Consider the following 72,089-nt stretch of genomic DNA (forward strand, 5'->3'; position numbering starts at 1 on the left):
GGCTGAGCTTACACTGAAATAATACAATTTAAGATTCGCCCTCAGATTACACCTGACTATTTAGCAGAAGGCTCTAAGGGTGGGTGGGTGGGAGATGGTGTTTATGGGATGATGGCAACCTAAAATGGCTGCCAAATCCCAAATGGCTGTCCCTTATAAACCCCACTCCTCCCCTAATAATAACCCTGTACCCAAATGCTCTCCCCTGTAGCCTCCTCCATCCGAGTTAACCATCTTTTCACCGTGCAAAAGAAAGATAAACCCTACATCAGCACCCCCTTTATTCCTGCGTTAACCCTGTAATGTCAGCCTCCCTCAAAAGGCCCTGGGCCAAGGACCGCCTTTCTGTATTTCTTATTGTAAACAGGCTCATTTATTTTTATCTGTTGTTGGGTTACTACATCTGGTAATGTCATTCATCCTTCCTTTTCGAGTTACCTTGCTTGAAATCTATGTGTTTTTTAATTATTTTCCAATAAAAATGTCTTTTAATCATGTGGGGATCTCATTCTCTCATTTTAGTCTGAGGTGGCTCTCAGTGCTTTTGGTTTTGTGAGGCAGTGCCTTATAGTCTATATTGATTGTAATATGTTTAGCAAAAACTATTGATTTCCAGAACAAAAATCCAAAACTAGAAAGAATTATTAGATTTCTTTTCTTAATGTTTTTTATATTTAAATGTAAAAAAAAAAACAATGTTCAAATGTTCAACACCATATCCATTGCTGGGCAGCTTTGAAAAAACACATGTAGAAATTTTCCAGGTCTTGGAAAATGCATCTGATCATGTTGTCAGCGTAGGTCGGTGCAGGTATTCATCTCTTTCCAACAAGATGTCTCATGCCTGTATAGAAGCAACAAGACGACTTTCTCATTAATCTGAAAACAATTAAAATACATGTTTTAAAAATTGACAATATGTACTGGTTATCAAATAAAACAAACTAAAGAAAAGTCATGGAGGAAAAAAGGAAAAACACATAAAAATATTTACCTGGAAAATACATGTTGGAAGTTTTGTGTGAATCAGAATAGGTGGATTCTGAATGTTTTCTGATAGCTGCTTATGATGAAGACATATGCTGATTGTCTCCCTACGTGGTGAAAAAAAGGCAAAATATATGAAAGTATTTAAACTTTAAATGATATAAGGCAATAAGAGACTAAATTAGAGACTCAGGATTCTCAACATTTTAAAAATAACTTATTATGGGTTGTTGACGATAGTGGAGGATTCTTTCTTACCTTCATCTTAGGTGGATGAGATGAAGATATTTAGATAAATCTCAATGTTCAACTAGTGAACCTAAAAATATAAAGAAACATAATTATATCCAACTAAGCTTGAAATTAGAAAAGGTTTTAAAAAGCATCGTAGATAATTGATGGGGATTCGCAATCATTCCATATCCAGCAAGTTATGGAAAATGTATCCAGTATTAATATGGTAACCTATGAGGATGAATTCTGAATGTTTGGTGCTAATTGCTGGTGCTGGTGATGAACACAGATACTCATTGTCTCGCTACTCAGGGGAAAACATATAAAAGTATCTGAAATGTAAATTATAAATCATTAAAATTAGAGACTAAATATTCTGAAGAATAGTTACATGTTTAGCTGATAGACAGTTGGCGTAATCGGCCTCCACAGCGACGACAATAAGATTTATTGTCAGCTATTTTTTGAAAACGCCCAAATCTAGAAAGATAAGAGGAATATTGGTTACCAGACTGGAAAGAATGTTGGTTAATACCATGGATTATGCTAAAAAGAACAAATTGAAACCAATATATTAAGGACACAGAAAATATAACATGTAGCATCCTAAGCCCTACAGCCCCAGATGTCAGTCCGCTCTGATAGTAGTAAAGTATAAAAGCCTTATACTATCAGAACCGCACTGACGTCTCTGCACAGTGATTGTGCTTCATGAGGAGTTGAATCATCAAATCTACTTACTTGTTATCACACAGGGAGCACTGGTAGTTGTACTTATAGCTGATGGTATAGCTGTGATACATCGTCACTTCCGGCAGCTCGGGATGGATGTCATTTACCCTTCTTGTATAAGTCTGCCATAATGGACCATGGTTGTCTCTGTCTTCACCGTCGATTATCCAACAGGCAGCATGGCACATCTCGTGCGCAAGTGTGGATCGTAGTCGCACTACAATAAGAGTTTATACAGACATAAGAAAATCTAAGTACACCCTGCTTGAACTCTTTGGTTTTACATATTAGGACATAATATAAAATATCTGGTCCTTAAAACATCTTCAAATTAGGTAAATACATCCTGAGAGGAACAGCACATGACAAGTCACACCGTGCCATTATTTATTTACCAATAACTACTTCAAAATGCAGAAGCAGAGAGTGAAAAATAAGTACACCCCATGAATCACTAGCTTTTAGAATCATCTTTATCAGTAAAAACTTGAAGTTGCAGCAAGGGTGTACTTAATTTATCACACACTGCTTTTGCATTTTGGTCTACTTTTTGTTAGATAAATAGTTATGCTGTATTATTTATTATGTTGTTTTCTGACATTGTATTTCCGTACTTTCAAGATCTTCTAAGGACCTGATGCTTTTTTGATTTTCTCCTGATATGTAAAACATTAGAATTCAAAGAGGGTGTAGTTATTTTTTTCTTATGACAGCATGTACAATGAATTTATAAGATGTATTACATAACAAGTAGAAGTTTTTTGCCCTGTATAGAGGTTGTCTCATTAAGCTGCAGGATGGACGTGATGTGAAACCTACCGGCAGAATCCAAGACTTTATCTGAAAGCTCAATAACTGAGGAACGGTGGTTGTTCTCCAACTTGTGACGACATTGACCGGATGCTGATGTCAGCCTCTTATTCCAGACTATGTTCAGTTTCTTCGGTAGCTAAAACAAAGGAAACAAATTTCACTAAATCTGTAAATCTTTGACCCCAATCTAACAAGTACCCAACACTCATGTGTGATTTACAGCACTGGTCTCCTTGTATGGGGCATGGGGTCTACTGAGAAGTCCAACACATGAGAACAAAAATAAAAATAAACCTTTCCTAAAATGTCCAGATGTCAACAAAATGGTTTTTATATGTAAATGTAAAATAATCTCTATATCTCTGCATGATGGATCAAGTAAGGTCTCCTCTCATCCTTCAGAGAAGAACAGGGTGATGGCATTTACCAAACTAAGTGAGTTTTGCCTGAGATTTTCAATAACTAAATTTCACAACCATGACAAAGGGGCTAGGTTTCTTTTCAGAAAACTAGAATGATAGAAATGATTGTTTGAAGGTAGAGATAATGCATAAGTCATGTGTGGCCCAGATACCGATAATAAGATACCTTGTTCTCGAAGACTGTCCTGTTGTATAGATGGTACAGTCGCTCCACCAGCTTCTCCTTTGTTACCTGGAAATGGGTAACGTAGATGGAGGTAGGAGAAATAATGTCTTCCAGGAAACAGCCGAGGATGTTACATAGTGGTGTCCTGTGAAAGATAAGGAATCAGATATAAATTCACAGGAAACATTTCTTACCTAGGTCATGGTTTTATATAGGCGCATATGCGTCCGGCATAACTCACCTCTCCTCTGTAGCGGAGCTCTCCTCACTATCAGATGGTAAATTATCTGTACAGAAATATGGAAGAGTGAAAATTTGTAATCAGACATGTCAGAACGCAGATCGATGCTAGAGAGAAAAAAATAATAAATGCTGTAAAGTGAAAATAAATCAACATGCCAGAATTGTGGGTTTTTTTTTCTCTGTGCAACTCCTCAAAAAATGCAATAAGAAGCAATTTAAATGTCGCATCAACCCCATAATAGTATCAACAAAAACACTGAGTCGCCTTATAAGAAAACAAGCCCTCATACAGCTCCAGCAACAGCAAAATAAAAATGTTACAGATCTCGGAAAATGGCGACAAAATCAAATATATTTGCTAATAATTTCAGAATTGTTTTTGACACTTAAAAAGAAAAACTTTTCAATTTTGGTATGGACATCATCATACTGACACAGGGAATCATATTTCCATGTTAATTTTACTGTGCAATGAAGGCCTTAAAAATCAAAGCAAAAAAATCCTGAATTATGTTTTTTTTTCTTTCAATTTCCCTTACTTGGATTTTTCCAATTGGATTTCATTGAAAAGAACATCTCATTGCAGTAAAAACAAGCCGGCAATGTGGGTGGAAATATAAAAAAAGATATGTCTCAAGGAAGAAGGAGAGGAAAAGACATAAGGCAACTAAAATCTGACCAGTCGCTAAGGGGTTAAAGGCACAGACTCATCTGTAATTTGCGTTTAGTTGTTAGGTTTGGAAACTGATTTGTGACAGTACAGAAAACCTACTGAATTGTATCTAGAAATGATCACTTACCATTATATATGGAAGATTCTCCAGTATTAGAATCATCATCGTCAGTAATATTGATGTCATCATCGGAGCTGTGACATAAATGTAACAGAATATGAGTCACCATTAGTCATTAATCCCCATCAGGTACCTAGTAATGGAGGAGATGTGGATCTTACCAGGTGGTACTGTCCGGATCAGGATCTGAAGTTGGTAAAATCAGATCTGTGGGGGCAACACAACATAAATCTCTTATTAGAATATTGTAATAACAACGATTGAGGAACATCAAAGAAATAAATTCTAATACAGTATTCAGTGTACCCCTATATGTAGATTGGAAAATAGACCACCTTCAGCTACAGTAACCTGGCCTGTGCATGGCCACCATGAGGAGAAATCCCCAAATCCCATTCCTGCCTGACTATAGAGCGAATGCATCAATAATGTCCCTGACCAAATGCTGAAAAGAAATGTTGTTCTCCCACTATGAAAGTGTCCTAGACATAGGACCCACAACAATAAAGATTATGTAAAATAGGATTACCCCATTAATGTATCTTTAATATAAAAATGTACAGACTAAGCTATAATTTGTCTTGAATTGTTACATTTGGAAACTGATCTCTGACAGTACAGAAAACTCATTGTTCTTTCTACAATAACATATCTCTGGATTGTATCTAGAAATTATCACTTACTATTAGATGCGGAAGTTCCTGCTCTATTGGAATTCTCATCATCAATAAGAATGATGTCATCGGAGCTGTGAAATAAATGTAACAAATAATGAGCCGACCATTAATCATTAATCCCCATCATGTACCTAGTAATGGGAGAGATGTGATTCTTACCAGTTGGTACTGTCCGGATCAAGATCTGAAGTTGGTAAAATCAGATCTGTGGGGGCAACACAACATAAATCTCTTATTAGAATATTGTAATAACAACAACTGAAGGACATCAAAGAAATAAATCCTAATACAGTATTCAGTGTTCCCCTATATGTACATGAGGCAAAAGACCACATTCAGATGCAGTAACCTGCCCAGTGCATGGCCACCATGAGAAGAAATCCCCAAATTCCATTTCTGTCTGACTTTATAACGCCTGCATAAATATTCCGGTCCAAATGCTGAAAAGAAATGTTTAATATGAACTCATTAACTTAGATGTACAATAGAGGTAAATTCAAGCCCTGAGCACAATGTGCTGCACCCAATGGCTATAATTACACATCAATATATAAGAGCCTCTACTGGATCGGAGCACAGTACCTGGTAAACTCGGAGTTGGGCCCGAATTGAAGCCACTGATGATAACCTGGCTTGGAGACCTCGGTAGTGGCCTCTTTCGTGGATGATACTGAAAAAATGGCAAAGATGTCAGAGAAAATCTATAAACATGAAGATCTCCAATTTATAATCTTACTCCATATTCTATTGACTTACAGGTAGACGCCTATAAGAATATAGTTACCATTGACCTGCACTTACTTCATGTGCAGAGTATGACGGGTATACGGGACATTTATGGTTAGGATATGGATAGGGGCGGTGGTGACATTTACTTGTCTTCATACAATATTATTATCTGTCCTGTACATGGACAAATTGTCACAAGTACCACAACTGAGAGCAGTCATTACTCTGTAAACATGACCCAAACTATCACCCCATCATCCCTCTTCCTGGAGCTATATTTTTTGTGTCCCCATCTTTTTCTGGGATTTTTATTCCAAATTTCTTCTAATTTTTCAAAAATATAAAAGTGACGCTCACCTGATGGAAATCGTCATCATCACTGCTGTCCTCGGTGTCAGAGAGAACTATAATACGCTTAAATCGCTTTTTGCTCATCATATTTGCAAAAGTCACTTACAACACTCCTCTCTCCACAAACGCCTACAAAACCCCTCAACGGAACTCTGGATGACGGGGTGCTCTATATCGTCCAGTCATTTGTGGCATCATCGGAATGATGCGATTGTTTCTTTTTTTTATATAACTTTATTTAAATATACAAAACATACTGTACAAATACAAAAAATTACATCAAAGACAACAATCCTTCTAATTCCTACTTTTTTCTAAATGTTCAGACAAAGAAATAATAAACAGAAAAATCCACAAAAGTCAACATAAAAATCAAACAAACAAAGAAACCTCCACTAATGTATAGGTTGATTATTCCTCTCCATCAAGTTTTAATGCTCTGTGTTACAATTTTTTCCAAATTTTTCCCCAATTTTTAAAATTCTATGAGGAGCAAAACTATATCCTCTCGTATTTTATAACTCTCTGAAATAAATTCTTCCATTCTGTAGTATTTGATTTTTTCCTTATCCATTTTCTAACAAAATCCACTCTTGCTGTACAAAGCCATCTACTTATGAGCTCTTCTTCATCATTTCATCTCTTCCATTCCAGAGAGCAGGTTACAATTGTTGATTTGACCCCAATGGAGATCTAAGTCCCCAGTTTCCCCTCTATATCTTTATACCCTATGATAAATGTATCAAATCTGCCCTTGTTTCTTACACAGTTTACAAGTATTGTCAGCTTTCTTCTCCATACTGTATAATACCTGGTGAAAATAATAGAACCAATGGATCAATTGGATTAATTTATGATTTGATTGATTGACATCCCACTTATGTTTTATATATATTGAACCTCTGCAGTATTTACTCTATATTTTCTCAACTAATCTTCTTCTTAAAGATTAAATATACAAGTAATCAATGGCTACTATTTTATTCATATTTTGCTATAGAATATTGTATAGTATATACAAGTTTATTAATATTAAATAGATTCTTTTTTAAATGGCAACCAATCAACAAATAATCCATTCCTCAATGAGAGGCGATGTGAAAGTTATCTGATTCCTTCAACCTCTTCGCCGTATGTAGAATCTGACAATATCTAAAATCGTGCACTTTACTTAAGCTAAGCTGTGTTTCCAACACAATAAATGGCATCAAATTATCGTCATGGATTAAATGTTTAACCAAATAAAACCTTTTCACCTTCAAAACCCTGTATCTTGTATCATAACAATTTTATGTATATTTATATTATCCGATGATAAGGTGCATCCAATTGCCCTGTTAATATTTAATATCTTCTTTAAAGATTCCCAACTATAATACCAAGAATAAAACATTGGTCAGCTACTAGATTTCCGTGAAACAAGATTCCTGATTTCAAAAATTCATCAATGTAACAAAATTCCTCTTTTCTCTTATTTAGTAAAAATCTTTCCCAATGAGAATTCCTGATCCTGAAATGTAAGTAATTGTGCTGCCCAGAAATATCTGTGGAAGTAAAGGACGGCCAAGCCTCCTTCTTTCTGAGACTTCAGAAGATATTTACTTTTATTCTCACCCTCTCTCGCCAACAAATCAGGTTGTTCAGAACAGTTTTTATTAATTTAATAATTCTCTCATTCACCCATACCGGGCAGACCCTGAGGACATAAAGAACTAGAGGCGAGATACCATCATCTTAATCAGGGCTATTCTATCAGTATTAGATAACAGCAGCTTAATCCACATCGACATCTGATTTAATTTCCTATTTAACAATATAATGTGATTTAAAACTCACAACCTCCCCTGTGGTAATTATCCCTAAATATTCAAAGCTATCTTTTTACTAAAATCTGTAATTCTCTTCATGCTTTTCTGATTTTTTCATCAAGTGGTAATAATACTACAGTTACTATCCAAGCCAGAGTGGGCACCAAAAGACCTGATCACCTATATGGTTCACATTAGAGATTTTCCTGTCTCTAACCAAATTAGCAAAATATCATCTGCATAGATCCATATTTTACCCCTCTCTTCAGCTGCCAAAACCCCTTATTTCCTCAAGAAAAATACAGTGAAAAGAGGGGAAAGGGGACATCACCGTTTTGTCCCTCTGGCTTGGGGTGAATGGTATAATAGTTTAATCCACCTAATAAAATTCTCCCTGAACCCAAACTCCAGATTTCATGGGACTTCAGATTTATATAAACATGTGTTGTATTTCACTAAGGATCCAGATACAAATAATACAAATGAAGTACAACTTCTTCCTTCCGTGATCAAAGCTGATAATTCACACCAGCTAATTCCAATATTAAAGGAGATGTTCACCAATATTTGATGACACAAAGGAGTCTAGCGTAGTCTTAAAATTAAAATACAGATACCTCTCTGATCATTGTTATTCCTGTGTACCTCCGCATGTGTCCCCTGGTTTTATCTTTTTCTTTTCGGACAAGGGGTGTGTTCTAGAGATGATCAAACATGTTCGAAAAACATTTGCCAATTTAAAATTCGGCACGAACATTGCACATTCGGATTCGTAATCGAACACCAGAGTGTTTTTACTTAAAATCGGCAAAATTCACTAAAAATTCCGACAAACGATTGCGTTTCCACTACAGTATTTTCATCACTTTGGCTAGGATAATGGTGCTGTATGATGAGTGCGGGGGACGTGTTTGTTGAGGGGAGGGGGTGGGGAGAGGTCAGAGGAGCGGCATGCATGTAATCTAATTTTTTTTTTCCTAACTTAATGTGTGCAAATGATGGCTTGCCAATCAGGGTGCAGGAACCATCCACAATGTCCAAACATAAGGGCTTGTGCCATATCCTGCTGAAATCAAATGTCCCTTTCTAGATAAAGAGTGAACATGTTGTTTTAGCGCCATTTTGTCAGTATAACAGATCAGAGAGGCTGTTCCTGGTCTGCTCCTGGATACTGAGCGATTCTAGATAGTTATCTTCTAAGTCAGATAGTTTAGATAGATAGGGTCCTGTGTGGCTGTGAAATCGACCTTCCAGCAGTTTTTTTTTTGTGCCACTAGTGAGCTCCAGACAAAGACAGCAGGGCACATTTCAGCATACAACTCTGTTGTGCACTGCTTCTATTGTGCTCCATGCATGAGTACACCTTTAAAAATCTAATTTTTCCTTACAAACATGATACAGCACGCCACATCCCAGCTTGTCATTTTGTGGCGGTGAAATTCAGCTGTATGCAGAGCTCGTTCAGCGTAAGGAAATAGTTTTTTTTCTGTTACTAACTTGATACAGCATATCATATCTCAGCTTGTCATTTTGTGACAGTGAAATTTAGCTGAATGCATAGCCCATTCAGAGTAAAAAAAAAATCGTATTTCTTCTGTTACTAACGTGATACATCAGGCCAGATCTCAGTTTGAAATGTCTTGCGGCATATATTCTATGTTATACAGGCCTCATCCACAGTAAAAAAAAAATGTTGTTCTGTTACTAAGGTGATACAGTGGGGATATCTCAGTTTGAAATTGTTTGGAGCATATATTTTATTGTATACAGGCTTCATCCATACTAAAAAATCGAATTTCCTCTGTTACTAATGTGATACAGTAGGCCAGATCTCAGTTTGACATTTTTTGATGCTTATATTGAGCTCCATACAGGGGTACACAATGATAAAATTGAAATTGGTTTTATTACTATCGTGCTACCTAAAGCAGGCTACATTTCATCTTTTTATTCTTTAGTGCTGATATTCTGCTCCATATAGGGGTACACATGGTAAAATGTAAATTGGTTTTATTACTACTGTGCTACTTAAAGCACGCTACATTTCATCTTTTAATTCTTTGGTGCTGATATTGTTGTCCATACAGGGGTACACATGATAAAGTAGAAATAGTTTTTTTTACTACCGTGCTACCTAACGCAGGTGTGACAAAGTCACTGAGAGAGTGATGGACGGGAGATATGTTTCACTGAGGCTATTAGCTTTAGTGATGTGAAACCAGGAAGTCTTCTCCAGCATGTTATGTGCTGAGAGGGTTAAACTGCCATTTTAAAAGGGCTGTTTTTTTTTGTAAATGGCCATAGTGCGGGTGGGAGGTCATTCACCCTATCTCCACCCTATGGTGTGGTCTGGGCTATAAATAGCCAGCCTTTTAACTCAGGTGTTGTTTATTATCTGAAGGCCAGCTCCCGATAGAGGAGCTTGTGTTATTTTGTGCTAATCTGAACAGAGCAACAGAGCATTGTGCTAACCCTGAGTGCCCGGACCCCGGCAGGTACAAGGATTATGCTGGACATTTTCTTTTGTTTTGCTATTATGCCAGTAGGGCCATGTTTATTTTTATGAACTCTATATTGGTTTATGTTGTTTGATAAACCAACAAGAATTTAAAGAGACAGTGTTCCGTGTCTACCTCCCTATGCTGCCGAGTGAGCCGATGTACCACAGTTGGTGTTAGAAGTGCGGGCTGCGTTCCCAGCGAACACGAGTGACTGCTACAAGTGGGACTACATGTCCTGGGTGAAGGCAGCAGTGAGACAGAAAGCAGAGTCAGACAGAATGGAGGACCTGATTAAGCACCTTGTGCTGGCCCAACAGCAGCAACAACTGGCACATCAGGAGACAAGTAAGCTGCTGATGCAACTGATCGAACAACAGCAGCAGCACCTGCAGCAGCAGCAACAACAAGACCAGTACCAACAGCAGCAACAGATTGAGTTGCTTACTGAGGCAGTTTGTGGGAGGCCAGCAGCCCCTCCCTCAAGTCCAGGTGATGACGACACATATGTCCGGAAGGCGGTAAGATGAGCGATGCAAAAAATGACCCCAAGAGATGATGTGGAAGCCTTTTTGATTGTGTTTGAAAGGATAGCAGAATGGGAGCAGTTGCAGCAGGAGCAGTGGGCAGAGATGCTGGCCCCCTATTTGACTGGCGAGCCCCAGAAGGCTTATTATGACCTAGCCTTACAGGATGCACAGGAATATTTCAAACTGAAAACTGAGATACTTGCATGCTCAGGAGTGACTATGTCTGTCAGAACCCAATGGATCCTCCACTGGGCATATTGCGGTGATAATCTCCCTCACTCCCAAATGTTTGATCTGCTGCATTTGGTATAGAAGTGGTAGCAGCCGGAATTCTCCACCCCAGTCCAAATGGTGGAGCGGGTCGTAATTGACAGATTTATCCACTCCTTTCGCAGACCTGGGTTGCCCAGGGGGACCCCAAATGCAGATAATCCAGTGGGCTTAGTAGAAAGGTACCAGATGGTAGAGAGGTCCCTGAGGAAGCTGGGCATTGTTGCATCCCCATACTGAAGTACCCAGAAGGAGCCCGAATCTCAAAAGAGGGGTAGTAGAGCCACCACTGGGGGAAGTTTGAGGTCCCAAGGGTTCGCTGAAGGTTTGCCAAGAGCCGCTGGTAAAGACTTGACCTGTTGGAGATGTGACGGTCCTGGACACATAGCCATCCATTTTCATATGTCCTTCAAACAGATAGACTTCAGCATGGGGAGGCGCTGTTCATATTATGCCTATCCAGCCTGCAGTGTGGACTATCAGCCCAGTGAGGGGCCGCAGGCATGTCCCGTAACAATAAATGGAATATTGATGATGGGACTCTGGGACTCGAGGAGTTTGGTGACTTTGATAAGGGCCACACTCCCTCACCAGTTGATCCCCAGGAAAAACATGGGTGTCTGCTGTATTCATTGGGAAGCCAAAGACTACCCTGTTGCCAGAGTGACTATAAAAATAAACTACGGCACTGAGTCCCATGAGCTTGGAGTATTTAAGAACCTGCTACACCCAGTAATAATAGGGAGGGACTTTAGCCTGTTCTGGGACTTATGGCGGAAAGCAGGCACACCACATGGCTCAGGAAGGAGCCGGTTCCATCATGCTGGATGATGAATTCCCCTTGCTGGTGACGAGGACGAGACGGTGACCCAAGAGGCGGAGATTCCTGAGTTGGGGATTTCTGGGGGGAATTTTGGTACTTCTCAGATGCAGGATCTCACATTGAAAAATGCATTTAATAATGTGTCTGTAATAAATGGGGTTGCTCAAGAGCTAACTGCTAACTGCTCCCGTGTCTCACTTCCGAAGCCCTCTAGTGCCATTGCCTATTATAGAGGTCCCATTTTACTGGATCACCATGGACCTTGTCAGGCCCTTGGTTAAGTCTGCCAGGGGACACCGATACATCCTGGTAGTGCTGGACTATGCCACTCAGTATCCGGAGGCGGTACCTCTGAGAAACTCCTCCGCCAGGAGTGTAGCCAGAGAGCTAGTGCATATTTTCATATGTCTGATGACCACGGTTTTAGGCAGTGTCCTTATGGATGTGGTATTGGTCAGCAACCAAGTGTGAATAGGTTGAACAACACACAACTGGCAGACTTTAACTGGAGTTTAATATTTGGCAAGCTCCAAAGAATGTGCCGATTATTACGGCAGTAATATGGGATCACATCTAATGACCACGGTTTTATGTAGTGGCCTTACAGATGTGGTATTGGTCACTGACCAAGTGTGAATAGGTTGAGCAACACACACAACTGGCAGACCTTAACTAGAGTGTAATATTTGGCACGCTCTAAATAAATGTGATGATTATTACGTCAGTAATATCGGATCACGTCTGATGACCACGGTATTAGGAAGTGGCCTTACAGATGTGGCATTGGTCAGTGACCAAGTGTGAATAGGTTTAACAACACACAACTGGCCGTGTGCATGTGCGAAAATATTTTCTACTGGTTCTTCCGATAGTTTGGTGCCATGGGGCATGAACACATGCACTGACATGCCGGATACTACTTGCCGATGCGCCTACGCTTCGTATGCGTTCCATTGATCAGAGACCGGAAATTCCTGGTGGCAAGCGGAGAAATAGCACGGCATGTGCCATCAACATGTAGTAGGATCAATATTAATTATCACACACCTTTCTGTTGATTGGCATAAAATGTACACATATATGAGTGTTTTCCTTGATGATAAACATGCCCCCTGAGGAAGCAGGGCAAAATGCGCATTGGAGTGCAAGGGTGATCATGGCGCACAGCAGCTAAGTGTTAAGGGGATGGTTACAAACAACTTTATTAAATAATGGAAAGCAACCGAACCCGGGATCCGCGATGCAGCCTGGAGGACTGCGGCCGAACACCTTCCGGGTGAGAAGGTAAAACAACCAACTTAAGTAACAATCCCTTCCGTGTTACTGCACACTGGAACGGGAATAGGGATTCGCACTATCTCTGTTAACTGCACGAGAGATGTGCAATAAATAATGTATCTGTAGCCCTGTTTACAGCACAGGGACTACACAGCGGGCGCTAGGATGCGTGTGTGATTCACGCCGGCATATACGAGCTCCCAGCCGGCGTGCTACTGGACTGAGGAGTATCTCTCCACGTGGCGTACAGGCGGTGCCAGGAATACGGCGTCTGCAGGCTGCTCGGAGTGTATGGCGACTCCTTTGTCGGAGCCAGACTGTCAGACGAAGCTACCTGCCTCCCTCCATCTAAGGCTGCCTATCCCCCGCTAAACCTGCCTGACCGAAGCTAAAGCACACGTGGAGCCCAAACGACCAAGCGTCCACACAACAACACCAACAAAGCTCAATGATCAGAGCGCGCCGCCATGTTTGTGGGCGGGCTATTTAAAGATTAAGCCCTGCCCACCGTCGCACTATTGGTGAGGTCACCCGTGACCAATCAGGCGGTGCCAGGTCACCGGATCAGCTGGCTCCCAAACCACCAATCATGGTCCGCCATGTCACGGGCATGCTCAGTGCAGTGAATCCTGGACTTGGGCTGTAGCAGCCCTGTTTACCTCCGCAACCTACGCTTCATGTTGCTAGGAACAAAGACCCAAGAGACAACTTGTACATCTTGTGCACCAGCTAGGCATTGGGACTGATGACGATGTTGAGCAGCATCAGCCCTGGCTGGACCACAATGGGAGACCACAGAATCCACTGACGGTTATGTTCCAATTTCGAATCCAGCAAACGCCCGACGCCTCACATTATCCCCTCTTCTAACATCCCCCTACACTTGACGCTCATTTTCCTCAACGAGCAGGGAAGCATGAATGTGGTCCACCGGTTCCCAGGGATAATCCTAAGATCCATGGCCCCTCCAGTGTACTGGGTAACTTTTTTTTCCACGAACCATCTTAGACCCCATAATAGCCTGCACCTCAAGATTATCACCCTGGTGTCTGTAGCAAGTTGGGGTTCAGCAAGTTTTGTCAGGCTAACGTGGTTAAGGAGCAAAACAAGGAAAGTGTCGTGACTCCTCAGGTGTCGTGGTAACTGTAAACGGTACATTACAGGGTTTACTTGGGCCAAAATTTTGAAAGGACCAATAAAGTGGGGGGCAAACTTAGCAGATTTCCCGCATACTTTAGTATTGCTAGCCGTGAGCCACACTCTGTCACACGGATAGAATACGGGAGCAGGACGACGAAGAGTGTCAGTCGACTCTCTCATTCGATTCTTGGAGGCCAATATAGCATCCTGGGTATGGTCCCAAACCTCCCACGCCCCCAGAGCCAAATCTCTGACCCCAGGTTCCATAGAGGGAACTGGCATTGGAACCGGAACGCGCGGATGTTGGCCATTATTCAGTAGAAGCGGAGTCAGATCTGTGGAGTCCGCCACGAGAAACGGATGGAGAAGACCAGCCGGACTTTGACGGGACGATTTATCTCTCGCACAGGAGACACACGCAAGAACATATTCCTTAACGTTCTGGTGCCACCGGGGCCACCAATAGGACCGTTGAAGGAACTTTGTGATACGTTTGACCCCAAAATGAGCTCCAATCTTATGGGCATGTGCCCAGGAGAGCACCTCATTTTGTGGATTAGGGGGAACGAACGTCCTCCCCGAAGGAACCTAGTTTAAGGACACTGGAGCATCCCTCCACATACTTCCCGAAGGAACGGTGATCCTGGGCTCTTCATCGTCCTCAGCCGTATCCATGGACCAGGACAAAAGGTCTACCCGAGGGTTCTTTTTGACATAATCTGACAAGACCTGGGTCTCGGGGACAGACAGAGGATCTGTGCCAGGGGCCACATCGGCAGAAGGGTCAGAGACTACCCTCCGGGTGACTGTAACTATACACTGAGACACACAATTCTCACTCCAGGAAGAAATTCTCCCCGTATTCTAGTCAATGTGTGGAGTGTGACAACGTAACCATGGAAGACCCAATAACACCTCATCTAATACACCGGGAATAATAAGAAAGGAGATAACCTCCCGGTGACCCTGAGGAAATGACACGGTGAGGAGAATCGACTGGTGGGTGATTTTCGTGTCCAGGAGTGAACCGTTGACTACCCTAATGTTCATTGGTCTTGGCAGTAACTCTATAGGGATGGCGTGCTTCTGAGCAAACGTAGATGACAAAAAATTGCCATCGGTGCTAGAATCCACCCACGCCTTGGCAGTAACTGTGGTTGCTCCGAAGAACAATGTCATCTTATACAATAATTTGGAGGAAGAAGCCCCAGAATCTAACACACCTCCTCCAATGGTGGTTAGACACACTCGTTTTCCCGACTGCTTGGAACCCTTATTAACGGGGTACTCCAAGAGATGTGCAGGTTGGGAACGAGAGGGGCTAGACTCAGTCCGGGATATGTCCATAGCCTCAGGCTCCGGGTCGGGAGTCGCGGGTTTGGAAATGGCTCTAGAGAAGGATGGTGCCAACCGACACTGAGGTCTGGGGACCTCCAGCTCTTACTTGTGTTCTGCATGATGCAAATCTATTCGGTTAGCGAGAGAGATTAACTCCTCCAGGGAGGTTGGAATCTCTCTGGTAGATAGAGCATTTTTAATATGCCCAGCCAGACCCTTCCAGAATACCGGGATTAAAGGCCGCTCAGACCAATCCAATCAGCCGCTAAGGTTCTGAACTGGATGGCATAGTGGCTGGCAGTGACCGAACCCTGGACCAATGCAAGAAGCTTAAGAGCCGTATCATGCGTGACCTGAGGACCTAGGAAGACATTTTTTAGGGCTGTAAGAAAGAGACCCGCATTAGCCACTACCAGGTCACTCCGCTCCCCCAGGGGTGTAGCCCACTCCAAGGCCCTGTGAGAAAGTAATGAAATGACAAAACCCACTTTGGCCCTTTCGGAGGGGAACCGTGCCTCCATCATCTCCAACTGAATGGTGCACAGATTAATAAAACCTCTGCAGGATTTGCTGTCACCAGAAAATTTTTCCGGGAGAGCAAAACGTGGTAATGGGGCGGTTGCAGCTGCTGCAGCATTCACCGCTGTAGCATCGGCGTCTCTGCCCCCTGCCAGGCAGAGACGCCGTACCTCTCACCACCGCGCTCCCTGCCCGGCGTCCTCCAGTGCTCCTTTTCCTGCTTTTGCTGCCGGCGCGCGCAGCTTCCCAGGCACTGTGCTTACGGGCGCGCGCGCTCCCTCCCTCTTAAAGGGGCCGCGTGCGCCGCCCTAAGGAGTCCCCGGCCAATTGCCGGAGGTCCTCCCATATATAAAGCACCTCCTCCAATATGGAGGTGCCCGAGCAATAGTTGATGCACGTTGTACTTACCTCTGCTTCAGCCCTCAGGTCCCGCTGCTAGCCTGAGTACTAGTCCTGCACGCCAGCCTGACTATCAGTCCAGTCCGCCAGCCTGACTACTCCCCAGCCCGACAGTCTGACTACTCCCCAGCCCGACAGTCTGTCTTCCGTTCAGTCCACCAGTCTGTCTATGGGCTTTGCCCACCTGCTTACCTGGAAGCACCAGCCTGTTACCTGTCAGCCTACCTGGAGGCTCCTACCCGTCACTTGCCGTGACCACCTGTCTGCCTTCCTGGAGGCTCCTGCCCGTCACTTGCCGTGACCACCTGACAGCCTACCTAGAGGCTCTTGCCTGTCACTTGCCGTGACCACCTGTCAGCCTACCTGGAGGCTCCTTCCCGTCACTTGCCGTGACCACCTGAGAGCCTACCTAGAGGCTCCCGCCTGTCTCCTGCTGTCTCTGCCAGTTCATCTACCCCGATCTCTCGTCAGCCTGCCTGCTGCGCCCATCTGCAGTATCGGTCAGTCTCAGCCATCTGACCCGTGGGAGTCACCTGCTCTCTTACAAGGTCGTCCCCAGAGTAGCACTTGGTCCCTCTGCTCGGTCCCTTACCGGTCACGGAGTCGTTAGCCGCCGTACGACCTAGGTCGGTCTGAGTTGATACTTAGTTACGCCCCCCTGGGTCCTTCCTTGCACGGTAGCTCAGAGGTTCCACCACCCGGATCCGTAACAGTTTGCTCGGGCCATGGAACCCGGTGGCCCCCAAGCCCCTTCGCTCTCTGACCTGTACCAGGAGGTTTCTCGTCAGAGATCCCAACAGGAAACCATCCTGAACTTCCTGCGGAGTGTCAACTCCCGTATAGACACACTGACTGTTTCACCTGTGTCCGTCTCGAGTCGTGCGACTCCCGTGTGAGGTCCTTCCTGAGAAATGGGGTTACTCGGAGCCTGGTCAGTGTAGATGTCTCGGGGCTGAAGTCGTGGCCCGGACCCGGTCCGTGCCCAGGGCGGTCACATAAAAGAGATTTTAATGGGCTTTCAGGGTTGAGTGGTATTTTCCGACTACGCCACCTACGGTTTCCAGTGATAGACACCAGCGCTGCTTCAGTCCACTGAGGCCGGTGTTACAGGCAGCTAAGATGGAACGGCTCCCCTCAGGCGGAGCAGGCCTCAAGGCAGTGTGATAAGGAATGGTGGGTGCAGTGCCGCGCAGGAAATGACAGGCTAAAGCGGGGTATGAAGTCATCCAGGGTTTTTACTCACATTCAGATGTACTTTAGCCGCAAAGCTTTCCTCTGCTCCTCGTGGTGTACTGCGGCCACCAGGAAGGGGGTCCAGCACTTTCCAGGTAGATCAGGAGCACCTGTCGAGACCCCTCTGGTGTGTGTTCCTCTCCTTGGTGAGTTCTCCCATTAAGTCTTCTCCTGACTGTATTTGTTGTTAGAACTAGGTGTAAGGCCGTGTCCCACTGGATAAACGCAGGTAGAGAGTTACAGGTGGCGTATGCCGCTCCGTTCGCATCCCTCCTAGGATCCACTAAGCCTCCGGGCTTTTCTGACTGAGACATGAAGTAACAGAGTCAGATATCGGGGGCCGGTCACCCCTCTTGCAGCAGGAGTCCCTCTGACTAGGCCAGAGTAAGAAATACAGGTGGCATGTGCCACTCCGTCCGTATCCCCCTGGGATCATTTTGCCTGTGGAGCTTGTCTCCTCTACTCCCGTCCAGGCCTTCTTAGGTAAGGACCTTGACCGGGTAGAGGCAGTGGTTAACTCTGACCCACTCCTCGTCTCAAGGCCAGAGAACGAGGACCGTGTATCTTCCATAGGCTGCAGATTCTAATAGAAAGCCACGATCAGCGGTGAAGATCACAATCAAAGACCATGAACCTAAAATGGCTGTAGATTAAATATGAATGAATAAGTGTAACCTAAAAGTGTGTTCTCCACCCTCACCCACTACATGGTTCCCCCTAACTTTGGTTCCCCCCATCTCCTATATCCTGGGCCGGGGCAGCACCCTGGTGCATTTAGGCCCCCTTCAGGACAGGAGTGGTGTAGTGTTGAGTGATGAAGTAGGGTCCTGAGAAGTGCTCCATCCTTACCTGGAAGAGGAGATACCACACCTCTACTGAGGTGCAGTAACCCTGTGGCGACTGAACCCTCAGGGGCGCCACACCCGCTCCGGCAGCGCCGCTGCCCACCAATACCATGGCATCCAACCCTGGTCCCCGGCTTTCTGCACCTCCTCGTTTTGGAGGCGACCCCGCTCTAGCTCGGGGTTTCATAAATTAGTGCACCCTGCACATCAGTTTCCCTCCAACCGGGCCAAGGTGGCGTTCATCATGTCTCACCTCACTGGAGAAGCACTGGCATGGCTAAATCCCCTGTGGGAGAGAGGGGATCCCCTGGTGTCCGGTCTATCGTCTTTTCTGACTGCTTTCCGGAAAGTCTTCGATGAACCAGGACGAAAATCTTCCACTGCCTCCTCTCTGCTTCGTATCCGCCAAGGGAGTCTCACCGTGGGCCAATATACCATACGATTCCGTACCCTCGCTTCTGAGCTTGCATGGGACAACGAGGACCTGGTGTCCATCTTCTGGGAGGGCCTTTCTGGTCAGATTAAGGACGAGTTAGCCAGCAGGGACATTCCTTCCACCCTGGATGACCTGGTGTCGCTAGCTACCCGGATCGACATCCATTTCCTGGAATGTGCTAAAGTGACTACCCGGGAGCGAAGATTTCCTCGTCTTGCTCCTACTTTCCAGAGACCTGTCTCTCAATTAGCAACTCCCCGGGCAGGCTCACCCGAACCTATGCAGGTCGACCAGACCTAGATGGTCAAATCTCGCCAAGAGTCACGCCGAGCCGAGGGGAGCTGTTTCTACTGTGGCAGTAAGAAGCACTTCATCCGTTCCTGCCGGGTGAAGCCGGGAAATGCCAGTACCTAGGACCACTCGGAGAGGTCGTCCTAGGCAAAAGTAAACCCTCTCCTTCCCTGACTTTGTCTGTCTCCATCTTCTGGGGAGAGAACCGCTACTTTGAAATTGCACACCTATATTCCGGAGCTGCTGGGAACCTCATTTCCCAGTCCCTGGTAGAGAAATATTACATTCCCACCAAACCTCTGGCTGAACCATTGGCAGTTGCCTCCGTGGATGGAAGACTCCTTCCGGTGACCATCCTGCTCGTCACAGAACCTACAACCCTGCAGGTGGGAATGCTGCACTCTGAGAGGATCTCCTTCCATGTGCTTTCCGGTCTCTCTCACTCCCTATTGCTAGGTCTACCCTGGCTTCAGAGACATGAACCCATGCTGAACTGGCAATCCGCCCCTCACCCCGGCTAATCTACCCAGTTTACCGGCACCTTACTGGTCCTATGCAGATGTCTTCGACAAAAAGGAAGCAGAGACATTGCCATCTCATAGGCCATATGATTGCCCGATCGACCTGGTACCCGGTGCCACTCCACCCCGTGGGCGTATTTACCCGTTGTCGTCGGCTGAAACCCGGGCCATGTCGGAATACATTAAGGAGTATCTGGCTAGGGAATTCATCTGGAAATCTACCTCCCCGGCTAGAGCCGGATTCTTCTTCGTCAAGAAGAAGGATGGTTCACTACGCCCCTGTATAGACTATCGAGGACTCAACCAAATCACGGTCAAAAACAAATACCCCCTGCCACTCATCTCCGAGTTGTTTGACCGCCTTAAGGGCGCTAGGATCTTTTCCAAGCTGGATCTACCTGGGGCATATAACCTGGTCCGTATCCATCAAGGAGACGAGTGGAAGACGGCATTCAATACCCGGGACGGTCACTATGAATACCATGTAATGCCTTTCGGTCTCTGCTATGCTCCCGCCGTCTTCCAAGAATTAGTCAATGACATCTTCCGTGATCTTCTATATTCCTGCGTGGTGGTGTACCTGGACGACATCTTTGTCTTCTGTCTGGATCTTCCCACACACCGGAGGGATGTTCGTCAGGTCCTGCTTAGGCTCAGGCAGAATCACCTCTATGCCAAATTTGAGAAGTGCCTCTTCGTGCAGACCTCCCTTCCGTTCCTGGGTTATATTATCTCCCAGACAGGTCTACGAATGGACTCCGAGAAGCTCTCTGCCGTCTTAAAATGGCCCCGTCCGGAGGGGTTGAAGGCGATTCAGCGATTCCTGGGCTTCGCCAACTACTACCGTCTCTTCATCCCGCACTTCTCCTCTCGGACTGCACCCATCTCTGTGCTCACCCGTAAGGGAGAAAATCCGAAGGTATGGCCGCCCGAAGCTGAGGAGGCCTTCCTTTCCTTAAAGCAAGCCTTCTCCTCTGCCCCAGTGCTGCACCGTCCAGACTGCAACAAACAGTTCTTCCTGGAGGTTGATGCTTCCTCCTCCGGAGCCAGAGCGGTGCTCACCCAAAAATCTTCATCCGGGAGAATGGTAACCTGCGGCTTCTTCTCCAAACTCTTCTCCTCGTCTGAGCGCAACTACTCCATAGGAGACCGAGAACTGCTAGCCATCAAATTGGCGCTGGAGGAGTGGTGTTACCTGCTTGAAGGGGCTCTATACCCAGTGATCATCTATACTGATCACAAAAACCTTGCATATCTCCAGAATGCCCAAAGGCTCAATCCGCGTCTGGCGCGGTGGTCTTTGTTCTTCGCTCGCTTCGACTTTATTCTACATTTCCGCCCGGTGGACAAGAATGTTAAAGCTGACGCCTTGTCCCGATCCTTCCTGTCCTCCGATCTAGAGGAGGAGCCTACGCACATCATCGACCCCTCCAAAGTGATGAGTATGGCCCTCTTAGATCTGACTCGTCTCCCACCCGGTAAGACGTTTGTAGCAGTTCCAGATCGGGAGAAGATTCTTCACTGGGGTCATTCATCTAAACTAGCCGGCCATGCCGGTCAGAAGAAAACTTTCCTGCTCATCACCCGGCATTACTGGTGGCCCACCCTGCGCAAGGATGTGGTAGACTTCGTGTCAGCCTGTTCGTTTTGTGCCCGCAACAAAGTTCCCAGACATCTTCCAGCCGGTCACCTCCTGCCTCTTCCCGTACCTGCTGCCCCTTGGCAACACATTGCTATGGACTTTATTACAGATCTCCCTGTTTCTGCCGGCTGTACAGTCATTTAGGTGGTCGCTGACCGCTTTTCTAAAATGGCCCACTTCATCCCTGCATCAGAGCTGGCTAAAGGCTTCTTCCTTCACATTTTTCGTCTCCATGGCCTACCCCTCCACTTTTTGTCGGATCGAGGGGTTCAGTTCACCTCACACTTCTGGAGAGCTACGTGTAAGCTGCTGGATGACACCCTGGATTTCTCCTCCTCTTACCACCCACAGTCCAATGGCCAAGTGGAGCGTATCAGCCAGATCCTTACCAGCTCCTCTGGAACTTTGTTAATGCTCACCATACCGATTGGGTGGACCTCCTACCATGGGCCGAATTCTCCTACAACAACTATGAAAGCGAATCGACTTCCAAGTCCCCGTTCTTTGTAGTCTATGGTCAACATCCCCGGATTCCGTTTCCCATCTCTGCTTCTGTGGACAACTCTGCCGCGGAGTCTCTGGTCAGTGAATTTTCCACCATTTGGGAGAATACTAGGTCCGCACTTCTTCAGTCATCCGAGCGGATGAAGAGATATGCTGACAAGAGACGTCTGGATCCGCCTCAATTCCGTCCGGGAGACAAGGTTTGGCTCTCCTCCAAACATGTTCGGCTCAAAATACCCTCCTACAAGTTGGGTCCTCGGTTCATCGGTCCATTTGAAGTCCTCAAACAAATCAACCCCGTGGCCTACAAGTTAAAACTCCCGGCCACCTTACGGATTCCCAACTCCTTCCACGTATCTCTCCTCAAACCAGTTGTGTTTAATTCTTTTTCCAACAATCCAGGTACTCCCCGTGCTCCGGTTTCCACTGAGGACATATTTAAGGTAGAGAACATTCTGCCCACCAAGAGGGTCAGAGGAAAAACCTTTTTTCTGGTGGATTGGAAGGGGTTTGGCCCAGAGGAGAGAACTTGGGAATCCAGGGAGAACATTCATGCCCCGCTTCTTCTTGAAAAATTTCTTTCTAGCCTAAAAAAAGGGGGGCGTAAAGGGGGGGTACTGTAGCATCGGTGTCTCTGCCCCTGCCAGGCAGAGACGCTGTACCTCTCTCCACCGCGCTCCCTGCGCGGCGTCCTCCAGAGCTCCTCTTCCTGCTTCTGCTGCCGTCGCGCGCACTCCCTTCCTCTTAAAGGGGCTACGCGCGCCGCCCTAAGGAGTCCCCGGCCAATTGCCGTGACCACGTGACAGCCTACCTAGAGGCTCCCGCATGTCACTTGTCGTGACCACCTGTCAGCCTACCTGGAGGCTCCTTCCCGTCACTTGCCGTGACCACCTGACAGATTACCTAGAGGCTCCCGCCTGTTTCCTGCTGTCTCTGCCAGTTCATCTACCCGGATATCTCGTCAGAATACCTGCTGTGCCCATGTGCAGTATCGGTCAGTCTCAGCCATCTGACCGGTGGGAGTCACCTGCTCTCTTACAAGGTCGTCCCCAGAGTAGCACCTGGTCCCTCTGCTCGGCCCCTCCCTGGTCACGGAGTCGTTAGCCACCGTACGACCTAGGTCGGTCCGAGTTGATACTTAGTTACGCCCCTCTGGGTCCCTCCTTGCACCGTAGTACAGAGGTTCCACCGCCCAGATCTGTACAACCGCAGCCGAGTTATCCAGATTGGCCGCTTGAGAAGCTGCCTGGGTAGCTACTACAGTGATATCAGCCACCGGGGCAGCTTGTTCCAGAGTCCTAAGTCTGGCCTCAAGTTGCTGTATATAGCGCTGCAGTTGCTGGTTGTCAGCCATGTTCGGCAAGACCCTGGCGCTCCGATACTGTTAAGGGGACGGTTGCAAACAACTTTATTACATAATGGAAAGCAACCGAACCCAGGGTCCACGATGCAGCCTGGCGGACTGTGGCCGAACACCTTCCGGGTGAGAAGGTAAAACAACCAACTTAAGTAACAATTAGTGTTGAGCGAGCACTAAAATGCTCGGGTGCTCGAAGCTCGGGCCGAGCTCGCCGTGATACTCGGGTACTCGACCCGAGCAACGAGCCCAATGTTAGTTTATGGGAGACTCGAGCATTTTTGCGGTGGCACCCCCGGCAGTCTTTTAAAAGCCTAACAAGTGCCCAAAACGATAGTGACAGTGCTCAAATGACATGGGGACAGCATGGGGATCGCCCCAGGAAGCATTTCTGACCCCCAGGTCACTGCTGTCAACAACGTGGTCAGAGGTATTAAGCCACTTTTACAGGCTCACAATAAAACGTTCAAAAACGAAAGTGAAACTTTTTTCCTGTGAAATATGTTAAGGAACATCCTTTCCAGGGTAAAGACTTGTGTATAAGTTAAAATAAATGACCAAAAACAAAAATACTCCTCCACACCTTCGGCTATGTTCACAAGTAGCATTTTTTATGCGTTTTTGCACTTTTGTATTGCTTTCAACTATGACAAATGCATTCACCGTGAAATGTCATTTTAACATTTTACAACCTTATCTGGCCATGTGCTGTGTGACACATGCATAAAGTGCTGAAAAGACAAGGGAACAGCATGGGGAAGACCCCTGGAAGCATCTCTGACTCCCAGGTCACTGTCTAAAAGTGTGCCCATCATAAGTGATCCTTACCGCATCAGAAGATGCAGACTTGCAACTATCCCCATGCAAGTTCTAGTCCCAGGGCAGTGTTCAATTGTACCTCCCCCATTCCTTGCAATACAAGCTCAAGTATGCAGCCTGCCACCCACCCACCCCCAGGCTGCAATACCATACTGCTTGCTTGCTTGAACTTGAAATTGGGCCTTTTAGGCATGTGGAGGCGGAATCTGGCCACCAAGCCATGGCTGTGTCGGCGGCCTGGTATCCATACTCAGTCCCCAGCTGCCTGGTGGCCGGGTGTCCCCGCTTGCTCCCCAGCCTCCAGGGGGTGGCCGGGTGTCCATACTCGGTCCCCAGCCACCCCTATTTGTCCCGGTAACCTTTCCCACACTTTTCTTAGCCTGGCCTGCTTTAGGGCAGCATTGGCCGAGCCCACCGGACTATCAGACTCCTCTGGTGGGCCCTGGCTTCTCCATCAGGGGAGTTGAGAGTGCCAAGGTGAGGAGCATGATGAGGATGATAGAAGTTAGCATCTGCTTTGTTTTGTTGTAATGCAAGCGCATGTATGTAGTAGCGGCTAGGCCTGAGGTGGTCAGCGTTTTGGCGCATATCCTACCTCCTCCGAGGATTGCTGGATGTTTTCCTGCTACTATCCAAGTTCTATGACTCCCGTTAAAACAAAGCTTCAGGTGATAAATGATGGATGAGGTAGTGGCAAAGGAGAAAGAGCAGGAGGAACAGGGACCATTCACATCAATATCAGGCCAGTCAACCAGATATGTATTGTAGGATATGTTTCTGTAACAAAAGGAGCGGTTCGGCTACACAGTTATAGGGCATACAGTGAGTGCAATGCCTACCAAAAATTTTGAGCCACTCCAATGCCCCTTGGAAATGACATGGAGGTCAGAGGACGTTAACTAAACCTTTTTTTCCATTTATAGCAACTGGGTCTCCCGTGCACTGTTGGCCTAAGCAGTGAATGGAAGGCTTTCCAAAAATTATGAGGAACTGCAATGCCCCTTACAAGAGCCATGTGTGGCACCCCAGGGGCCTGGTCACCACAGTAATAGAGATATTACGTCAGAGAGCAAGTGGGAGGTTTCCTGGTCAGGATCCCTTAAACATGCAACATCCTCCTGCCCCAATCCTGGGAGGGGAGAATTCTGCCCTTATAAACTGGATCTGGGGCGGGGTTGAGTGAGTCAGAGAACAGTCAGAGTCAGAGTGAGAGCAAGGGAAAGTAACAGCAAGGAGCTTTGTAGGAGCTAGGAGCTAAAGACCAGGGGCTGGAAGCTGAGCAGAGCTCGCCCTGGCAGAAGACAATAGGAACCGGACACAGGAGTCCGAAGCTGTGAGGACTTATATATCCAGCAGCAGAAACCAGCCGGCAGGGGATTTCAGGTCCTCTGGCCATAGAAGCCCGGAGGCTAAGTCACAAGCAAGGGACCAGCACCGCCATCGTGGAGCGGAGGCTAACAGAAGGCCCCAAGTCACCAGCCATACGGGTAAGCACTACACGGTACACTCAGGGACGTGGGATACTTCTACCCGCTTACAGCAAGGTAGCCAGGAAGAGTGCAGACAGACGGGGAGGCCTACAACTCCACCTGGCCAGGGGAACTCCTGCTTGCCCACAGACTGACCAGGCCTCTTATGCTAGCCAGTACTCCCGGGAGGGTCTACCTTATAATCATCAGTAAAGACCCTGAACTGAACTGCAAAGACTCTGAGTCATTCCTGCTGCGCTCGTGCACCATCACCCCCATCATCCACACTCACTGCCCTGAGGCTATACTCCTCCCGAGGGGAGTTATCCCATTCTATGCTGCGCACACAACACCAGCCTCAGCAGTCTGCCTCGCAGCGGTGGTACTCCCTGACCGCAATCCACGGGTGGCGCAGTCGGACGATTAACCTCAAAACCTAAGAAAAACTGCCACTGGTTTGACCAGCCTGAGCCACTGGACAGGGTCACCGCCACGGAGACTACAGACCCCAGAGACCCACACACGTGTACACACGGCCCCGGGGGCGCGTCACATGCAGTACAGCATATTACAAACACAAGTTCCATTATTGGGGAGTGGGTGTCCCATAGTATTTGCTTATGCTTTCCCAGCAAAAGCTGCCAAAAATTAGGACGGAGCAACTTGCAATACCCCTTACAAGAGCCATGCAGTACAGCATATTACAAACATAAGTCCCATTATTGGGGAGTGGGTGTCCCATAGTATTTGCTTATGCTTTCCCAGCAAAAGCTGCCAAAAATAAGGACAGAGCAACTTGCAATGCCCCTTACAAGAGCCATGCAGTACAGAATATTACAAACATAAGTCCCATTATTGGGGAGTGGGTGTCCCATAGTATTTGCTTATGCTTTCCCAGCAAAAGCTGCCAAAAATTAGGACGGAGCAACTTGCAATGCCTCTTACAAGAGACATGCAGTACAGCATATTACAAACATAAGTCCCATTATTGGGGAGTGGGTGTCCCATAGTATTTGCTTATGCTTTCCCAGCAAAAGCTGCCAAAAATTAGGACGGAGCAACTTGCAATGCCCCTTACAAGAGCCATGCAGTACAGCATATTACAAACATAAGTCCCATTATTGGGGAGTGGGTGTCCCATAGTATTTGCTTATGCTTTCCCAGCAAAAGCTGCCAAAAATAAGGACGGGGGAACTTGCAATGCTGGCACCCTGGTGGTATAGTGGTGGTGGAGGCTGAGGATAAGGAGAAGAAGATTAAACAGCCGAAACGAGGAAGCGTATACCCATGTGTGGGTGTGAAGCGGTGCATGTGAATACACCTCCCGAAATAACACAGTGGATTTGACTTTATGTTACTCTGCTGTCATTTGGTGGTGATGAGAAGTCTGGCCCAATCCAGCCCTTGTTCATTTTGATAAGGGTCAGCTTGTCAGCATTGTCAGTTGACAGGCGAGTGCGCTTATCAGTTATAATTCCCCCAGCGGCACTAAAAACACGCTCCGATAACACGCTAGCGGCAGGGCAGGCCAGGACTTCCAAGGCGTACAGAGCGAGTTCATTCCAAGTGTCCAGCTTGGATACCCAATAATTAAAAGGCACAGAGGAATCACGGCGGACGCTGGTACGATCGGCAAGGTACTCCCTCACCATCTTTTGAAACTTTCCACTCCTTGTGAGAGTACCCCGCGCCTCAGGGCCTGTAAGCTGGGCGGGTGTCAGAAAACTGTCCCAGAACGTTGACAGTGTTCCCCTGCCTCTGCTGGATTGGAGTTGCATCTCTCTCGCCTGTACGCCTTGGTTGGGCAACGAACTGTGACCTCTGCCACTAGCGTGTTCAGATGGGAATTTTTTTAAGAGTTCTGCAGCAAGGGCCTTCTGGTATTGCCCCATTTTTGTAGACCTCTCCACCTCAGGAATAAGAGAGTGAAAGTTCTCCTTGTAGCGGGGGTCTACAAGTGTCACCAACCAGTAATGACTGTCACCCAACATTTTGACAACGCGAGGGTCACGGTTAAGGCAGCGTAACATAAAGTCAGCCATGCGTGCCAGACTGGTAACGGGCAAGATTTCCGTGTCCTCACCAAGATGATGACTGACCATGCTCTCCTCCTCCTCCTCCTCTTCCTCCTCCCCCCTGTCCTCAGGCCACCCACGCTGAACCGACGGTATGACACTTGTACAGGTACTAGCGTCTACAACGCATGATAGCAGCTCCTGTTCTTCCTCCTCCTCCTCCTTCTCCTCTCCCTCATTGTCCCCCAATGCACGTTGGGATGAGATGAGGCTGGGCTGTGTGTAATCGTCCGCTACGGCTTCTTGATCCATCTCATCATACTCTGGCTGCAATGCCTCCTCTTTAATTCTCTGCAGAGAGCGTTGCAAAAGACAGACAAGTGGGATGCTGACACTAATGATGGCGTCATCGCCACTCACCATCTTGGTGGCCTCCTCAAAGTTTGTCAGGATGGTACATATGTCAGACATCCAGGTCCACTCCTGAGGTCTTATGTGTGGAGTCTGACCTGAATATCGACGGCCTTGTTGCAGCTGGTACTCCACAACTGCTCTCTTCTGCTCACAAATCCTTTGCAACATGTGGAGGGTAGAGTTCCAACGTGTGGGGACATCACACACCAGTCGGTGTGCCGGAAGCTGCAAACGCTGCTGCAACACAGCAAGGGCGGCGGAAGCTGTAGCCGACTTGCGAAAATGAGCTGACAGGCGGCGTACTTTCACGAGCAGATCTGGCAACTCGGAGTACGATTTAAGAAACCGCTGAACCACGAGATTAAGCACATGAGCCAGGCATGGTACGTGTGTGATCTCAACTCTCCTCAGAGCCGCCACCAGGTTACGGCCATTGTCACACACGACCATGCCGGGATGTAGGTTCAGCGGTCTCAGCCACAGATCTGACTGCTCTTTCACAGCTGTCCACAACTCACAAGCAGTGTGAGGTTTATCACCTAAGCTTATGAGTTTCAGCACAGCCTGTTGCCGCTTGGCGGAGACCTTACTGCAATGCTTCCAGCTTGTAACTGATGTGGTGATATCTGAGATGGAGGCTGAACATGACCAGGAGGAGGAGAAGGAGGATGCGCAGGAGCTGTACACTGTGGGGGCAACTCTGACTGACATAGGGCCCGCAATCCTCGGTGTGGGGAGGATGTGTTCCGTCCCAAGGTCCGACTGGGTCCCGGCTTCCACTATGTTTACCCAGTGTGCCATCAGAGAGATGTACCGTCCCTGGCCACAAGCACTTGTCCACGTGTCCGTTGTCAGGTGGACTCTCCCAGTAACTGCGTTGTTAAGGGCACGGCAGATGCTTTGGGACACGTGCTTGTGTAGTGCGGGGATGGAACACCGGGCAAAATAGTGTCGGCTGGGGACCGAGTACCGAGGAACGGCCACCGCCATAAGATTGCGGAAGGATTCCGTCTCCACCAGCCTAAAAGGCAGCATTTCCAATGCAAGCAGTGGTGAAATGTGCAAATTTAGGACTGTGGCCTCTGGGGCGTTAGCTGCGAATTTCCGCTTTTGTTCAAAGGTCTGGGATATGGACAATTGAACGCTGCGGTGGGACGTGGACGTGGACGTTGATGCTATTTCTTGAGAAACTGCCATAACAAGTGAAGACTGAGAGGAGGGGGCATCTTTACATGCAGTATGGACAGGGGATTGCCTTGCACACACAACAGGGGGTTCTATTGCACGCACAACAGTGGAAGAAGCAGTGGTGACACCCGCTGACACTGGTCGTGGACCCTGGGTTTCGCCCCACAAAGTCGGGTGCTTTGCTGCCATGTGCCTGATCATGCTGGTGGTGGTCAGGCTGGTAGTTTTGTCACCCCTGCTGATACTGGCATGGCAGGTGGAACATATGGCCTTTTTGGGGTTATCAGCAGAGTCTTTAAAAAAATTCCAGACTCTGGAAGACCTACCGCTTGTACTGGCAACGTCTCTCGTGTTGGTGTTACGGGAAACGGTTGCCTGCCTTCTGTCTGCGGCCACCACACTGCTTCCTCCTGCCTGTTGGGGTACTCTGCCTCCCTCCCCCTGTGTGCTGCTGGCCTCACTCTGCATGTCCTCCTTCCACGTTGGGTCAGTTACTAGATCATCCACCACCTCCTCCTCTTCCACTTGCGCACCACGATCCTCCTCCTCACTTCCTGGCAATTGTGTCTCGTCATCGTCCACCTCTTGTGACAGATTGCCAACGTCGACTTCCTGTGGCCGTGGCTGTTCAAATATTTGGGCATCGCAACATGGGATCTCCTCTTCCACCACTTCAATCGTATCAGGCGAGGGGCCCTAATATGGAAATGGACCAGTGAACAGCTCTTCAGAGTGTCCAAGTGTGGGATCACTTGCTGTCTGACGACACTCGGCATGGTGGGAGGAAGGAGCATCAGGGTGAGGAGGAGTATGCGGTCGAGACTCACGGCTACTAAGAGTTGACCGTGTGGAAGACAGACCGGAGGTGGTGGTGCCCAGGTAGCTGGAAGTATTATCTGCTATCCAATTAATAACCTGTTCACACTGATCAGTTCTCAATACTGGTGTTGTTCTGTGCTTCCCTAGTAATTCGGTCAAGAAGTGGGAGCGAGAAGATGTGGCTGTTGGTTGTGGCACATTTTCACCTTGGCCACGGCCCCGTCCTCTGCACGAACCATCACCAGAACGTCCACTTCCACGTCCCTTGCCACTTGCACTATCAATGGAAAAAGGGTAATAAAGAGTAGATTAGAACCGTGGAAGAGGAAAACCACAGTTATTGTTTACTGGGGTATACCACACTTTTTTAAATAGAGATATTTGCGGCTGAACAGTGAGCGACACACTCAAACTGCTTTTTTTTTAGATACCAAAGGCCCAAAACTGGATAGTACAGTGATTTGACCCGTGGAACTGCAAAACCACACTGGGATGTCGGGCCTACACAAGACTATTTTCAACAGATATATTTTTGTGTCACAACAGTCAGGAGACACTACTGTTTTTCTTTACGGAAAAAACTACCAAAAGCTGAATAATGGAGATTTTTACCGTGGGATGGCAAAACCACAGTTATTGTTTACTGGGGTATACCACACTTTTTTAAATAGAGATATTTGCGGCTGAACAGTGAGCGACACACTCAAACTGCTTTTTTTTTAGATACCAAAGGCCCAAAACTGGATAGTACAGTGATTTGACCCGTGGAACTGCAAAACCACACTGGGATGTCGGGCCTACACAAGACTATTTTCAACAGATATATTTTTGTGTCACAACAGTCAGGAGACACTACTGTTTTTCTTTACGGAAAAAACTACCAAAAGCTGAATAATAGAGATTTTTTACCGTGGGATGGCAAAACCACAGTTATTGTTTACTGGGGTATACCACACTTTTTTAAATAGAGATATTTGCGGCTGAACAGTGAGCGACACACTCAAACTGCTTTTTTTTTAGATACCAAAGGCCCAAAACTGGATAGTACAGCGATTTGACCCGTGGAACTGCGAAACCACACTGGGATGTCGGGCCTACACAAGACTATTTTCAACAGATATATTTTTGTGTCACAACAGTCAGGAGACACTACTGTTTTTCTTTACAGAAAAAACTACCAAAAGCTGAATAATAGAGATTTTTTACCGTGGGATGGCAAAACCACAGTTATTGTTTACTGGGGTATACCATACTTTTTTAAATAGAGATATTTGCGGCTGAACAGTGAGCGACACACTCAAACTGTTTTTTTTTTTTTAGATACAAATGGCCCAAAATGGATAATACAGAGGTTTGAACCGTGGAAGTGCAAAACAACACTTCTGTTTCCCTAGCCTACACCAGACTATTTTCAACAGTTATATTTGTGTCTGAAAAATCAGAGACATGCTTTTTTTTGGGGGAGGGGGACACCAAAAGGTTAATAAGACGGGTATTTGTACAGTGTGAAGGAGGAAAAAAAAAGGAGGATTTAGATGGAAAAAAAAGGATTTTTCCTGGCCCCCGACACCTGGTGCTAAGTCCAGCAATTTCAGCAACAGGAGCACACAGGACTGTAATGCAGCGTTTGCTGGTTTAACCACTGTGTCTCCTATACAGCCTGCCTGCCTGGTATCTGGGATGGATATTAGTCCTGAAAAGGACTGTTTGTTTGTTCTGGCAGCCTTTACAGACCCTACACTAACTATTTTGCAGTTGATATCTCTCCCTAAATCAGCAGCGCTGTCCCTACACTGTCTAATCCGGAGAGACTGTGTCCAAGATGGCGGCGCCCCGTTTTAAATACTCGAGGTGACGCTATGCGGCCAGCCAATCACTGTAATGCCCACAACCAACATGGCTGCAGCATTACAGTGACTGGCTGGCAATCCCTGCATGTTCATTGGCTCTGTAAAGAGCACCAAACATGCAGGGCGGAGACCCGAGCTCCCGCCCAAGTAACCCGGAAATGCTCGTTGCTCGCCGAACATCCTGAGTAGCGTGATGCTCGGGCAAGTACCGAGCAGTGTCAAGCATGTTCGCTCAACACTAGTAACAATCCCTTCCGTGTTACTGCACACTGGAACGGGAATAGAGATTCGCACTATCTCCGTTAACTGCACGAGAGATGTGTGATAAATAATGTATCTGTAGCCCTGTTTACAGCACAGGGACTACACAGCGGGCGCTAGGATGTGTGTGTGATACACGCCAGCGTATACGAGCTCCCAGCCGGCATGCTACCGGACTGAGGAGTATCTCTCCACGTGGCGTACAGGCGGTGCCGGGAATACGGCATCTGCCGACTACTCGGGGTGTATGGCGACCCCTTTGTCAGAGCCAGACTGTCAGACGAAGCTACCTGCCTCCCTCCATCTAAGGCTGCCTATCCCCCGCTAAACCTGCCTGACCGAAGCTAAAGCGCACATGGAGCCCAAACGACCAAGCGTCCACACAACAACACCAACAAAGCTCAATGATCAGAGCGCGCCGCCATGTTTGTGGGCGGGCTATTTAAAGATTAAGCCCTGCCAACCATCGCACTATTGGTGGCGTGACCCGCGATCAATCAGGCGGTGCCAGGTCACCGGATCAGCTGACTCCCAAACCACCAATCATGGTCCGCCATGTCACGGGCATGCTCAGTGCAGTGAATCCTGGACTTAGGCTGTAGCAGCCCTGTTTCCCTCCGCAACCTACGCTTCATGTTGACAGAAACAAAGACCCGAGAGACAACTTGTACATCTCGTGCACCAGCTAGGCATTGGGACTGATGATGATGCTGAGCAGAATCATCCCTGGCTGGACTGGAATGGGAGACCACTGAATCCACTTATGGTTCTGAGCCCATTTCAAATCCAGCAAACACCTAACGCTAAGTATGATATACTTATATCTATATTTACTTTCAGCTACACTACCATTCAAAAGTTAGTGGTCACACAGACAATTTTGTGTTTTCCATGAAAACTCATACTTTTATTTATCAAATGAGTTGCAAAATGATTAGAAAATATAGTCCAGACATTGACAAGGTTAGAAATAATGATTTTTATTAGAAAGAATAATTTTCTCCTTCAAACTTTGCTTTTGTCAAAGAATGCTCCCTTTGCAGCAATTACAGCATTGCAGACCTTTGGCATTCTAGCTGTTAATTTGCTGGGGTAATCTTGAGAAATTTCACCCCATGCTTCCTGAAGCCCCTCCCACAAGTTGGATTGTCTTGATGGGCACTTTTTGCGTACCATACGGTCAAGCTGCTCCCACAACAGCTCAATGGGGTTGAGAGCTGGTGACTGCCTTGGCCACTCCATTACAGATAGAATACCAGCTGCCTGCTTCTTCCCTAAATAGTTCATGCATAATTTGGAGGTGTGCTTTGGGTCATTGTTCTGTTGTAGGATGAGATTGGCTCCAATCAAGCGCTGTCCACAGGGTATGGCATGGCATTGCAAAATGGAGTGATAGCCTTCCTTATTCAAAATCCCATTTACCTTGTACATATCTCCCACTTTACCAGCACCAAAGCAACCCCAGACCATCACATTACCTCCACCATGCTTGACAGATGGCGTCAGGCACTCTTCCAGCATCTTTTCAGTTGTTCTGCTTCTCACAAATGTTCTTCTGCGTGATCCAAATACCTCAAACTTTGATTCGTCTGTCCATAAAACGTCTTTCCAATCTTCCTCTGTCCAATGTCTGTGTTCTTTTGCCCATATTAATCTTTTCCTTTTATTAGCCAGTCTCAGATATGCCTTTTTCTTTGCCACTTTGCCTTGAAGGCCAGCATCCCGGAGTCGCCTCTTCACTGTAGACGTTGACACTGGCGTTTTGCGTGTACTATTTAATGAAACTGCCAGTTGAGGAGCTGTGAGGCGTCGACTTCTCAAACTAGAGACTCTAATGTACTTGTCTTGTTGCTCAGTTGTGCAGCGGGGCCTCCCACTTCAGTTTCTTGGCAATTTCTCGCATGGAATAGCCTTCATTTCTAAGAACAAGAATAGACTGTTGAGTTTCACATTAAAGTTCTCTTTTTCAGGCCATTTTGAAAGTTTCATAGAACAAACAAATGTAATGCTCCAGATTCTCACCTAGCTCAAAGGAAGGTAAATTTTATAGCTTCTCAAATCAGCCAAACCATTTTCAGCTGGGCTAACATACTTGTGCAAGGGTTTTCTAAATATCCATTAGCCTTCTTACATATTTAGCAAACACAATGTACCATTAAAACATTGGAGTGGTGGTTGTTGGAAATGGGCCTCTATACACCTATGTAGATATTGCAATAAAAACAAGACGTTTGCAGCTAGAATAGTCATTTACCACATTACCAATGTATAGAGTGTACTGTATTTCTGATTCATTTAATGTTAGCTTCATTGAAAAAAAATGGGCTTTTCTTTAAAAAATAATGAAATTTCTAAATGACCCCAAACTTTTGAACGGTAGTGAATGCTTGAGACAATATAGTCTTGACAACGGGTATCTGCGAGTCATGGGGCTAGCGGTACCCTTAACCTATAACCTCCCCCGCCTCCCCTTACTAAATAAACACGCCACACATGAACAGTATGTTGGATTAAATTGGCCAAAGCAGCCTTTTATTAACTGTCAGGTATTCCACAGCAACGATACTGGGGAAATCACGCAATATCTCGTCGTTGTCGTCACTCTGTCAGGATTTCGTCAGCGACCCCACTACCCACTAGGTATCGGCAAGCAACCAGTGAGCATATGGCATCACACCTCCAGATTCCAACATATAGAATAGGTGTATACGCCCCGTACGGTCATTATCATCTTTACGATAGCCAAATTATTAATGTTCTCTGCCACCACAGTCCAGATCTGAAATATAATACAGGCCTGGGCGGACACCTGCATTCTGGAAGCATATGGCTGGGGGGGAGGTAACAATTACAGGACAAAAGAAACATAACTATTAAATTTTATATTTAATCCAAAAGGGAGGCAGTCTTATAAAAAATATACAAGATTTTACAAATGGACATTTACAATACAGAATAGACAGTTACATAAAATAAACAGAACTACAGAAGAAACTTACTATAGAGTTCACAGGGACGAATCAGTATAGTTGGGGGAGGGGCTCCCCAATTTGATTTAAGCATTATCGAACGAGATCCGTTGCTTATATTATCTATACCCCCCTGGCAAAGAATGCTCATCTATCTTCCGTGGACTCTTTTATGCCTAAGGGGAGGACTGCCCACACACCCCCTGTCTGCACATATTATCTAAGATACCTGGTTTTTGGGATAACTTTTCGCTGGTTGATTCCAGAAGCCCAAAAGTGATACCATATTTTCTATTATGATTTTACATTCATTTAGAGACCACACATGGCGTAGTTGTGATCTGCTATTTTGTTACTTTTGCGCCACAGCCCCCCGGAGGGGCTTACGGCTACGAAAAAAAAGCATCTTGTTCCTTGGCTGACCCTACCACTAAAAATATGGCTCCCATCATTATCAGAATTATGGAATTTCCAATAGTCCACATTTTGTATCGGTGCCCAAAAGTCTGGAGACTTCGGTTAAATTCCCTTTGAAGTCCTGGGATTTAAACTTCATCAGCTACATGCAAATTGTCGATAGCCTGCGACTAATCATTCCCTGCTTCGCCAGGGGAAAACACACTCGCATTTTAAGTAAGTTGGTGGCACCTCTTGTGCGCCAGTGTTTGTTTAAGCTACTTCGGCTGTGGGTGATAATTTGCAGCAAGACAGATGCTGGACTGTCAGCTCTCCTTTTGTGACAAATGGTGGATAAGGGAGGGGTGAGAGGCAAGAGGGGTTTGGTAAAAATTGTTAATATCTTCTTAATATCTCCCTGACATTAACATATAAATACAATACATTATAAACATCCTCCTAGAGGAGTGTTCCTCGAATCCCCAAACGTTAACCAAGAACCCAATTGTGTTTTTTTGCCTTAGGCCAGATAGCGTATTACCTCCATCCACTAAGCAAAAGCTCGGAGGCACCAATTCAAACAACCTGGCCAATGAGCTATGACCCAAACACGGTGTCACGGGTGTGTCAGAGGTGACAGACAGTCACTCTGTAGTGGTTTGCAGGAGATCTCCACGTTTGGCAATGCAGACAGCTACCTAGATAGGAGGCTGTGTTTAGGACCCAGTGACTACCTCCCTTTAGTCTGGGTGTATATATACCTGGTGTGTCTAGGTGGGCGTCGCCGGTTATACTCATTTCTACTTGGAACTTGGCAGCATCACATCCTCTCTGGAGTCTTGAGGTCGTGTGCCCTGTTGAAGTTCTTCTAAAGCTGAGTTGTTGTTCCCCTGTGTTGTCTTCCCTTTTGTCTTTAGAGTGCTAGCAGAGGTTGACTAGTGGTCATCTCCTTACACCCCCAGCTATAGCCTTACGCCAGGGGCAGTAGGGCGAGGCACATGATCGGCGACAACTGCGGAGGCTGTATAGGGACGTTAGGGGGAGACAGGGTGACGCTAGTATCGATTAGGAGGTCACCTCTTCCCCTTTTCCCTAGTGTCTGGGCTCCCTTTCCCTTTTCCCTCTGTGTTGTACTCACACCTGGTGTGACACACAGGCCATCCTATCCCTTTCCTTGGGATCAACTACTCGTGACCACTAAATACCATGTAGGGGGGTTCAGAACTTCCCAAGGCCCTCCTCACCGATCCGCAATTGACCAAGTCCACCAACTTCGAGGACCCCCCCCATACCAGCTGCCAAAGCAGAGCTTACACTAACATAATACAATTTAAGATTCGCCCTCAGATTACCCCTGACTATTTAGTAGAAGGCATTAAGGGTGGGTGAGTGGGAGATGGTGTTTATGGGATGATGGCAACCTAAAATGGCTGCCAAATCCCAAATTGCCATCCCTTATAAACCCCACTCCTCCCCTAATAATAACTCTGCCCCCAAATACCCTCCCCTGTAGCCTCCTCCATCCCAGTTAACCCCCTTTTCACCTTGCAAAGGAAAGCTAAACCTCACATCAGCATCCTCTATATTCCCACATTAACCCTGTCATGCCGGCTTCCCTCTAAGGCCCTGGGCCAAGTACGGCCTTTCTTGACAACGGGTATCTGCGAGTCATGGGGCTATCGGTACCCTTAACCTATAACCTCCCCCACCTCCCCTCACTAAATAAACACGCTACACATGTATGTTGGATTAAATTGCCACAGCAGCCTTTTATTACATATAAATACAACACATTATAAACATCCTCATAGAGGGGTGGTCCTCGAAGCCCCAAACTTTAACCAAGAACCCAATTGTGTTTTTTTGCCTTAGGCCAGATAGCATATTACCTCCAGCCGCTAAGCACAAGCTCGGAGGGACCAATTCAAACAACATGGCCAATGAACTATGCCCCAAACACGGGCCGTCCTATCCCTTTCCATGGGATTAACTACCCATGACCACTGAATACTATGTAGTGGGGTCCAGAACTTCCCGAGGTTCCCATCCCCCACCGTTCCGCCATTAACCAAGTCCACCAACTTCGAGGACCCCCCCATGCCATGAGCACAAATATTCTGTCACCTCAAATATTTGTGTCCCTCCACGCCTTTAAACCATTTTCAATGCCCTCCTGAATTGCCAGGCATCACATATCAATACCGACTGCGATTAGGTGCACCCCATCCTTCCGCCAAAACTCCCCCTCGCCAGACTCTAACTCCACCTTTATCCTGGCTTTATTTATTCCCTCGTTCTACTGAGCCCCTCGCCAAAATTGTCGGGGAACGATATCAGACCAGATTAACAAAACCTTCGGAAACATTGCCCACAATCTCATTATATCAAATTTGATATCCTTGATGAGTTCCCTACATGGCCTCGTACCCTGGTCATTGCCCCCAGGTGTAGAACCAGCAAATCAGGAGCCTGATCAAGCCTTACAAAATGATGAAAATCAGCAAAGAGCTGTCGCCACACCATTCCCCGCTTCCCAATACACCGCAGAATTGCTTCATCATTCGTGAATCCTAATTGATGACTGGCTGGCCATACCACTGCCCATAACGCAGCCCAGAAGACAAAAGAGTGGCCCATGATCCAGATGAGCCGGTGACCCTCATTTGTGAAAGTAAAACATAATAACATTCTAAGAAATGATAACAACCAACAGAAACTTAAACATCCCCTTAACTACAACCATGCGGGGTATATACAAGATCTACACTGTATGGATTCCCACCGTCCAATCTACTTGACTAGTTCATCGTCCAGCCACCTCCTCGCTGCCCTGATCCTAAAGGACTGACGGCTATAATCTTTTGGTGAGATACCTCCAGCTTCGAGACAATGCCTGAATACTGTTAAAAACTGGAAGCGAGATAGAAAGGAACCATCCTCATGCTTCAATAATGGCGAGCCATGGCCTCTTAGACCCGGACACGTGTCAGAACCGACCACTGAGAACAGCACCACTTTACACCCTTTTCTGAATTGATCCATTTTTGTAGACCGAATAAATACTTCAATCCTGTCCAAATATAAATCCACATCCTCTTTCAAAAGACCCCCAAGTACAAATCTGGATGGGCTGACCAACTCGCCCAAACGCAAGGCCCCAAAAAAGGCCAAAGAAAAGGCTAGCCAAAATAATTTAATCTCCCATGGGGACTTACATATTGTCGCGAGTAACTGCCCCAGTGTTAACAATAGTTCATATGATACAAACCGTCTCCAATCCCTCACATTCCAACCCTTTTGCCAACCTTTTAGCGCCTGACGAACCAAAAATGTTTTGGTTACGTCAGGGAGACCCCTTACTTTAAAGCCAAAGGCTAAAACTGCTGTGAAATTATTCATTTTTTGACACTGACCACCCTTCCTCCCAGCAATATCCGACCAATAATAATAACAAGCTGTCGCCCCCTCTAAAGGATGTCCCATTGCTAATTTCCAATCCTCCTACAACTGCCAAGCGACCTCGTATGATGACCAGCTCTTCGCGGTTAACGATTGGCCAATCAGGTTCCTTACAGCTCGAAGGGAAAATTTCATAATTCTGAGGGCAAGCCAAACCTGTTGTTGACACCCGAGGTGCCAAGTCCCAGAACCAATCCCACTGCGAATAAGAAATAACATTGGCGATAGGATTTATGTCTACCAACTTAAACTCCGTCACTATCCACATGTTCAATGATAGACTCATTAACACTAGTTTTTGCAGTACCTTCACCACCAAAGGTGATGCAGCCGACAAAGAATTGATAGCGGACACCACACCTTCATTTCCACAGGGAAAACAGATTTTTCTGTTCTTAAAATATTTCCCCCAATGTGCCAATGAGACCACAATAGGGAACAGATTAAGCAGTGTAGGATTACCCAACCAATTCTGATCCCGCCAAACTGATGGCCATTTTTCCGCCAGCCAATTATCTTGCAAGAAGATGGCCAATTCTTGTTGCCCCGACACATCTATGAACAATTCCAACTCGTTAGCATTCACCACCAGTGCAATCCACACCGATTTGCCCTTATACGTTTCCAAAAAACAGGCCCTCACTCCCCGGTCGTCCCGCAATTCCTTCCATAACCTGATGAAATGATTAGCTGACTTCGCCTCTGCCGTCGCTAATGACAAAAGCGTACAAAATGCCCTGCCCATTGGCATAATGCGGCATGCAAAATTCAACTTCCAGAGGAGAGATTGTAACTCACGTAATGTAATTTTATGCAGTTTTCTGACCCTGGATACCTCCCCCAAAAGATAAACAACTTTATTAGCGGGTAGCCTGCACTCCATCTAGACTGTATCGATCAGAATCCCGAGAAAACTGAACGACGTCACCGGACCCATAGTTTTTTCAACTGCCAGCGGCACTCCAAACTTCTTAGCCAGGCTCTCCATTGTATGCAACAACACCGAAGAGATGGGAGAACTCGCCGGGCCGACATATAAAAAATCATAATGAATGCAAGAATTTAGTCTGGAAACATCCTTAACCACCCACTCGAGAAAGGTGCTAAATGTTTCAAAGTACGCACAGGACAGCGAGCAACTCATTGGGAGACACCGGTCTACAAAAACCTGCCGTTCCAAAAACAACCCAACAGATGCATGCTGCCTGGGTGCACTGGTAACAGTGTAAATGCTGCCTCTATGTCTGTCTTCGCTAATAGTGCCCCTTTACCAAAAAACCGGACCCAGCTAACTGCCGCATCGAATGAAGTATAACTCACAGAACACAAATCTGGGTCAATACCATCAATCACCGAAGTGCCCTTTGGAAAGGAAAGGTGATGAATTAACTTATACTTATTCAGTTCCTTTTTTGGAACTATGCCTAACGGAGACTCCGGCAGATTTTTTATAGACATTGAAACAAAGGGCCCCGCCATCCTTCCCAAATCTACCTCCTTTGCCAGTTTTTCTGAAACTAACCCAGGAAACTGTAACGCAGACTTCAAGTTTTTTGTATTCATCCAAACTTCCTTATCAACAAATGGTATCCTAAAACCAACTTCAAAACCTTCTTCTATTAACAAAGCAGCCGTCCTGTCCAAGTATCTACTTAGGAAGGGCTGCATCTCTGCCAGTCGCACCGGTGTCACCCCTTTTTTCACTACCCTCACTGTTTCTGAACTTCCCCCCTCTGAAGCATTTGGATGTGCTATGGCTGCCACCACAGGAGGAACAGTCATGTTTAAATTTACATTTATTTCCGAATTTACAAGATCCCTCGTTGAAGAGGAAACATAACCTCTTTTGTACAGCAACCGAGTATCCCGTTTGACTGACGCCCCCGGTGTTCCTGAGAAATGACAGATTGGTTTGCTCGTCCCTGCTCGGCGCCGTTACCCTCACGTATAAGGCAATATCCTTGTGATTCCAGTGGATACTGGACCGCACTGCCTTCCACTGACTAAATTGTTTGTCATAACGTAGCCAACCTTGTCCCCGAAAAACCCATTATGCCTTCCTGATTGCGTCCATGTAACAAAAAGATCCAAACAATTCTCTGGAGCCCTTTCTCCTATCACACTAGCTAGAATTGCGAATGTTTGCAACCAGTTTGTGAAGGTCCGTGGTATTAAGCGGTACCTCCGTTTTTCCTCACCCTCTTTCTTTGAATCATCTTTTCTAGCCCTGTCTAAATGAAAGCGCTCTAACGGTAGCAATGAAAACATTTCTATATATTCCCCCTTCCATATTTTTTCCCTCACCTCCGGCTTTAGATGTGCGCCCAAAGGCCTCTCAAAACATATATAAACTTCTCCTTTTGCCGAGTCATCAAACCTTACATTGTCCTCCCTATCCTGAGCCCCCCAAACCCTCTGTGGTACTGCAGACCATCCCACCTTGTCCTGATTGTGCCGACTGCGTTACCCAACCACGCCGAGGTAGGAGAAAATATGCCTTGTGAATTTTGTCCCCAATAATAAGGCTAAATCCGTTAAACCCTGCATCAGCAGTTCCATACCCCCGTTAACCTCCCCGGAAATATCCTGACCGCTAATCCCCAAGTAAGGTAATGGGGTCCTGAAAGGAAAGGTTTGCAACATCTCACCTGGCTGCCTGAGCGCTGTGAACCCAGCGGCCGCCGGTCCTGGATCCTGTTGCTAATGCCCCCTTCTGATCCTTGATGGCCACAGGGTGGCATTTGAAGGAGACGCAAAGGGCCAGCAGCCTGCTGCCCCACTCGCAGTAACCTGCCTGTTCCTGTCCCACCGATCTGCATCTGCACAGAGCCAAATGGCTGCAGCCAGCCGGGCTATCATGGCGGATGGCTGTTATGACTGAAATGGGGGCTGTGCCAGCACCATACTGCCCTTATGCCCTTACTGCTTCTCTATCCACAGCGCTAGTTAACTCCCTGTCAGCGGGGCCAGTCGCTTGCTGCCCATAACATTCGGTTTGATTGACGGCCGCCCGCTGCCGGCGCCATTTCAGCTGCGCCACGGGCCCCCCGAAAGATGGGTGTAGCCGGCTGGATGACGTTCCACGCTGCTTTCACACCGAGAAGCCCCCTGATTAGGCCCCCCGTCCTTTCGCACGCCTCACCTCCTTTCGCCGAGCAGGCCCCCGACAAGGACTGGGGTCGGCCGCAACTGGTCCCGCTGTCCTGCCGCCTCGTGTCCCCAGAGAGGAGGTTGACACCTCCTCTCGTTGCGGATCTCGCCAGGTGTGTGGACTGGGAAGTGAAGGCTGCAGCAGTGCGGTCCCCGCTCCCGACCGGAGGGTCCCAAGAGGGGCTCCTAACTCGATGCCGGACCCTGGGGGTTACTTCCGGAATAAGGTGCGCCGGAGGCTTGGTATTCCGCGGCCGGTGTGGTTCAGGAGCCGGTGAAGCTGCACCGGCCCCCGTACACCCAAGCAGGCTCTGCACAGTTGCCTTCAGCCAATCCGCTCCGTGCAACCCAGCAGTGTTCACAAGCTTCTGTAGCATATTATCTATGGCCTCCATTGCTGATAGCTGATGAGATGGAGATGGTGTTTGTAGCATGATGGCAACCTAAAATGGCTGCCAAATCCCAAATGGCCATCCCTTATAAACCCCACTCCTCCCCTAATAATAACCCTGCCCCCAAATGCCCTCCCTTATAGCTTCCTCCATCCCAGTTAACCCCCTTTTCACCGTGCAAAGGAAAGATAAACCCCACATCAGCACCCCCTTTATTCCCGCATTAACCCTGTCATGCCAGCCTCCCTCTAAGGCCCTGGGTCAACTACGGCCCTTCTGTATTTTTTATTGTAAGCAGGCTCATTTATTTTTATCTGTTGTTGGGTTACTACATCTGGTAATGTCATTCATCCTTCCTTTTCGAGTTACCTTGCTTGAATTGAATGTATTGTTTAATCATTTTCCAATAAAAATGTCTTTTAATCATGTGGGGATCTCATTCTCTCATTTTAGTCTGAGGTGGTTCTCAGTGCTTTTGGTTTTGTGAGGCAGTGCCTTATAGTTTATATTGATTGTAATATGTTTAGTAAAAACCATTGTTTTCCAGAACAAAAATCCAAAACTAGAAAGAATTATTATATTTCTTTTCTTAATGGTTTTTATATTTAAATGTAAAAAAAAAAACAATGTTCAAATGTTCAACACCATATCCATTGCTGGGCAGCTTTGAAAAAACACATGTAGAAATTTTCCAGGTCTTGGAAACTGCATCTGATCATGTTGTCAGCGCAGGTCGGTGCAGGTATTCACCTCTTTCCAACAAGATGTCTCATGCCTGTATAGAAGCAACAAGACGACTTTCTCATTAATCTGAAAACAATTAAAATACATGTTTTTAAAAATTGACAATATGTACTGGTTATCAAATAAAACAAACTAAAGAAAAGTCATGGTGGTAAAAAGGAAAAACACATAAAAATATTTACCTGGAAAATACATGTTGGAAGCTTTGTGTGAATCAGAATAGGTGGATTCTGAATGTTTTCTGTTAGCTGCTTATGATGAAGACATATGCTGATTGTCTCCCTTCGTGGTGAAAAAAGGCAAAATATATCAAAGTATTTAAACTTTAAATGATATAAGGCAATAAGAGACTAAATTAGAGACTCGTCAGGATTCTCAATATTTTAAAAATATCTTATTATGGGTTGTTGACGATAGTGAAGGATTCTTTCTTACCTTCATCTTAGGTAGAAGAGATGATGATATTTAGATAAATCTCAATGATCAACTAGTGAACCTAAAAATATAAAGAAACATAATTACATCCAACTAAGCTTGAAATTATAAAAGGTTTTCAAAAGCATCGTAGATAATTGATGGGGAATTGCAATCATTCCATATCCAGCAAGTTATGGAAAATGTATCCAGTATTAATATGGTAACCTATGTGGATGAATTCTGAATGTTTGGTGCTAATTGCTGGTGCTGGTGATGAACACAGATACTCATTGTCTCGCTACTCAGGGGAAAACATATAAAAGTATCTGAACTGTAAATTATAAATAAACAAAATTAGAGACTAAATATTCTGAAGAATAGTTACATGTTTAGCTGATAGACAGTTGGCGTAATCGGCCTCCACAGCGGCGGCAATAAGATTTATTGTAGGCTATTTTTTGAAAACGCCCAAATCTACAAAGATAAGAGGAATATTGGTTACCAGACTGGAAAGAATGTTGGTTAATACCATGGATCATGTTAAAAAGAACAAATTGAAACGAATATATTAAGGACACAGAAAATATAACATGTAGCATCCTAAGCCCTACAGCCCCAGATGTCAGTCCGCTCTGATAGTAGTAAAGTATAAAAGCCTTATACTATTAGAACCGCACTGACGTCTCTGCACAGTGATTGTGCTTCATGAGGAGTTGAATCATCAAATCTACTTACTTGTTATCACACAGGGAGCACTGGTAGTTGTACTTATAGCTGATGGTATAGCTGTGACACATCGTCACTTCCGGCAGCTCGGGATGGATGTCATTTACCCTTCTTGTATAAGTCTGCTATAATGGGCCATGGTTGTCTCTGTCTTCACCATCGATTATCCAACAGGCAGCATGACACATCTCGTGCGCAAGTGTGGATCGCAGTCACACTACAATAAGAGTTTACACAGACATAAGAAAATCTAAGTACACCCTGCTTGAACTCTTTGGTTTTACATATCAGGACATAATATAAAATATCTGGTCCTTAAAACTTCTTCAAATTAGGTAAATACATCCTGAGATGAACAGCACATGACAAGTCACACCGTGCCATTATTTATTTACCAATAACTACTTCAAAATGCAGAAGCAGAGAGTTAAAAATAAGTACACCCCTTGAATCACTAGCTTTTAGAATCATCTTTATCTGTAAAAACATGAAGTTGCAGCAAGGGTATACTTAATTTATCACACACTGCTTTTGCATTTTGGCCTACTTTTTGTTAGATAAATAATTACGCTGTATTATTTATTATGTTGTTTTCTGATATTGTATTTCCGTACTTTCAAGATCTTCTAACGACCTGATGCTTTTTTGATTTTCTCCTGATATGTAAAACATTAGAATTCAAAGAGGGTGTACTTATTTTTTCTTATGACAGCATGTACAATGAATTTATAAGATGTATTACATCACAAGTAGCTGTTTTTTGCCCTGTATAGAGGTTGTCTCATTAAGCTGCAGGATGGACGTGATGTGAAACCTACCGGCAGAATCCAAGACTTTATCTGAAAGCTCAATAACTGAGGAACGGTGGTTGTTCTCCAACTTGTGACGACATTGACCGGATGCTGATGTCAGCCTCTTATTCCAGACTATGTCCAGTTTCTTCGGGAGCTAAAACAAAGGAAACAAATTCCATTAAATCTGTAAATCTTTGACCCCAATCTAACAAGTACCCAACTGTCATGTGTGATTTACAGCACTGGTCTCCTTGTATGGGGCATGGGGACTACTGAGAAGTCCAACACATGAGACCAAAAATAAAAATAAACCTTTCCTAAAATGTCCAGATGTCAACAAAATGGTTTTTATATGTAAATGTAAAATAATCTCTATATCTCTGCATGATGGATCAAGTAAGGTCTCCTCTCATCCTTCAGAGAAGAACAGGGTGATGGCATTTACCAAACTAAGTGAGTTTTGCCTGAGATTTTCAATAACTAAATTTCACAACCATGACAAAGGGGTTAGGTTTCTCTTCAGAAAACTAGAATGATAGAAATGATTGTTTGAAGGTAGAGATAATGCATAAATCATGTGTGGCCCAGATACCGATAATAAGATACCTTGTTCTCGAAGACTGTCCTGTTGTATAGATGGTACAGTCGCTCCACCAGCTTCTCCTTTGTTACCTGGAAATGGGTAACGTAGATGGAGGTAGGAGAAATAATGTCTTCCAGGAAACAGCCGGGGATGTTACACAGTGGTGTCCTGTGAAAGATAAGGAATCAGACATCAATCCACAGGAAACATTTCTTACCTAGGTCATGGTTTTATATAGGCGCAGATGCGTCCGGCATAACTCACCTCTCCTCTGTAGCCGAGCTCTCCTCACTATCAGATGGTAAATTATCTGTACAGAAATATGGAAGAGTGAAAATTTGTAATCAGACATGTCAGAACGCAGATCGATGTTAGAGAGAAAAAAACAATAAATGCTGTAAAGTGAAAATAAATCAACATGCCAGAATTGTGTTTTTTTTTTCTTTGTGCAACTCCTCAAAAAATGCAATAAGAAGCAATTTAAATGTCACATCAATCCCATAATAGTATCAACAAAAACATTGAGTCGCCTTATAAGAAAACAAGCCCTCATACAGCTCCAGCAACAGCAAAATAAAAATGTTACAGATCTCGGAAAATGGCGACAAAATCAAATATATTTACTAATAATTTCAGAATTGTTTTTGACACTTAAAAAGAAAAACTTTTCAAGTTTGGTAAGGACATAATCATACTGACACGGGGAATCATATTTCCATGTTAATTTTACTGTGCAATGAAGGCCTTAAAAATCAAAACAAAAAAAATTCTGAATTAAGTTTTTTTTTCTTTCAATTTCCCCTTACTTGGATTTTTCCAATAGGATTTCATTGAAAAGAACATCTCATTGCAGTAAAAACAAGCCGGCAATGTGGGTGGAAATATAAAAAAAAGATATGTCTCAAGGAAGAAGTAGAGGAAAAGACCTAAGTAGACTAAAAACTGACCAGTCCCTAAGGGGTTAAAGGTACTGACTCATCTGTAATTTGCGTTTAGTTGTTAGGTTTGAAAACTGATTTGTGACAGTACAGAAAACCCACTGAATTGTATCTAGAAATGATCACTTACCATTATATATGGAAGATTCTCCAGTATTGAAATCATCATCGTCAGTAATAATGATGTCATCATCGGAGCTGTGACATAAATGTAACAGAATATGAGCCACCATTAGTCATTAATCCCCATGAGGTACCTAGTAATGGAGGAGATGTGGATCTTACCAGGTGGTACTGTCCGGATCAGGATCTGAAGTTGGTAAAATCCGATCTGTGGGGGTAACACAACATAAATCTCTTATTAGAATATTGTAATAACAACGACTGAGGAACATCAAAGAAATAAATCCTAATACAGTATTCAGTGTACCCCTATATGTAGATAGGAAAATAGACCACCTTCAGCTACAGTAACCTGCCCTGTGCATGGCCACCATGAGGAGAAATCCCCAAATCCCATTCCTGCCTGACTATAGAGCGAATGCATCAATAATGTCCCTGACCAAATGCTGAAAAGAAATGTTGTTCCTCCAATATGGAAGTGTCCGAGACATAGGACCCACAACAATAAAGCTTATGTAAAATAGGATTACCCCTTTAATGTATCTTTAATTTAAAAATATACAGACTAAGATATAATTTCTCTTGAATTGTTACATTTGGAAACGGATCTCTGACAGTACAGAAAACTCATTGTTCTTTCTACAATAACATATCTCTGGATTGTATCTAGAAATTATCACTTACTATTAGATGCGGAAGTTCCTGCTCTATTGGAATTCTCATCATCAATAAGAATGATGTCATCGGAGCTGTGAAATAAATGTAACAAATAATGAGGCGATCATTAATCATTAATCCCCATCATGTACCCAGTAATGGGGGAGATGTGATTCTTACCAGGTGGTACTGTCCGGATCAAGATCTGAAGTTGTTAAAATCAGATCTGTTGGGTGCAACACAACATAAATCTCTTATTAGAATATTGTAATAACAATGACTGAAGGACATCAAAGAAATAAATCCTAATACAGTATTCAGTGTACCCCTATATGTACATGAGGCAAAAGACCACGTTCAGCTACAGTAACCTGCCCAGTGCATGGCCACCATGAGAAGAAATCCCCAGATCCCATTCCTGTCTGACTTTATAACGCCTGCATAAATATTCCGGTCCAAATGCTGAAAAGAAATGTTTAATATGAACTCATTAGCTTAGATGTACAATAGAGGTAAATTCAAGCCCTGACCACAATGTGCTGCACCCAATGGCTATAATTACACATCAATATATAAGAGCCTCTACTGGATCGGAGCACAGTACCTGGTAAACTCGGAGTTGGGCTCGAATTGAAGCCACTGATGATAACCTGGCTTGGAGACCTCGGTAGTGGCCTCTTTCGTGGAAAATACTGAAAAAATGGCAAAGATGTCAGAGAAAATCTATAAACATGAAGATCTCCAATTTATAATCTTACTCCATATTCTACTGACTTACAGGTAGACGCCTATATGAATATAGTTACCACTGACCTGCGCTTACTTCATGTGCAGAGTATGACGGGTGTACAGGACATTTATGGTTAGGATATGGATAGGGGCGGTGGTGACATTTACTTGTCTTCATACAATATTATGTGTCCTGTACATGGACAAATTGTCACAAGTACCACAGCTGAGGGCAGTCATTACTCTGTAAAAATGACCCAAACTATCACCCCATCATCCCTCTTCCTGGAGCTATATTTTTTGTGTCCCCATCTTTTTCTGGGATTTTTATTCCAAATTTCTTCTAATTTTTCAAAACTATAAAAGTGACGCTCACCTGATGGAAATCGTCATCATCACTGCTGTCCTCGGTGTCAGAGAGAACTATAATACGCTTAAATCGCTTTTTTCTCATCATATTTGCAAAAGTCACTTACAACACTCCTCTCTCCACAAACGCCTACAAAACCCCTCAACGGAACTCTGGATGACGGGGCGTTCTATATCGTCCAGTCATTTGTGGCATCATCGGAATGATGTGATTGTTTATTTTTTTTATATAACTTCATTTAAATATACAAAACATACTGTACAAATACAAAAAATTACATCAAAGACAACAATCCTTCTAAATCCTGCCTTTTTTCTAATTGTTCAGAAAAAAAATAATAAACAGAAGAATCCACAAAAGCCACCATAAAAATCAAACAATCAAAGAAACCTCCACTAATGTATAGGCGGTTGATTATCCCTCTCCATCAAGTTTTAATGCTCTGTGTTACATTTTTTTCCAACTTTTTCCCCAATTTTTAAAATTCTATGAAGAGCAAAACTATACCCTCTTGTATTTTATAACTCTCTGAAATAAATTCTTCCATTCTGTAGTATTTGATTTTTTTCCTTATCTATTTTCTAACAAAATCCACTCTTGCTGTACAAAACCATCTACTTATGAGCTCTTCTTCATCATTTCATCTCTTCCATTCCAGAGAGCAGGTTACAATTGTTGATTTGACCTCAATGGAGATCTAAGTCCCCAGTTTCCCCTCTATATCTTTATACCCTATGATAAATGTATCAAATTTGCCCTTGTTTCTTACACAGTTTACAAGTATTGTCAGCTTTCTTCTCCATACTGTATAATACCTGGTGAAAATAATAGAACCAATGGATCAATTGGATTAATTTATGATTTGATTGATTGACATCCCACTTATGTTTCATATATATTGAACCTCTGCAGTATTTACTCTGTTTTCTCAACTAATCATCTTCTTAAAGATTAAATATACAAGTAATCAATGGCTAATATTTTATTAATATTATGTTATAGAATATTGTATAGTATATACAAGTTTATTAATATTTAATAGATTATTTTTTAAATGGCAACCAATCAACAAATAATCCATTCCTCAATGAGAGGCGATGTGAAAGTTATCTGATTCCTTCAACCTCTTCACCGCATGTAGAATCTGACAATATCTAAAATCGTGCACTTTACTTAAGCTAAGCTGTGTTTCCAACACAATAAATGGCATCAAACTATCGTCATGGGTTAAATGTTTAACCAAATAAAACCTTTTCACCTTCAAAACCCTGTATCTTGTATCGTAACAATTTTATGTATATTCATATTATCCCATGATAAGGTGCATCCAATTGCCCTGTTAATATTTAATATCTTCTTTCAAGATTTCCAAGTATAATACCAAGAATAAAACATTGGTCAGCTACTAGATTTCCGTGAAACAAGATTCCTGATTTCAAAAATTCATCAATGTAACAAAATTCCTCTTTAATCTTATTTAGTAAAAATCTTTCCAAATGAGAATTCCTGATCCTGAAATGTAAGTAATTGTGCTGCCCAGAAATATCTGTGGAAGTAAGGGACGGCCAAGCCTCCTTCTTCCTGAGACTTCAGAAGATATTTACTTTTATTCTCACCCTCTCTCGCCAACAAATCAGGTTGCTCAGAACAGTTTTTATTAATTTAATAATTCTCTCATTCACCCATACCGGGCAGACCCTGAGGACATAAAGAACTAGAGGCGAGATACCATCATCTTAATCAGGGCTATTCTATCAGTATTAGATAACAGCAGCTTAATCCACATCGACATCTGATTAAATGTCCTATTTAACAATATAATGTGATTTAAAACTCACAACCTCCCCTGTGGTAATTATTAGTGTTGAGCGAGCACTAAAATCCTCGGGTGCTCGAAGCTCGGGCCGAGCTCACAGTGATATTCGGGTGCTCGACCCGAGCAACGAGCCCAATGTTAGTCTATGGGAGACCCGAGCATTTTTGCGGCGGCACCCCCGGCAGTCTGTAGAAAGCCTAAAAAGTGTCCAAAACTATAGAGACAGTGCTCAAAAGACATGGGGACAGCATGTGGATCGCCCCAGGAAGCATTTCTGACCCCCAGGTCACTGCTGTCAACAACGTGGTCAGAGGTATTAAGCCACTTTTACGGGCTCACAATAAAATGTTCAAAAACTAAACTGAAACGGTTTTCCTGTGAAATATGTTAAGGAACTTCCTTTCCAGGGTAAAGACTTGTGTATAAGGCAAAATAAATAACCAAAAACAAAAATACTCCTCCACACCTTGGGCTATGTTCACAAGTAGCATTTTTTATGCGTTTTTGCACTTTTGTATTGCTTTCAACCGTGACAAATGCACTCACCGGGAATATCATTTTAACATTTTACAATCTTATCTGGCCATGTGCTGTGTGACACATGCATACAGTGCTGAAAAGACATGGGAACAGCATGGGGAAGACCACTGGAAACAACTCTGACACCCAGGTCACTGCCTAAAAGTGTGCCCATCAGAAGTGATCCTTGCCGCATCAGAAGATGCAGACTTGCAACTATCCCCGTGCAAGTCCTTGTCCCAGGGCAGTGCTCAATTGTACCTCCCCCATTCCTTGCAATGCAAGCGCAAGTATGCAGCCTGCCACCCACCCACCCCCAAGGCTTCAATACCATACTGCATGCTTGCTTGCACTTGAAATTGGGCCTTTTAGGTATGTGGATGCAGACGCCGGCCACCATGTCATGGCTGTGTCGGTGAAATGGTATCCATACTCAGTCCCCAGCCGCCCAGCGGCCGGGTGTCCACGCTTGGTCCCCAGCCGCCAGGGGGCAGTCGGGTGTCCATACTCGGTCCCCAGCCGCTCCGCGGCCGGGTTTCCACACACGGTCCCCAGCCGCCTGGGGGCAGCCGGGTGTCCATAAACGGTCCCCAGCCGTCCCTATTTCTCCTGGGAACTTCCCCCATGCTTTTCTTAGCATGGCTGCATTAGGACAGCATTGGAAGAGCCCACCAGAGAACCAATCTCCTCAGGTGGGCCCTGGCTTCTCGATCAGGGGAGTTGAGAGTGCCAAGGTGAGGAGCATGATGATGATGATAGAAGTTAGCATCTGCTTTGTTTTCTTGGAATGCAAGCGTAAGTGTGCAACCTGCCTCCCACCCACCTCCAGGCTGCAATACCATACTGCTAGCTAACTTGCACTTGAAAATGGGCCTTTTAGGCATGTGGAGGCAGACGCCGGTCACCATGTCATGGCTGCGTCGGCGGCCTGGTATCCATACTCAGTCCCCAATCGCCCAGCGGCCGGGTGTCCACGCTCGGGTGTCCACGCTCGGTCCGCAGCCGCCCTGCGACCGGGTGCCCACACACGGTCCCCAGCTGCCTAGGGGCGGCCGGGTGTCCATTAACGGTCCCCAGCCGCCCCTATTTGAAGGACAACCTAACCACAAACACGTGGACAAGTGAATGTGGCCAGGGATGGTCCATCTGACTGACGCCTTCACACTGGGTTAATATTGTGGAAGCCGGGACACAGTTGGTCACTGGGATGCAACACGTCCTCCAGACATAGAGGATTGCGGGTCCTGGGTCAATCAGGCTTCAACACAAAGTTCAGAATGTAGACAGCAGCAGTGGTCGGCCTCCTACACAATGAGTAAATTATTCATGATCAGGAGGCCATCCATCTCCTTAGCTTTCTGTCCCTTGGAATGCAAGCGCATGTATGTAGTAGCGGCTAGTCCTGAGGTGGTCAGCGTTTTGGCGCATATCCTACCTCCTCCGAGGATTGCTGGATGTTTTCGTGCTACTATCCCAGTTCTATGACTCCCGTTAAAACAAAGCTTCAGGTGATGAATGATGGATGAGGTGGTGGCAAAGGAGAAAGAGCAGGAGGAACAGGGACCATTCACATCAATATCAGGCCAGTCAACCACACATGTCTTGTAGGATATGTTTCTGTACCAAAAGGAGCGGTTCGGCTACACAGTTATAGGGCATACAGTGAGTGCAATGCCTACCAAGAATTTTGAGGCACTCCAATGCCCCTTGGAAGTGACATGGAGGTCAGAGGGCCTTAACTAAACCGTTTTTTCCATTTATAGCAACCGGGTCTCCTGTACACTATTGGCCTAAGCAGTGAATGGAAGGCTTTCCAAAAATTATGAGGAACTGCAATGCCACTTGAAACAGACGTGGATTACAGCATACTAAAAACCTTCTACCCATTATTGGGGAGTGGGTCTACCTTAGTGTTCGGCTATGCATTGAAAAGCAAAAGCTGACTAAAATTAGGAGGAAATGCAATGTCCGTTGGAAGAGTCATGGAGGTTAGAGGTAATTAAAAACAACATTTCAATGCCCCTTGGAAGAGCTGTGGAGTTCAGAGTGGTTTTACAAGACGGTTTTAATGCCCTTGGAAGAGACACGGAGATCACAGTAGCTTAACAAGACGGTTTTAATGCCCCTTGGAAGAGACGTGGAGGTCATAGTAGCTTAACAAGAAGGTTTAAAAGCCCCTTGGAAGAGACGTGGAGGTCACAGTGGAATAAAAAGAAAATATCAATGCCCCTTGGAAGAGTGGTGGAGGTTGCAGTAGCTTAACAAGACGGTTTTAATGCCCCTTAGAAGAGACGTGGAGGTCAGAGTGGTTTAACAAGATGGTTTTAATGCCCATTGGAAAGGTGGTGGAGGTAACAGTGGAATAAAAAGACAATATCAATGCCCCTTAGAAGAGACGTGGAGGTCACAGTAGCTTAACAAGACGGTTTAAATGCCCCTTGGAAGAGACGTGGAGGTCGCAGTAGTTTAACAAGACGCTTTAAATGCCCCTTGGAAGAGACGTGGAGATCAAAGTGGAATAAAAAGAAAATATCACTGCCCCTTGGAAGAGTGGTGGAGGTCGCAGTACCTTAACAAGACGGTTTTAATGTCCCTTGGAAGAGACGTGGAGATCGCAGTAGCTTAACAAGACGGTTTAAGTGCCCCTTGGAAGAGACGTGGAGGTCACAGTGGAATAAAAGACAATATCAATGCCCCTTGGAACAGTGGTGGAGGTTGCAGTGGAATAAAAAGACAATATCAATGCCCCTTGGAAGAGTGTTGGAGGTCGCAGTACCTTAACAAGACGTTTTAATGCCCCTTGGAGATGTGGTGGAGGTCGCAGTAGCTTAACGAGACGGTGTTAATGCCCCTTGGAAGAGCGGTGGCGGTCGCAGTAGCTTAACAAGATGGTTTTAATGCCCCTTGGAAGAGACGTGGAGATCGCAGTAGTTTAACAAGACGGTTTAAGTGCTCCTTGGAAGAGACGTGGAGGTCACAGTGGAATAAAAAGACAATATCAATGCCCCTTGGAAGAGTGGTGGAGGTTGAAGTGGAATAAAAAGACAATATCAATGCCCGTTGGAAGAGTGGTGGAGGTCGCAGTAGCTTAACAAGACCGTCTTAATGCCCCTTGGAGAAGTGGTGGAGGTCGCAGTAGCTTAACAAGACGGTTTTAATGCCCATTGGAAGAGAGGTGGAGGTCACAGTAGCTTAACAAGACTGTTTTAATGCCCCTTGGAAGAGACGTGTACGTCGCAGTAGCTTAACAAGACGGTTTTAATGTTCCTTGGAAGAGTGGTGGAGGTCACAGTAGCTTAATAAGACGGTTTAAATGCCCCTTGGAAGAGACGTGGAGTTCACAGTGGAATAAAAAGACAATATCAATGCCCCTTGAAAGAGTGGTAGAGGTTGCAGTAGCTTAAGAAGACAGTTTTATTGCCCCTTGGAAGAGACGTGGAGGTCGCAGTAGCTTAACAAGATGGTTTTAATGTTCCTTGTGTAGCACCCCGAGGACTCGGCTGCTACAGGAGTATTGCACCTCAAACCAGAGGTGTGGTATTCCACTCCCGGGTAAGGATGGAGTGTGGGACAGAGCTCAGATAGCTGCATGCACTACACTCACCCCATTTCCGGGGGACAGAACAACGGTACTCCCATCAGATAGATGTGCAGGTACGACAGCGTCTGTCCCTGGCTGGAGTGGGGGGGGGAGGAACATCCTAGTAGTGTAGGAGCAGATAGGGGAAGGACTCTGGGCATAGGTAGGAGCCCATTGGGTGCTAGTCACCTGGGCTCGGGTGTCAGAGGGAGTATATAAGGTGGGCACCATCTTTAGACAGGGTCTGTTCAGCCTGGAGGAGTGGAGAAAGGAGCTCAGCCAGAGAGGGCTGAGGGGGAGCTGTGGCTCCGTCTGGGCCCAGCTCCAGAGCCAGGCCTGAAGCATAGAGAGGGAAGGAAGAAGAGGAACACAAGGAAAGGCCCAGAGACGCAAGCAGAAGGAACCCTGAGATCCCACGAGTGAACTAAAACGGGTGAAGGGTTGACAGAGAAGGGTACCGGATCCCAAACTGGTGGAGGTCAATCATCCTTAGCCAGGAACCGGAGGTCGTGGTCAAGCTTTGGCACGACCCCTCGCCACATCCACCAGGAAGGCACGCCACATAGGGTCAGGAAAGCCGGAGAGAGGTTTTGCCCCATAAGGCCCGAGGAAGCCGGACATAGGTGGGACCCTGGTGAGGACGGCCAGTAGGAAGGAAGAGAGGGGAGCTCTGGACCACGCTCTGGAATCGCCTGGGAGTTGGCCGAGTCCCTGACCTGGTGGACGCAGCACGGCTCGGGTGGTCCTACTGTGCACAAGGATCTGATAAAGAACTGTGAGTAAAGCTTTTGAAACTGCACTTCCCGCCTCTGTGTTCCTGCCGTCACACCTGCACCCTCAGCACTGGGACACCCGCACCATCACTCCCATCATCATCTCTAACAGATCTGCCCTGAGGCCATACTCCTCCCGTGGGGAGTCATCTCATTCTCAGCTGCACAAACAACACCGGCCTCAGCGGACTGCCGTGCAGCGGCGGTTCCGTGACCGCAATCCACGGGTGGCGTAGTCGAACATTCTAACATCTACTGCTAAATACTGCCGCTCAGTTTGACTCCCTGGGCGCGGACCGGGTCACCGCCACAAGACTACTACCCCCATCTGATCCGGCTCCGGGTAAGCCCCCGTGCGCGCGATGCCGCACGACACAGCAGGCCCAGGGGCGCGTCACTTGGAAGAGTGGTGGAGGTCGCAGTAGCTTAACAAGGCGGTTTTAATGCCCCTTGTAGAAGTGGTGAAGGTCGCAGTAGCTTAAAAGACGGTTTCAATGCCCCTTGGAGATGTGGTGGAGGTCGCAGTAGCTTAACGAGATGGTTTTAATGCCCCTTGGAAGAGCGGTGGCGGTCGCAGTAGCTTAGCAAGATGGTTTTAATGCCCCTTGGAAGAGACGTGGAGATCGCAGTAGCTTAACAGGACGGTTTAAGTGCCCCTTGGAAGTGTCGTGGAGGTCACAGTGGGATAAAAAGACAATATCAATGCCCCTTGGAAGGGACGTGGAGGTCAAAGTGGAATAAAAAGACAATATCAATGCCCCTTGGAAGAGTGGTGGAGGTCGCAGTAGCTTAACAAGACGGTTTTAATGCCACTTGGAGAAGTGGTGGAGGTCGCAGTAGCTTAACAAGACGGTTTTAATACCCCTTGGAAGAGAGGTGGAGATCGCAGTAGCTTAACAAGACAGTTTTAATGCCCCTTGGAAGAGACGTGTACGTCGCAGTAGCTTAACAAGATGGTTTTAATGCCCCTTGGAAGAGACGTGGAGGTCGCAGTAGCTTAATAAGACGGTTTAAATGCCCCTTGGAAGAGACGTGGAGGTCACAATGGAATAAAAAGACAATATCAATGCCCCTTGGAAGAGTGTTAGAGGTTGCAGTAGCTTAAGAAGACAGCTTTAATGCCCCTTAGAAGAGACGTGGAGGTCGCAGTAGCTTAACAAGACGGTTTTAATGCCCCTTGGAAGAGACGTGGAGGTCGCAGTAGCTTAACAAGATGGTTTTTTTGTTCCTTGGAAGAGTATTGGAGGTCACAGTAGTTTAACAAGACGGTTTTACTGTTCCTTGGAAGAGTGGTGGAGGTCGCAGAAGCTTAACAAGGCGGTTTCAATGCCCCTTGGAGATGTGGTGAAGGTCGCAGTAGCTTAACAAGACGGTTTTAATGCCCCTTGGAAGAGCGGTGGAGGTCGCAGTAGCTTAACAAGACGGTTTTAATGCACCTTGGAGGAGACATGGAGGTCGCAGTAGCTTAACAAGACGGTTTTAATGAACCTTGGAAGAGTGGTGGAACTCACAGTAGCTTAACAAGACGGTTAAATTGCCCCTTGGAAGAGACATGGAGGTCGCAGTAGCTTAACAAGACGGTTTTAATGCCCCTTGGAGAAGTTGTAGAGGTCGCAGTAGATTGACAAGACTGTTTTAATGCACCTTGTAGAAGTAGTGAAGGTCACAGTAGCTTAAGAAGACGGTTTTAATGCCCCTTGAAAGAGACGTGGAGGTCGCAGTAGCTTAACAAAACGGTTTTAATGTTCCTTGGAAGAGTGGTGGAGGTCACAGTAGCTTAACAAGACGGTTTAAATGCCACTTGGAAGAGACATGGAGGTCACAGTGGAATAAAAAGACAATATCAATGCCCCTTGGAAGAGTGGTGGAGGTCGCAGTAGCTTAACAAGACGGTTTAAATGCCCCTTGAAAGAGACGTGGAGGTCGCAGTAGCTTAACAAGATGGTTTTAATGCCCCTTGGAAGAGACGTGGAGGTCACAGTGGAATAAAAAGACAATATCAATGCCCCTTGGAAAAGTGGTGGAGGTCGCAGTAGCTTAACAAGGTGGATTTAGTGCCCCTTGGAGAAGTGGTGAAGGTCGCAGCATCTTAACAAGACGGTTTTAATGCCCCTTAGAAGAGACGTGGAGGTCAGAGTGGTTTAACAAGATGGTTTTAATGCCCATTGGAAAGGTGGTGGAGGTAACAGTGGAATAAAAAGACAATATCAATGCCCCTTAGAAGAGACGTGGAGGTCACAGTAGCTTAACAAGACGGTTTAAATGCCCCTTGGAAGAGACGTGGAGGTCGCAGTAGTTTAACAAGACGCTTTAAATGCCCCTTGGAAGAGACGTGGAGATCAAAGTGGAATAAAAAGAAAATATCACTGCCCCTTGGAAGAGTGGTGGAGGTCGCAGTACCTTAACAAGACGGTTTTAATGTCCCTTGGAAGAGACGTGGAGATCGCAGTAGCTTAACAAGACGGTTTAAGTGCCCCTTGGAAGAGACGTGGAGGTCACAGTGGAATAAAAGACAATATCAATGCCCCTTGGAACAGTGGTGGAGGTTGCAGTGGAATAAAAAGACAATATCAATGCCCCTTGGAAGAGTGTTGGAGGTCGCAGTACCTTAACAAGACGTTTTAATGCCCCTTGGAGATGTGGTGGAGGTCGCAGTAGCTTAACGAGACGGTGTTAATGCCCCTTGGAAGAGCGGTGGCGGTCGCAGTAGCTTAACAAGATGGTTTTAATGCCCCTTGGAAGAGACGTGGAGATCGCAGTAGTTTAACAAGACGGTTTAAGTGCTCCTTGGAAGAGACGTGGAGGTCACAGTGGAATAAAAAGACAATATCAATGCCCCTTGGAAGAGTGGTGGAGGTTGAAGTGGAATAAAAAGACAATATCAATGCCCGTTGGAAGAGTGGTGGAGGTCGCAGTAGCTTAACAAGACCGTCTTAATGCCCCTTGGAGAAGTGGTGGAGGTCGCAGTAGCTTAACAAGACGGTTTTAATGCCCATTGGAAGAGAGGTGGAGGTCACAGTAGCTTAACAAGACTGTTTTAATGCCCCTTGGAAGAGACGTGTACGTCGCAGTAGCTTAACAAGACGGTTTTAATGTTCCTTGGAAGAGTGGTGGAGGTCACAGTAGCTTAATAAGACGGTTTAAATGCCCCTTGGAAGAGACGTGGAGTTCACAGTGGAATAAAAAGACAATATCAATGCCCCTTGGAAGAGTGGTAGAGGTTGCAGTAGCTTAAGAAGACAGTTTTATTGCCCCTTGGAAGAGACGTGGAGGTCGCAGTAGCTTAACAAGATGGTTTTAATGTTCCTTGTGTAGCACCCCGAGGACTCGGCTGCTACAGGAGTATTGCACCTCAAACCAGAGGTGTGGTATTCCACTCCCGGGTAAGTATGGAGTGTGGGACAGAGCTCAGATAGCTGCATGCACTACACTCACCCCATTTCCGGGGGACAGAACAACGGTACTCCCACCAGATAGATGTGCAGGTACGACAGCGTCTGTCCCTGGCTGGAGTGGGGGGGGGGAGGAACATCCTAGTAGTGTAGGAGCAGATAGGGGAAGGACTCTGGGCATAGGTAGGAGCCCATTGGGTGCTAGTCACCTGGGCTCGGGTGTCAGAGGGAGTATATAAGGTGGGCACCATCTTTAGACAGGGTCTGTTCAGCCTGGAGGAGTGGAGAAAGGAGCTCAGCCAGAGAGGGCTGAGGGGGAGCTGTGGCTCCGTCTGGGCCCAGCTCCAGAGCCAGGCCTGAAGCATAGAGAGGGAAGGAAGAAGAGGAACACAAGGAAAGGCCCAGAGACGCAAGCAGAAGGAACCCTGAGATCCCACGAGTGAACTAAAACGGGTGAAGGGTTGGCAGAGAAGGGTACCGGATCCCAAACTGGTGGAGGTCAATCATCCTTAGCCAGGAACCGGAGGTCGTGGTCAAGCTTTGGCACGACCCCTCGCCACATCCACCAGGAAGGCACGCCACATAGGGTCAGGAAAGCCGGAGAGAGGTTTTGCCCCATAAGGCCCGAGGAAGCCGGACATAGGTGGGTCCCTGGTGAGGACGGCCAGTAGGAAGGAAGAGAGGGGAGCTCTGGACCACGTTCTGGAATCGCCTGGGAGTTGGCCGAGTCCCTGACCTGGTGGACGCAGCACGGCTCGGGTGGTCCTACTGTGCACAAGGATCTGATAAAGAACTGTGAGTAAAGCTTTTGAAACTGCACTTCCCGCCTCTGTGTTCCTGCCGTCACACCTGCACCCTCAGCACTGGGACACCCGCACCATCACTCCCATCATCATCTCTAACAGATCTGCCCTGAGGCCATACTCCTCCCGTGGGGAGTCATCTCATTCTCAGCTGCACAAACAACACCGGCCTCAGCGGACTGCCGTGCAGCGGCGGTTCCGTGACCGCAATCCACGGGTGGCGTAGTCGAACATTCTAACATCTACTGCTAAATACTGCCGCTCAGTTTGACTCCCTGGGCGCGGACCAGGTCACCGCCACAAGACTACTACCCCCATCTGATCCGGCTCCGGGTAAGCCCCCGTGCGCGCGATGTCGCACGACACAGCAGGCCCAGGGGCGCGTCAACTTTGGCATAGTCGGCAGGATTACGTGCCCGCAACCACCGGGTACTGCGTGCCTGAAGAAAAGTTCATATATACCTCAAAAAGAAGTCTCCCGCCAATTCCAGAGGGTTCCCGCCATCGGACGCCATCTGGGGTCGTTTCCCGCCGTTTGCCCGCCATCTGCAGTCTTTGCCCGCCATCAGCGAAGTTTCCCGCCATAAGGAGACGATTCCCGCCATCTTGGACAGTTTCCCGCCCCGGCAGAGCGGACGCCATTGTGGGCGTGCCAGAGGGTGGCAAGAGACCACCTCCCATCGTGGGCGCAGTCCCAGAAGAGCGCCAAAAGCGGATACCGCCCCCACCAGCCGAGACTACCACCATGGAAATGTCCATCAAAGTGGGGGGTCTGCCCCTGAAACTGACTGTCACTAAGTTGCCCCGGGACCACTCCCAAGGGGGGCGGATAGAGAACAAAACAAAGAAGATGGGTGCGGCCTGGAGGAGTCTGGACAGATCGCACCCGGAGATGGAGGAAGAGTCGAGCAGCACTGACCCTGTGGTCCGGAACCTGTTGCAGGCTGCCACCCCAGAAGGCCTGGTGGAGATCCTGGCACAGCTCCCCAGAGATCGGGAGCGTGCACAGACCGCGCTGGAAGCCCTGGCCCGGAAGATGGCCCAGGTACAGCAGGAAGCACTGGCCGAGTGGAGAAGGGAGATGGTCCAGCAGGCTGGAACCCGCCAGTAGAGGACGCCACCCGCATCGTGGAGCATGTCTGCCCCTGAGGATGGTGCAGGAGGGACGAAGGCCGGAGACGACGCCGCGGAGGGAGCCGCAGGGATGGAAGCAGGTTATGGGGACGTCATCACCCCGAGCCCAGTAGCCGTAAGCCTGCCCCAGCTCCCCGTCGCAGAGCCCGAAGTTCCACTCACCGCGCCCGTTGCCGCACCGCCGCTGCTACCAACTAGGCCTCAAGCGGCAGGAGCCGCGGTCGCGCCCTCTGTTACGCCACGCCCCTGGACCCTGAGCGCGGCAAAAGAGGAAGTGCCCCCGGCCTGGTCGCAAGGCCGAGCGCCCCCGGGCGCCGCGGTCCCCACTGCGCCCTCCTCCCGGAAGGCGCCATACCTGAATCCAGACAGGATGCCTACGGCCTGGACGCAAGGCCGAGCGCCCCCGGGCGCCGCTGCCCCTACAGCGCCCTCTATCTCCACCGTGCCACCCCTGGGTGAAGATCTGTTCGCACAGCATACTAGCCCGGACGGGCTGCCTTTCGTTTGGCCACCGGAGTACGTCAACCCCCGACTCCGGAAGGAATGGCCTCTGTGTGAGCCTCTGATCCCGGCTCCGGCACCCGCCAAAATTGTTCCGCTCCCGCTGGAGGAGGCCCAATTTGCATGGGACCCCACCGGTGAAAACCTCATGGGGTTCACCCAGGAGACCCGGGCAGACGCAGCCCGGCGTGAGGAATGCTGCCGTCAGCAGTTAGAGGTCTTCGGGAGAGAACGGCGAGAGAGGCGGATCCGCGAGGAACGGCTGCAGGTCCAAAGCGCGGAGCAGAAACGCCGGGCCCGACGAAACCCCCGTACGGCCCACGGTCCCCGCGCCACTGAGACTGTGAGAAAGTTTCAGCTGGAGAATGGCTGGGGCTTTATCCGGGATCACCGAACCCCCGGCGACGTCTTTGTCACCCGCAGGGATGTCGAGTCTCACCTGCCGGAGGGACACCGAGGACGTGACCTTTACTCAGGTGATGAGGTCACCTTCACCCGGCACCAGTGTGCCAAAGGACCATACGCCCTTCACGTGCACCGGTTGACGGAGGAGGAGATACAGGATGAGGAAGATCAAGAGGACCCGGACGGGTCTGAAGACTACCCTCAGGAGGGGACAAGGGGAGGACATCGCTACTAAAGGGGAGTAGCATAAGCAAAGTACTGTAAATAAGTTACCCGTATGGGTATTCGATATGCTAAGTGAAGTGTGGTCCCCGTTGGGACTAGTGTGGAACTGTTTAAAGGAACTGTTTCCTGTGTGCCCCTATCCCCAATCAGGCTGAGGACTGTGAGCAGCTGTTCTCCTATTCCCACTGGCCGAGGACTGAGAGCGGCCATACCCTGTAAATAGTTGCGCTTCTTCAGGCGCCCCCTACTGGTTTTATAAGGAACTGTTTTTTTTTCTATTAGTGACTGTTGCGCTTTACCCGGTCACAAGTTGCACCGTGGCCGGAAGAACAAGAACGTTTTATATGAAGGAGTTTTATATTGAAAGTTTATGCTGCTAAGATTATAATATAAGAAGTTACCTGTAATGTTATATTTTCTGATAATGTTTTTTTATAATGTTTTATATGTTAGTGTGTACTTTAAAAAAATTTTGTATGTTTTATAATGTTATGCTCTTTTCCAGCCCGAGGACGTGCTGTGGTTTACCAGGGGGGAATGTAGCACCCCGAGGACTCGGCTGCTACAGGAGTATTGCACCTCAAACCAGAGGTGTGGTATTCCACTCCCGGGTAAGGATGGAGTGTGGGACAGAGCTCAGATAGCTGCATGCACTACACTCACCCCATTTCCGGGGGACAGAACAACGGTACTCCCACCAGATAGATGTGCAGGTATGACAGCGTCTGTCCCTGGCTGGAGTGGGGGGGGGGAGGAACATCCTAGTAGTGTAGGAGCAGATAGGGGAAGGACTCTGGGCATAGGTAGGAGCCCATTGGGTGCTAGTCACCTGGGCTCGGGTGTCAGAGGGAGTATATAAGGTGGGCACCATCTTTAGACAGGGTCTGTTCAGCCTGGAGGAGTGGAGAAAGGAGCTCAGCCAGAGAGGGCTGAGGGGGAGCTGTGGCTCCGTCTGGGCCCAGCTCCAGAGCCAGGCCTGAAGCATAGAGAGGGAAGGAAGAAGAGGAACACAAGGAAAGGCCCAGAGACGCAAGCAGAAGGAACCCTGAGATCCCACGAGTGAACTAAAATGGGTGAAGGGTTGGCAGAGAAGGGTACCGGATCCCAAACTGGTGGAGGTCAATCATCCTTAGCCAGGAACCGGAGGTCGTGGTCAAGCTTTGGCACGACCCCTCGCCACATCCACCAGGAAGGCATGCCACATAGGGTCAGGAAAGCCGGAGAGAGGTTTTGCCCCATAAGGCCCGAGGAAGCCGGACATAGGTGGGTCCCTGGTGAGGACGGCCAGTAGGAAGGAAGAGAGGGGAGCTCTGGACCACGCTCTGGAATCGCCTGGGAGTTGGCCGAGTCCCTGACCTGGTGGACGCAGCACGGCTCGGGTGGTCCTACTGTGCACAAGGATCTGATAAAGAACTGTGAGTAAAGCTTTTGAAACTGCACTTCCCACCTCTGTGTTCCTGCCGTCACACCTGCACCCTCAGCACTGGGACACCCGCACCATCACTCCCATCATCATCTCTAACAGATCTGCCCTGAGGCCATACTCCTCCCGTGGGGAGTCATCTCATTCTCAGCTGCACAAACAACACCGGCCTCAGCGGACTGCCGTGCAGCGGCGGTTCCGTGACCGCAATCCACGGGTGGCGTAGTCGAACATTCTAACATCTACTGCTAAATACTGCCGCTCAGTTTGACTCCCTGGGCACGGACCGGGTCACCGCCACAAGACTACTACCCCCATCTGATCCGGCTCCGGGTAAGCCCCCGTGCGCGCGATGCCGCACGACACAGCAGGCCCAGGGGCGCGTCACTTGGAAGAGTGGTGGAGGTCGCAGTAGCTTAACAAGGCGGTTTTAATGCCCCTTGTAGAAGTGGTGAAGGTCGCAGTAGCTTAAAAGACGGTTTCAATGCCCCTTGGAGATGTGGTGGAGGTCGCAGTAGCTTAACGAGATGGTTTTAATGCCCCTTGGAAGAGCGGTGGCGGTCGCAGTAGCTTAGCAAGATGGTTTTAATGCCCCTTGGAAGAGACGTGGAGATCGCAGTAGCTTAACAGGACGGTTTAAGTGCCCCTTGGAAGTGACGTGGAGGTCACAGTGGGATAAAAAGACAATATCAATGCCCCTTGGAAGGGACGTGGAGGTCAAAGTGGAATAAAAAGACAATATCAATGCCCCTTGGAAGAGTGGTGGAGGTCGCAGTAGCTTAACAAGACGGTTTTAATGCCACTTGGAGAAGTGGTGGAGGTCGCAGTAGCTTAACAAGACGGTTTTAATACCCCTTGGAAGAGAGGTGGAGATCGCAGTAGCTTAACAAGACAGTTTTAATGCCCCTTGGAAGAGACGTGTACGTCGCAGTAGCTTAACAAGATGGTTTTAATGCCCCTTGGAAGAGACGTGGAGGTCGCAGTAGCTTAATAAGACGGTTTAAATGCCCCTTGGAAGAGACGTGGAGGTCACAATCGAATAAAAAGACAATATCAATGCCCCTTGGAAGAGTGTTAGAGGTTGCAGTAGCTTAAGAAGACAGCTTTAATGCCCCTTAGAAGAGACGTGGAGGTCGCAGTAGCTTAACAAGACGGTTTTAATGCCCCTTGGAAGAGACGTGGAGGTCGCAGTAGCTTAACAAGACGGTTTTTTTGTTCCTTGGAAGAGTATTGGAGGTCACAGTAGTTTAACAAGACGGTTTTACTGTTCCTTGGAAGAGTGGTGGAGGTCGCAGAAGCTTAACAAGGCGGTTTTAATGCCCCTTGGAGATGTGGTGAAGGTCGCAGTAGCTTAACAAGACGGTTTTAATGCCCCTTGGAAGAGCGGTGGAGGTCGCAGTAGCTTAACAAGACGGTTTTAATGCACCTTGGAGGAGACATGGAGGTCGCAGTAGCTTAACAAGACGGTTTTAATGAACCTTGGAAGAGTGGTGGAACTCACAGTAGCTTAACAAGACGGTTAAATTGCCCCTTGGAAGAGACATGGAGGTCGCAGTAGCTTAACAAGACGGTTTTAATGCCCCTTGGAGAAGTTGTAGAGGTCGCAGTAGATTGACAAGACTGTTTTAATGCACCTTGTAGAAGTAGTGAAGGTCACAGTAGCTTAAGAAGACGGTTTTAATGCCCCTTGAAAGAGACGTGGAGGTCGCAGTAGCTTAACAAAACGGTTTTAATGTTCCTTGGAAGAGTGGTGGAGGTCACAGTAGCTTAACAAGACGGTTTAAATGCCACTTGGAAGAGACATGGAGGTCACAGTGGAATAAAAAGACAATATCAATGCCCCTTGGAAGAGTGGTGGAGGTCGCAGTAGCTTAACAAGACGGTTTAAATGCCCCTTGGAAGAGACGTGGAGGTCGCAGTAGCTTAACAAGATGGTTTTAATGCCCCTTGGAAGAGACGTGGAGGTCACAGTGGAATAAAAAGACAATATCAATGCCCCTTGGAAAAGTGGTGGAGGTCGCAGTAGCTTAACAAGGTGGATTTAGTGCCCCTTGGAGAAGTGGTGAAGGTCGCAGCATCTTAACAAGACGGTTTTAATGCCCCTTGGAAGACCGGTGGAGGTCGCAGTAGCTTAGCAAGACGGTTTTAATGCCCCTTGGAAGAGACGTGGAGGTCGCAGTAGATTAACAAGACGGTTTTTATGCCCCTTGGAAGATTGGTGGAGGTCACAGTAGCTTAACAAGATGGTTTAAATGCCCCTTGGAAGAGATGTAGAGGTAACAGTGGAATAAAAAGACAATATCAATGCCCCTTGGAAGAGTGGTGGAGGTCGCAGTAGCTTAACAAGATGGTTTTAATGCCCCTTGGAAAAGTGGTGGAGGTCGCAGTAGCTTAACAAGATGGTTTTAATGCCACTTGGAGAAGTGGTAGAGGTCGCAGTAGCCTAACAAGACGGTTGTAATGCCCCTTGGAGAAGTGGTGGTCACAGTAGCTTAACAAGATGGTTTTAATGCCCCTTGGAAGAGCGGTGGAAGTCGCAGTAGCTTAACAAGATGGTTTTAATGCCCCTTGGAAGAGACGTTGAGGTCGCAGTAGCTTAACAAGACGGTTTTAATGCCCCTTGGAAAAGACGTTGAGGTCACAGTAGCTTAACAAGACGGTTTAAATGCCCATTGGAAGAGTGGTGAAGGTCGCAGTGGAATAAAAAGACAATATCAATGCCCCTTGTAAGAGTAGTGGAGGTCGCAGTGGAATAAAAAGACAATATCAATGGTGGTGGAGGTCGCAGTAGCTTAACAAGGCGGTTTTAATGCCCCTTGGAGACGTGGTGGAGGTCGCAGTAGCTTAACAAGACGGTTTCAATGCCCCTTGGAAGAGCGGTGGAAGTCGCAGTAGCTTAACAAGACGGTTTTATTGCCCCTTGGAAAAGTGGTGGAGGTCGCAGTAGCTTAACAAGATGGTTTTAATGCCCCTTGGAGAAGTGGTGGAGGTCGCAGTAGCTTAACAAGACGGTTTTAATGCCCCTTGGAAGAGCGGTGGATGTCGCAGTAGCTTAACAAGACGGTTTTAATGCCCCTTATAAGAGACATGCAGTACAGCATATTCAAAACATTATTCCCATTATTGGGGAGTGGGTCTCCCATATTCTTTGCCTATGCCTTCCAAGCAAAAGCTGCCAAAAATTAGGACGGAGGAACTTGCAATGCTGGCAAACAAGAGCCATGCAGTACAGCATATTCAAAACATTATTCCCATTATTGGGGAGTGGGTCTCCCATAGTCTTTGCCTATGCCTTCCAAGCAAAAGCTGCCAAAATTAGGACGGAGGAACTTGCAATGCTGGCAAAGAATAGCCATGCAGTACAGCATATTCAAAACATTATTCCCATTATTGGGGAGTGGGCTCCCATAGTCTTTGCCTATGCCTTCCAAGCAAAAGCTGCCAAAATTAGGACGGAACAACTTGCAATGCTGGCAACACGGACCACGGTCACCCTGGTGGTATAGTGGTGGTGGAAGCTGAGGATAAGGAGAAGAGCAAAATACAGCCGAAATGAGGAAACGTATACCCCTGTGTGGGTGTGAAGCGGTGCATGGGAATACACCTCCCGAAATAAAACAGTGGATTTGACTTTGTTACTCTGCTGTCATTTGGTGGTGATGAGAAGTCTGGCCCAATCCAGCCCTTGTTCATTTTGATAAGGGCCAGCTTGACAGAATTGTCAGTTGACAGGCGAGTGCGCTTATCAGTTTTAATTCCCCCAGCGGCACTTAAAACACGCTCAGATAACACGCTAGCGGCAGGGCAGGCCAGGACCTCCAAGGCGTACAGAGCGAGTTCATTCAAAGTGTCCAGCTTGGATACCCAATAATTAAAAGGCACAGAGGAATCACGGAGGACGCTGGTACGGTCGGCAAGGTACTCCCTCACCATCTTATGAAACTTTCCACTCCTTGTGAGAGTACCCCGCGCCTCAGGGCTTGTAAGCTGGGCGGATCTCAGAAAACAGTCCCAGAATGTTAACAGTGTTCCCCTGCCTCTGCTGGATTGGAGCTGCTTCTCTCTCGCCTGTACGCCTTAGTTGATCAACGAACTGTGACCTCTGCCACTAGCGTGTTCAGATGGGAATTTTTTTAACAGTTCTGCAGCAAGGACCTTCTGGTACTGCCACAATTTTGTAGACCTCTCCACCTCAGGAATAAGAGAGTGAAAGTTCTCCTTGTAGCGGGGGTCTAAAAGTGTCACCAACCAGTAATGACTGTCACCCAACATTTTGACAACGCTAGGGTCACAGTTAAGGCAGCGTAACATAAAGTCAGCTATGCGTGCTAGACTGGTAATGGGCAAGACTTCCGTGTCCTCAGCAAAATGATGACTGACCATGCTCTCCTCCTCCTCTTCCTCCTCCTCCTCCCCCCTGTCCTCAGGCCACTCACGCTGAACCGACGGTTTGACAGTTGTACAGGTACTACCGTCTACAACGCATGATACCAGCTCCAGTTCTTCCTCCTCCTCCTCCTCTCCCTCATTGTCCCCCAATGCACGTTGGGATGAGATGAGGCTGGGCTGTGTGTAAGCGCCAGCTACGGCTTCTTGATCCATCTCATCATACTCTGGCTGCAATGCCTCCTCTTTAATTCTCTGCAGAGAGCGTTGCAAAAGACATACAAGTGGGATGCTGACGCTAATGATGGCGTCATCGCCATTCACCATCTTGGTGGACTCCTCAAAGATTGTCAAGATGGTACATATTTCAGACATCCAGGCCCACTCCTGAGGTCTTATGTGTGGATTCTGACCTTAATATCGACGGCCTTGTTGCAGCTGGTACTCCACAACTTCTCTCTTCTGCTCACAAATCCTTTGCAACATGTGGAGGGTAGAGTTCCAAAGTGTGGGGACATCACACACCAGTCGGTGTGCCGGAAGCTGCAAACGCTGCTGCAACACAGCAAGGGCGGCGGAAGCTGTAGCCGACTTGCGAAAATGAGCTAACAGGCGGCTTACTTTGACGAGCAGATCTGGCAACTATTGTTGAGCCACCCCCGTAGTGTTCGAGTTCGGTTCGGTTCGTCGAACACCCGTGTGTTCGCCGAACTGTTCGTCGAACTGTTCGTCGAACACCTTCGAACACCATTAAAACCAATGGCAGGCAAACAAAAACACATAGAAACACATAGAAAACACCTTCAAAGGTGTCCAAAAGCTGACAAACTGCTCAGAAGACACAATTAACACATGGAAAAGTGACAAGTACATATAGTCATGCGAAAAGAAAAGAGGTGGAGGAGTAAAAGGAGGGGGAGACACAGATATGGGCATGTCATGCCCTTCTAAAATCCAAAAAGTGAGAAGCCGACACGTTCAGTCCGCTCCTGCTCGTGCCACCTCCGTGTCGCCGGGTTTGTGCCAGAGCCGCGGTGAACCCTGACGGCCAGCCCCCCTCTCCCAATACTGGTGCCTGTCCGCTGGTGGGTCGAGCGAGCCCCCCTGTGGTGGAGGCAGCTCTAAGCTTTTTAATTTAAATTGTCTCTCTAATTTGAATAAATACACTTTAAATCCATTTACAAGGATCTATTGGAGGGCAAGTCTCGTGCCAGCAGCCGCGTAATTCCAGCTCCAGTAGCGTCCACTAAAGCTGCTGCAGTTAAAAAGCTTTTATAAGGATCGAGCTCGGCTGTCCACCGCAAGGCATCCTACTGCCAGTCCCAGCCCCTATGCCTTGGGGTGCCTCCTGATGCTCTTCACTGAGTATCCCGTGGTCCCGAAGCATTTCCTTTGAAAAAATTAAGTGTCCAAACTACAGGTGGTGTAGCTTGCTTAACAGCCGGGATAATCCGCTGACTAGCAGACACTGCTACTAGGCACAAAGTATTTCCTGGGCTAGATGCAGTTAAAAATTTGTAATTAGATACTCTCGTTGGATGCTGAGAAAGCATTCCATAGAGTCTCCTGGAACGCCATATATGATTCTCTTAAAAAGCTTGGGGTAGGGGTCTAGGGGACCCTTTTATAGCCAAAATCACGGCCCTGTATCACAATACGTCACCTAGGCTGAAGATAAATGGAACTGTAGCACCCTGAGGGCTCGGTTGCTACAGAGGTATTGCACCTCACCCAGAGGTGTGATATCTCACTCTCAGGTAAGGATGGAGTGTGGATCAGGACCCGACACCTGCATGCATTACACCACATTGCCGTGGGGCAGGGCGACCAATCTGCCTCTGAGATGGGCACGACAGTCCCTGTCCCTGGCTGGAGTGGGTGGAGGGAACACTGAGGAAGGGGAACCCTGTAGTGCAGGAGCAGGGAGGAAGCAGTTCCTGGGTGCATTGAGAAGGGAGTATAAAAGGTGGGCACCATCTTAGTTCAGTGCAGAGAAGTCTGAGCAGAAGTGGCAGGGAGCAGGGGCTCTGCATGAGCTCTGCTCCGGAGGCGGGCCTAGTAACAGAGGCCCAGGCCTGGAAGAGGGAGAAGGAAGGAAGAGGAGTGGAGAAGGCTCCAGGAATGAGGAATGAAGGGATCCCAGGGGTGCGGACGGGCGAGTCGCCACCGCACGCCCGAATCCACCTGCGTGGAGGGGTCAGGCCAAAGTGGGAGACCGGTCCCCGAAACTAGTGGAGGCAGGAAACGACGCTCAGCTAGAAACCGGAGGCTGTGACATTTTATGTGGCGCAGCCCCTCGCTACACCCGCTAGGAAGGCACCACATAGGGTCAGGAAAACTGGCGCCAAGTTTACCAAGAGGAGGCCCGAGGCAGCCGGACAGAAGGGTTAGTAAGAAAGGCCAGACAAAGGACACACAAAGGGGGTCCTGTGAAGCGCTCCAAAGTTATCTGGGAGTTGTCTGAGCCCCTCACCTGGTGAGCACAGTACGACGTGGGCAGCCGTTACCTGCAGACGTGGTCTGGATAATAAGAACTGTGAGTAAAGGCCCTGGACTGCATCACTGACTCCGTGTCGTTACTGCTGCTGCCCTGCACCATCACCCCCATCCTCCGCATACACTGCCCTGAGGCTATACTCCTCCCGTGGGGAGTTATGCTACGCTCTGCTGCACCCACAACACCAGCCTCAGCAGTCTGCCCTGCAGCGGCGGTTCACTCTGACCGCAATCCACGGGTGGCGTAGTCGGACATTTAAACATCAAAACCACATAAATAGTTCCGCCACTGGTTTGACCACCCTGAGCCACGGAACCGGGTCGCCGCCACAAAGACTACAACCACCAGCATCCACCAAAAAGGGTCCGGCTCCGGGTGTCCCAAGGCCCAGGGGGTGCATCAGAACATTTTCATCACCTTTCACAATCACCAATGGGACAAGGCAGGGATGTCCTCTGTCCCCTCTCTTATACATCCTAATGACGGAGCACCTGCTCTCATCAATTCGCCATAACCCCAATATTAGGTGGATTGAGGTGGGAGGCACCGAGTACAAGTGCTCTCTATTTGCTGATGATGTCCTAGTATATATCACTCAATCACATATATCCATCCCTGCTGTTATGGCTGAAATAGATCACTTTGTTACATGGTAAAATTTTAAAATCAATGCAGCGAAGTCTGAGGCCCTCGATGTCTCCCTCCCCAAATCCATATAGGATTCCATCCAGTCCAACTTTCCCTTTGCCTGGCCCTCACAGGGTATCAAATACCTAGGAATTCCTATTCATAGAGACCTCTCCCATCTATGTTATCTTAATTTTGGGCCCTTTATTGAACAACTCCATACAGACCACGGTTGGCAAGATAGAACTGTAAGATTCACTACGTGAACCACTGGTGTTTTGTGGAAAAGCACATGTACACTGTGTTCCAAATTATTATGCAAAAAGTGTTTAGGAGTGATTAGGGAAGAATTTGTTTGTTTGTCAGTTAAACTCATTGATGGTGATGTGTGTCAGGGCTCTTTATATCACTGTAAGCAATTGCAGACACCTGTGCTAATTAGTTTGGCAGGTGTGTCCAATGAAAGGCAAGACTACTTAAGAAGGCTGTCTCACATTATTAAGCAGCCTACATTTTCTGCCAAAATGGGAAAGAAAAAGGATGTGTCGGCTGCTGAGAAGCAACAAATTGTGGAGTGTTTAGGTCAAGGCATGACTACAATCAACATTGTGCGATGATCAGGATGAAGTGTCTTGGCAATCAAGAAGTATGTAGCTGATTCACAGTACACATGTGTGCGTGCTGATAAGGGCAAATTGAGGACTCTTTCCTACAAGCAATTACGTCAGGTTAAAAGAGCAGCGGCAAAAAAGCCTTGTCATAGCAGCAGACAAGTTTTTGAAGCTGCTGGTGCCTCCAACGTCCCCCGAACAACAAGATGCAGGGTCCTTCAGAGGTTTGCAGCTGTGCATACGCCATCCTGTCGACCTCCTCTATCCACTTCACACAAGCAGAAACGGCTCCAGTGGGCCAAACATTACATGAAGACTAATTTCAAAACTGTTTTGTTCACGGATGAGTGCCGTGCAGCGCTCGATGGTCCAGATGGATGGAGTAGAGGATGGCTGGTTGATGGACACCCCACGCAAACACGGCTACAGCGCCAACAAGGAGGAGGTGGAGTAATGTTTTGGGCTGGAATCATGGGGAGAGAGATTGTCAGCCCCTTTAGGATCCCTGAAGGCACTAAAGATGAACTCCATAATG

This window comes from Phyllobates terribilis, unplaced genomic scaffold, assembly GCF_046119375.1.
Source record: "Phyllobates terribilis strain yellow unplaced genomic scaffold, ASM4611937v1 Scaffold_3__8_contigs__length_932513732, whole genome shotgun sequence".
Taxonomy (NCBI): Eukaryota; Metazoa; Chordata; class Amphibia; order Anura; family Dendrobatidae; genus Phyllobates; species Phyllobates terribilis.